General features: G+C 44.7%; 1 protein-coding gene across 1 annotated transcript; it reads left to right on the top strand.

Moving 5' to 3' along the window:
* Positions 1-18,840: 18,840 nt before the first annotated feature.
* On the top strand, positions 18,841-47,701 carry RAB17 (RAB17, member RAS oncogene family). Its single transcript, XM_082262004.1, has 6 exons — positions 18,841-18,918; positions 24,288-24,437; positions 26,661-26,812; positions 30,768-30,893; positions 42,751-42,844; positions 47,223-47,701. Exons 2-6 carry the CDS (start codon positions 24,290-24,292, stop codon positions 47,342-47,344), a joined length of 642 nt encoding a protein of 213 aa, XP_082118130.1. The 5' UTR covers positions 18,841-18,918; positions 24,288-24,289; the 3' UTR covers positions 47,345-47,701.
* Positions 47,702-52,834: the final 5,133 nt, after the last annotated feature.

The raw sequence follows: 52,834 nt of genomic DNA on the forward strand, positions 1-52,834 counted from the left end.
GGAGGACCGCCTGCGCCGTAACAACCTCCGCTTTTTAGGATTCCCTGAGGGGGCTGAGGGGGGACAGGCAGTGGATTTCCTGATGGACTGGCTGCGTAGGTCCCTGGGTCCTGACACTTTCTCCCCGCTCTTTGCAATCGAAAGGGCCCACCGGGTCCCCTCCAGGGCCCCTGTCCTCGGGGCTAGGCCCAGACCGTTGCTGGCACGTATCCTGCACTTTAGGGATAGAGACGCGGCCCTGCGCAGAGCCAGGGACCTTCCTGATCTGAGATTCAACAACAATATTATTACCATATTCCCTGACTTCTCTGCTTCTACGCAAAAACAGCGTGCGGCCTTTATGGGAGTGAAGAAAAGGCTCCGGGACCGTCATCTCCCCTATAGTATGCTTTATCCTGCGAAGCTAAGAGTGGTGCACGGAGGCAAAGTGCATTTTTTCCTGGATCCTGCTGATGCTGACCAATGGATGGATTCGCTGGGTAGAGCCTAATCCCTTGCTGAATGTCATGCGATACCTACTGTGCTGTGCTTCCTCCCTTGCCGGGAGGCTTTGCTGCTTCGGGAGATTTGTTGCTCAGGTTCCTTTTCCACAGTCTTGTTGTTTTTGGGACATTAATGAGCACTGAACTTTGTATTATTATTTTTTTTCGGCTGCTGGAACCAGTGGACTCCTGTGTTTGAGGCTTCTATACTCCTGCAAGCTGGATGCTACGTATCCGTGAACTTCGTTGTGGCCCCGGAGGTCCACTTGATCTATGAGTATTCGTGTACTTTTCCTACGGTTCTACCTTTGGTTTGGTTTGGGGTGTAGGTTTGTGACAGTTGGGGTCATGAACAGGGTGGGGGGAGGGAGGGGTTTGTTCTTTTTTGGGGACTGTTATCCGACCTATGTACTTTTGTGCTATACCAGTATGCTTTTTTTTTTTTCTTCTCTGTCTGGCCGACTTCCCGGAGGCCTTTATGGAGAACTCCTACTATGGTCCCCGTGGGGGCGCTGCCTTCCCTGGCGGGGGTTGTTGTTGTCTCATCTGCTCGGATGGCTGAGGAGACGCTGACACTCCTGTCCTGGAACGTCAGGGGACTGAATGACCGTGTTAAGAGGGCTTTAGTATTTAATTATATTCAGAAATACAAACCGCATATAATTTTTTTGCAAGAGACTCATTTGACTGGCTCCAAGACTATGGCTCTTAAACGGGCCTTTGTGGCGTATACCTTTCATGCTACGTTTTCTACTCATGCTAGGGGAGTGTCTGTCTTGGTTGCTTGCTCCCCTAATGGGGTGGTGTATACCTTTGTATCTGTCTATGTCCCCCCTCCGTTTACCATGGGTTTCTGGGACGCCTTGATGTCCCAGCTCCTCCAGGTGGCGGAGGGGCCAGTGATAGTGGCTGGGGACCTCAACTCTGTACTGTCTCCTGGGTTAGACAGGTGTCCTGGAGAGGATGGTCCTCCTTCATCGTTAGCAGCTTCTCTAGCCAGGTATAACCTGGTGGACTGCTGGCGTTGGAAGAATCCACTTGGGAAAGAATATTCCTGTTACTCTGCCACCCATAAAACTCTGTCTAGGATTGATATGTGTTTGCTGTCTCCGGATTTGCTCCCCAGACTCGTGGCTGTCTCCTATCTGCCTAGGGCCATTTCGGACCATTCTCCTGTGTTGCTACGATTTGGTCTTTCTGTGACACGTGGCCTCCAAACATGGCGGCTCAGCCCCTTGTGGCTAACGGAGGAGGTCTTTTTTAATGCTACGGCTAGGGAGATTGCCCACTTCTGGCGGGTTAATCCGGAGACGGCTGCTGGGGACATTGTCTGGGATGCCTTCAAGGCTTCTATGAGGGGTACGGTTGCAGGGATTATCCATCAGTTGAGAGAGGATAGGGCCTGGCGGGTGGAGTCTCTGCAGGAGGAAGTGACGGCTGCGGAACTAGAATATGTTCGGAACCCTTCCTCCTCTAATTACTCCCTCTGGCGAGACAGTGCGAGACAACTAGACCTGGTACTCCTTGAAAAAACTCAGAAAAAACTTCTCTATCAAAAACAACGTGTATTTGAATATGGGGATAAAAATAGTAAAATTTTGGCTTATCTTTCCCGCTCTGAACACCCTGTTACGGCCATATCTGCTGTGTATGATGCGGAGTCTCACTTGTGCACATCTAGGGAGGATATCAAGACGGCTTTTGTGGCCTTCTTCGAGTCCTTGTATACCTCTCAGGTTTCCTATACCACGGCGGAGCTGGACGAATACATGCTGCAGGTACAACTGCCTGAATTGGAAGCGGAGGACAGGTTGGCACTGGATGCTCCGATTTCTGCTGAAGAAATTGGGGCCGCGGTTGCCTCTTTTGCTGCCAATAAAACTCCGGGCCTTGATGGATTTCCGGTTGAGTGGTACCGCGCTTATTCGGAACTCCTCACTCCGCGTCTGTTGAACATGTATAGGGAGGCTTTCGAGGCGGGTGAGCTCCCTCCCTCTCTCCGGGAGGCCCTTATTGTCTTGATTCCAAAGCCGGGCAAGGATCCCACACACTGTGAGTCATATCGTACTATTTCATTGATTAATGTGGATGTTAAGATCCTAGCCAAGGTGCTGTCCCATAGAGTGAACTTGGTTATTTCTAAACTTATCCACCCGGACCAAACCGGCTTCATTCCCGGGCGCTCTACGGCGATAAATTTGCGCAGACTCTTCACGAATCTCCAGATGCCTTCGGAGGCCGTGGACACTAGGGTGGTGGTGTCCTTGGATGCTCATAAGGCGTTTGATTCAGTGGAATGGCCTTACCTGTTTGCGGTCCTTGCTCGGATGGGCTTTGGCCCTACATTTATAGGATGGGTTAAGATATTATATAACTCACCAGTGGCGCGGATTCGGGTTAATAATGTTGTTTCTGACTCGTTTTCCGTGAGCCGTGGCACTAGGCAGGGGTGCCCTTTGTCTCCCCTGCTGTTTGCCATGGCCATTGAACCTTTGGCGGCCCTACTGAGGGGGGATGGGAGGATAAAGGGTTGTAGGATAGGGGATCTGGTTGAAAAAACTTCCCTTTATGCTGATGATATGCTGCTCTATCTGGCAGATTGTAATGATTCACTGACAGCTGCGTTACAGGTGATAAATGATTTTGGCCGATACTCCGGGTTCAGGGTCAACTGGACCAAATCGGTGATTTTTCCATTTGATCCTACCATTGTCCCTACGATCCACACTCCGCATCCGCTTAAGGTAGTCTCCTCATTTAAATATCTGGGGGTGACGGTTCAACAGCCGGTCAGCTCCTACGTGGACCATAATATTACTCCGCTGATTCAAAGACTTAAGTTGACGCTGTCCACCTGGACCAAGTTGCCCCTGAATTTGATGGGGAGGGTCAATATTTTTAAAATGGTATACTTACCCCGCTTTCTGTATCTATTTTGGCAGGCTCCGGTGTACCTACCCAAGTCTCTTTTTAGGGTTATAGAGTCTCTATTACTAACGTTTATTTGGGGGGGGAAGCCGGCGAGGATATCACTCCGGACTCTGCAGCTCCCTGCTACTGCTGGCGGGCTGGCGGTCCCTGACCTTCAGGCGTACTATCTGGCGGCCCAATTGACCCATGTACATGCCTGGTTCTTCCCGGACCTCCCCAATGCTGCGGTTACGACCGCGGCAGCGGTGATGGGTTCCTATGAGGCCCTTCTCAACTCCTTATACCGGAGGGGTCCCTATCCTTCGGGGGGTGCGGAGATTCTGAAGCTTTCATATAAAATTACAATGATCTGCAACAAACGTATTGGGGGTTCCTCCTTTAATAATTCGCCTAATGCTCCGCTGTGGTATAACCCTGGTCTCCCTGAATTGTACAAGCTATCTGATCCCCGAAGGTGGGCGTCCTTTGATCTGAAGTATGCTCATCAACTGTTCGAAGGCCATGAGTTCAAGTCGTTCCCAATCCTGAGGCTGGAGCTGGGGGTTCCCTCTTCTTGCTGGTTCCTGTACCAGCAACTTAGGCATGCAGTGGCGGCACAATTTGGTCTTAGAGGGGTGCACCTGGCCGTGGCCCGCCTGGAGAAGGAGCTCTTGGCTGACGATCACTGTAAGCTTATTTCCAGATATTATGCTCTGATCAGTCTGGATAGAGACGGTAGGATGGCCAAAATTAGGGAAAGGTGGGGCAGGGACCTGCCACAGTTGGAGGTGGAGGCGTGGGATGAACTACTGGAATCCCAGTTTGAAGGGATTATTGCGGCAGGTGATAGGGTGATTCAGCTTAATTATTTGCACAGGATTTATTACACTCCGCATAGACTACACTGTATGGGTAGGCTCCCTTCTGCTGCATGTTCCAGATGTCAGGCCCCTAAGGGGGACTTTTTTCATATGGTGTGGACCTGCCCTATGATTCAGGTCTTTTGGAAAGGGGTCTGTCGTCTAATGGAGGAGAAATTGGCTCTTCCGAATATTTGTTCTCCGGATAGGTGCCTCCTGGGCAACTTGTCAGAGGAGAGCCTTGGCCAGTCTCAGAGGGTACTGACTAGAATTTTGTTCTTTTATGCCAAAAAATTGATTGCGCTACGGTGGAAGAGTCCTGACCCTCCCTCTGTGGAGGCTTGGGTCTCTATTGTCAATGGCGCTCTACCTCTTTATAAACTTACCTATCTAGCTAGGGGTTGCCCCAAAAAATTTAACAAGCTTTGGTTGGTATGGGTGAACTCGGTCTCAGGCTCCTTGGAGGTGTAGTTGGGCGGTCCCCATGGAGAGCCTGTGTTACGGGGGTTGGCCAGACATTGGCCTAGTCCTGTGCGATGTGCTATTATGCTGGTACTACTGTTAGATTCTGGTTCTATATGGTCGGATGGTTGGGTAGGGAGGGTGGGGGGGGGGCGGGTTTGAGTTGGTTGTTTTTCTGTTGATTCCATTCCTTGCTGTTTTATTGTGATGGCTGTTTGGATGGTATGTACTCCTGGTTTGTATCTGCTATCGTTTATTATTTGATGTACCTGTTATTCGTTGTCATTGGTTTGGAATTACTGTTTGTGTTTTTTTTTTTTATGCAAATACCCAGGGCCGGATTAAGAGCATCATGGGCCTGGTGCTGAGGATTTTGGTGGGCCTTTTTATGAAAAAAAATAAAATGAAAAATAAAATAAAATGAAAACGCAAACATTTTTTTGTTAAAATAAATTAAAGAGAGTGAGAGATGGGCTGAGAGAGAGAGAAGGGGGTCGAAAGAGAGAGAGAGGGGGCTGAAAGCAAGGGGATGAGAGAAAGAGGGGGGTGAAAGTGAGAGAGAGAGAAAGAGGGGGTGAGAAAAATGGGGATAGAGAGAGGGTGAGAGAGACAGAGTGAGTGGTAGGAAAGAGGGGGTGCGAGAGAGAGTGGGGGGAAAGAGAGAGAGAGTGGTAGGAGAGAGGGGGTTAAGGGGGCGAGAGAGAGAGAGAGAAAGGGTAGAGGGGAGGTGAGTCTGTGGGGGGGCACAGTATAGTACAATACATGGGGGTAATAGCAAAGTACATTACATGGTGGGCACAGCACACTAAATGGTGGATACATGGATACAGTACATTACATGGTGGGCACAACACATGACATAGTGGGCACTGCACAGCACATTACATGGTGGGCACAACACAGCACATGGTGGGCAAATCACCTTATATGGTGGGCACAGCACATGACATGGCTGGCACAGCACATTACATGTTGGGCACTGCACATCATATGGTGGGCACAGCACAATATATGGTGGGTACTGCACATGGCATGGTGGGCACTGGACATCACATTACCTGGGGCACTCCACAGCACCACATTACATTGTGGGTGCAGAACATTTCATGGTGAGCACTGCACATGACATGGTGGGCACTGCACAACACAGCACATTACATGGTGGGCAAAGTACATGACATGGTGAGCACTGCACGGCACAGCACATTTTATAGTGGGTACTGCACGGCACACGACATGGTGGGCAATACACAGCACATTACATGGTGGGTACAGCACATTACATGGTAGGCATTGCATGGTGCAGCACATGACAAGATAGGCACAACACAGCACATGACATGGTGGGCACTGAACAGCAATTGACATGGGAGGCCTTCATGGCATAGCACATTACATGGTGGGCAATACACATGACATGGTGGGCAATGCACAGCACATTACATTTTGGGCACAACACATTACATTTTGGGCACAGCACATTACATGGTGGGCACTGCATGTGACATGGTGGGCACTGCTGCATAGCACATTACACAGTGGGCACAACGCATTACATGCTGGGCACAGCACATTACATGGTGGGCACAGCACATTATATGGTGGGCACTGCATGTGACATGGTGGGCACTGCTGCATAGCACATTACACAGTGGGCACAACGCATTACATGCTGGGCACAGCACATTACATGGTGGGCACTGCATGTGACATGGTGGGCACTGCACAGCACACGACATGGTGGGCACTGCTGCATAGCACATTACACAGTGGGCAAAACACATTGCATGCTGGGCACAGCATATGACATGGTGGACACTGCACGTGACATGGTGGCCACTGCATGGCACAGCACATGACATGGTGGGAACTGCACATGACATGGTGGGAACTGCACGTGACATGGTGGGCAATGCACAGCACATTACATGGTGGGCACAACACATTACATTTTGGGCACAGCACATTATATGGTGGGCGCTGCATGTGACATGGTGGGCACTGCTGCATAGCACATTACACAGTGGGCACAACGTATTACATGCTGGGCACAGCACATTACATGGTGGGCACTGCATGTGACATGGTGGGCACTGCACAGCACACGACATGGTGGGCACTGCTGCATAGCACATTACACAGTGGGCAAAACACATTGCATGCTGGGCACAGCATATGACATGGTGGACACTGCACGTGACATGGTGGCCACTGCATGGCACAGAACATGACATGGTGGGAACTGCACGTGACATGGTGGGAACTGCACGTGACATGGTGGGCAATGCACAGCACATTACATGGTGGGCACAACACATTACATTTTGGGCACAGCACATTACATGGTGGGCACAACACATTACATTTTGGGCACAGCACATTATATGGTGGGCGCTGCATGTGACATGGTGGGCACTGCTGCATAGCACATTACACAGTGGGCACAACGTATTACATGCTGGGCACAGCACATTACATGGTGGGCACTGCATGTGACATGGTGGGCACTGCACAGCACACGACATGGTGGGCACTGCTGCATAGCACATTACACAGCGGGCAAAACACATTGCATGCTGGGCACAGCATATGACATGGTGGACACTGCACGTGACATGGTGGACACTGCATGGCACAGCACATGACATGGTGGGCACTGCACATGACATGGTGGGCACTGCATGTGACATGGTGGGCACTGCATGGCACAGCACATGGCATGATAGGCACTGCACATTAAATGGTAGGCCCTGCATGGCACAGCACATTACATGGTGGACACTGCATGGTACATCATATGGCATAGTGGGCACTGCTCATAACATAGTGGACACTGCATGGCACAGTACATTACATGGTGGACACTGCATGGTACATCATATGGCATAGTGGGCACTGCTCATAACATAGTGGACACTGCATGGCACAGTACATTACATGGTGGACACTGCATGGTACATCATATGGCATAGTGGGCACTGCTCATAACATAGTGGACACTGCATGGCACAGTACATTACATGGTGGGCACTGCATATTACACTGCAAGCACTGCATGGCACAGCATATAACATGGTGGGCACTGTATGGCATAACACATTACATTGTGGGCAAAAGGGAACACATTACATGGGGGGAAGCAGCAGCCTCTCCCACAATCATCACAGCCCCCAGGAGAGTTTTTGCACAATCCTCTCTCCCTAATAAGTTTACTAACCTCATTTGAGCAGCATGAAATATTTCCTTTCTCCCGGGCTTCTGATGGTTAGGATGACATCAGCACCCCTCCCCCTGACGGCTGCCTGCATCTCCTTTACACTGAGGATCTGTGTGAGTGTAACAGATCCTGTGATAGGAGCCAGGCATCGGCAGGAACAGGACTCAGCTGCAGCAGCTGAGACTTCTCTCCTTCACGTGTGCAGTGCAGAGGGGACTTCTTCTTCAAGACAGCACACGTAGCTATCGATAAGCCACTGGCATAGGCCTATATTCAGGGAGGGGCCTGGAGCTGCAGCTCCAATAGCCCCTATGTTAATCCGGCCCTGCAAATACCAATAAAATACCTTTAAAAAAAAAAAGTAATGCATGCACTACTTTTTTTGCATTCCAGTACAATTTTCAGACTCTTTAAATGAATGGGCCGCAAAGTTGCACTACACAGGAATGCGTGGGAATCTCATGGGAACACAGCTTGCGTTTCCGTGCGATCTCACTGTGAACTGGCCCTAATAGTGGATTTAGCCAGTTTCGGATATCATTTACAGCTGTAATAAGCCAAAAACATGTAGCACTGCCTCCTTGGGGGTTGCTTTTAGTTGTATATTCTTCTGTGCCCTTTGAAACTCTAGGTTCAGACATGTTGTGTATACCTTTAAATGACACACTGTCACAATGCAGATAGGTTTTAACTCTTTAGATTTGCTTTTTAAAAAAAAAAAATAAATAAATAAAGGCTTAAAGGAAGTATTGATCAACTAGGCCCTGGGTAAACAGCCAAGGCTCAGTTGAAATTACTGTACACTAAAGAACAGTTAAATAGCCAGTAATAGCTACAAGCAAATACACCAATATACACAATATCTAACAGTAAGTGAAAGAATCTCTCAGAAAACGATAAATTGCTATATGAAATACTCCTAGGGGAATCCCAGGCCGGCCTATAGTACCTGTATCCTAATGAGAGATGAAGTAAACTAGATAATAGTAGCAAATAGGATGGCAATGTTCAGAATGTAAGACCTTGCTATTATCTTCACCGGCAGTTGGATCTCAAAGAACAAATGATTCCCAAGTGTAACACAGTGTGAGACAAGCAATGTAAAGCCCCGTACACACGTACCGATCGTCGTCATACAAACGTTCGTCTTTTCTCCCCGGGATGTCGATGTCTGTTGAAAAGTGCAAAGACAGCACAAGAATTTTGTACGCCGACTTCAGCTGACTGCAGAAGTGATGTCATGTAATGGTTAACTTTCCCTGTGTTTTTTCTTTTCTGAGCATGCCCAGTCTTGCAAATCTGCGGTCTGTCGGCTGATTTCTGTACTGACTGGCGAACAATCGTCCGTTCTGGTGTCGGCATACAAAAATTTTTATGTTTGCAAGAAAGACTCTTGTCCGCAGAATGTGCGCAGACAGCTGTCGGAGGCACCATACTAACAAGCGTACAATCGGCAGATCTTTCGTCCGCCGACGTTTGTATGACGACGATCGGTACGTGTGTACGGGCCTTTAGATAGCTGCTTCTGATTAACCATTTACCGACCGCCCACCGCAGATGTACATCACTACTTTGACGTTAAATACCGGGGTTATATCAGCAGATAGCTGCTGTAACCCTGGTATTTTTAAAAATGGGGGGGGGGTGATCAGCTTTCAGGTAAGGGTGTTCCCAGTGGAGGATTCGCCGAGGGATCACCGCTATGGTGCGGCGGAAGAGGTGCCCCCCTCCTCCCACCGTGTCCTGGTCCTTTTCCCAGCTTATCGGACCCGCCGGCAGTGGGAAAAACGATACGGTCCTGGATCGTCTTAGACAGGAAGTCGAGTGAGGGCAAGATGGCCCTCACGCGACTCTATGGTCTTGGAGGACCGAAGGCGACGTCAAACGTCATTGCAGAGCAACCGGCTTAACCACTTTACCACCGGAGGATTTTGCTGTCTTACGTCTGGGCCACTTTTTACGATTCGGCACTGTGCGATTTTAACTGACAATTGCGCGGTCATGCAACGCCGTACCCAAACGAAATTTACGTCCTTTTTTTTCCACAAACAGAGCTTTCTTTTGGTGGTATTTGATCATCTCTGCGATTTTTATTTTTTCCGATATGAATAAAAAAATGCGACAATTTTGAAAAAATAACAATATTTTTCTACTTTGACAGTTAAAAAATCTCCAATATATTAAATTTTTGTCATATATTTAGGCCAAAATGTATTTAGCTACATGTCTTTGACAAAAAAATTCTCAATGAGCGTATTTTTAACCGCTTTAAGACTGGAAGATTTTACCCCATTCCTGACCAGGCCATATTTTGTGATTCGGCACTGCATTGCTTTAACGGACAATTGCGCGGTCGTGCGACACTGTACCCAAATTCAATTGACGCCCTTTTTTCCCCACAAATAGAGCTTTCTTTTGGTGGTATTTGATCACCTGTGCGATTTTTACTTTTTGCGCTATAAACAAAAAAAGAGCGACAATTTTGAAAAAATAACAATATTTTTCACATTTTTTTATGTGAAATTCCCCCCCCAAAAAATGTAAAAATCAAAATTTTTTAACATTTTAGTCCAATTTGTTTTCTGCTACATATGTTTGGTAAAAAAAATCGCAATAAGCATATTTTGATTGGTTTGCGCAAAAGTTATCGCAGCTACTAACTACGGGAAATTTATGTCATTTTTATTGTTTTTTTTTTAACTAGTAAGGGCGGCGATCCGCGATTTTTGACATTTTTTACACTTTTGGGGGTACCAGTGACATTACTACAGTAATCAGTGCTATACATATGCACTGTTACTGTAAAAATGACACTGGGAGGGAAGGGGTTAACTTTATTGGAGAGGGAGGGGTTAAGTGTGTCCCTAGGGGCGTGTTTCTTACTGTGATTGGATGTGGCTGTGTGTGTAACAGCACAGATCAACGGTCCTACATAGCAGGACCGTATAATCTGTGCTTTTACACAGGGAATAATGACAGGCAGCTTTGTTTACATTAGCCACCTGCCTTTCTCCCTCTCCACCCGATCACGAGTGACCGGCGGACATCGGGTCCGCCGCTCACACGCGCGGGCTTCTTAGGGAACAAACAGGGGCGGGAGCGCGCCTCCGGCGGCGCGCGCTCGCCCCCTATTGGCTCCCAGGCTAGTGACGTACCGGTACGTCACTTTGCCTGGGAGGGGCTGACCGCAGCTGTATATAGTCGGGCAGTGGTCGGCAAGTGGTTAAAAAGTATTGATTGTGGATTTAGCTCTTTTCGCATAAAATATTTTTCTCAAAATCTAATATGTATTTCGTTTAAATATAGGATAGTATAATGCACTGGTACTTTTTAATAAATATCTGGAAAGAATCAGGATAGTATGAAAAGACTACTAAGCCATACCAGCCAATCAGATTTTAGTTTTAGCTAACATAGCAAAATAAGAACGTATAGGTAAATCTTTAATTTTGAAAAGTGGGAAGTTACACCTAATTGAGGAGCTTCATCTCTTTGTTTTTCCTGGAGACAGTTTCACCAAGAAAGAAAGGGAAAATCCAAAATTTTGGAGTTGTCCCCAGAACAAGAGGTAAGGGGAACCGTATAATGTTGTACAACAGGGACACCTGTTCCAGAGACAGTTGTCAAAGAAGGTAATTCCCCTAACTCAGAGATTTTCTCTAATTTCCTGTAACGTCTTTGGGACCGGAAGCGAATTGAAATTTCCCCAGTGGTACACAGACAGCCAAAAATTACCCCTGCAGGAGTTTTAACCCTTCCCTACTCTATCGTAAACTAATAAAAAGTTTTAGCTATACATACAATACACTTTAACCACTTTACCACCAGAGGATTTTGCTGTCTTACGTCCAGGCCACTTTTTGCGATTTGGCGATGTGCGACTTTAACTGACAATTGCGCAGTCGTGCGATGCTGTACCCAAACGAAATTTACGTCCTTTTTTTCCCCACAAACATAGCTTTCTTTTGGTGGTATTTGATCACCTGTGTGATTTTTACTTTTTGCGCTATAAACAAAAAAAGAGCGTTTATTTTGAAAAAAATAACAATATTTTTAGCATTTTTTTATATGAAATTCCCCCCCAAAAAAATGTAAAAATCAAATTTTTTTAAAGTTTTTGGCCAATTTGTTTTCTGCTACCTATGTTTGGTAAAAAAAAAAAAATCACAATAAGCGTATTTTGATTGGTTTGCGCAAAAGTTATTGCGTTTACTAACTAAGGGAAAGATTTCTGTCATTTTTGGTGTTTTTTTTTTAACGCGTAATGGCGGCGATCTGCGATTTTTTTTGCGGGACTGCGACATTGCGGCGGACAGATCAGACCCTTGACTGACATTTTTGACACTTTTGGGGGTACCAGTGACATTTCTATAGTAATCAGTGCTATAAATATGCACTGTTACTGTAAAAATGACACTGGCAGGGAAGGGGTTAATTTTATTGGAGAGGGAGGGGTTAATGTATGCCTGGTGCTTACTAACGTGTGTGGGGGGAGGTGACTGAGTGACACAAGGACAGATCGCATGTTCAGCTATGCTGAACACTGCAATCTGTCACTCCTTGTCACTTAGGAGATCCGCCCGCTCTGTTTACACAAGCGGGCGGATCTCCAAACTCGATTCCCCGATGATCGGGGAAGAGCAGTGGCAATCGCCGCCGCTCCTCCCCTGGCCCGACTCCCGCTGTGACTGAAAACAGCGGGAGCGCCGCCTACAGGGGGAGGAGTCCAGCGACGTAGGTCTACGTCGCTGGACAGAATCGAGACACTTTGCCGCAGTACGGTCAACAGGACCGGTCAGCAAGTGGTTAAAGTGGGGTTCCAGGCAAACTGGTAAATACACAGATAAAAGAAATATGTTGACTCTTTTTTTTCTTGAATAATTGGATATAATTATAAATCCTTTGAGAGGTACAACATTAAATATACTAGACTTTCAACCAGGCCTGGATCTAGGGGGGTGCTGGGGTGTGCTGTGCCCCCCAAATTTTAGTTGTGCCCTTCCAGGTTTCTCAGAGTGCATCCACTGATCCATGAGGCACTCTATAGGGACAATTAAATAAAAAGGGTACTCTGATGGGAACACCTGGTGTAAGGTTTACTCTGATGGGAACACCTGGTGTAAGGGGTACCCCAATTTAGACCCTGATGTAAGGAGTACTCTGATGGGGACCCTGGTGTAAGGAGTACTCTGATGGGGACCCTGGTGTAAGGAGTACTCTGATGGGGACCCTGGTGTAAGGAGTACTCTGATGGGGACACCTGATGTAGGAGGTACTCTGATTAGGACCCTGATGTAAAGGGGGCTCTGATGGGAACCCTGATGTAAGATGGGACTCAGATACAAACACCTAATGTAAGGAGTACTCTTATGGGGACCCTGATTAAAAAAAAAGGAAAATGAGGATGCATTGCACCAGTGTCATCTTGAGAGCATTATAGGCCCCCGGGCAATGCAGTGAACTGGGGCCCTGCCTAAACAATCACCCACGAGAATAAAAATGCAAATTATCTGGACAACTATATTTATTGGTACAGCAGTGCCAGGCTAATGACAGCTTCCAAGTTCGGCGGTTGGATCCAGTGAACACACACATGGATGGGAGTCAGACTCTACTGTCCTGTGTGCGCCTGTTTCTGTGGAGGCGGACAGACATTCCTGCAGTTGTAGGCTCCCCCTCCACGGCCTAAGTGGCCTGACAGCACCGCAGGGCAAACAGGTGCTTGCCACCTGCTAAGTTCAGTGGTGGGATGCACACGGGAATCGGGACTAATGCTTGGCTGGGGCTGGGTCGCTGGGCAGGTGGGGCCCCCGGTCAACTTCCCAGCGTGCCAATTCAGTAAGACAGCCCTGCATTGCCCTGCCTCTGCACTACCTGTCAGGTTGTGACTCCTTGTACAAAAGCACACTGAGTTAGGGCTCTTTCACACGGTCCGCCTCCGTAGGCGGATCCGTGCTGCTCAGCAGGGGATCTTAAACACAGATCCCCGCTGAGCATGCAGGTGACAGCTTCCTCTCCGCTCTGTGTGCGGAGAGGGAGATGTCAGAGCCCCATGCATCTCTATGGGGGAATCGGATGAGAGCGGACCACCTGTCTGCTCTCATCCAATCCCATCCGATCCCATCCCCTGGACGGATGGAAAATAGGGTTTCCATCCATCCGGATTTCACGGACAGGATCGGATGCGGATGGCAGCGGGTGTCAGCGGACATATCTCCGCTGACATCCGCTGCCCCATAGGGATGCATGGAGGATCCGATCAGATCCGCCTAAAAAACTGACAGGCGGATCTGATCGGAGCACTCGTGTGAAAGGACCCTAAACCGAGAATGCTGGTTCCATGCATGGCTGTTATACTGTTGACATCATGCCCTCTGACTTTTTTTTTTTTTTTAACTGCATTCCCAAATCAGATAAGCTAGATCCGGAACTGCTTTTAACTGTGTCAAACACTTTAGTTGAATTCCAGTTTCATAGCTAATACATGAATAAAGTATAAAAGGCAGCCATGGCAAATTTCAAAGAACAGAGTAAAAGCTGATTTTTGATTGCTTGCTGTATGTGACAGCAGGCAGTTTTATACCGGATGCTTTGCTTTATTTTCTGAAACACGCCAGGGTGTGGGACATGACACCAATAGAACAGTACCATTTTAATGTATATAGGCCACTTGTAATATTTGTAAGGACTTTTTTAAAGTTCAACCTCCCTTTCCAAACAAACTTATTTCTAAGTTTATCTTGGATGCAGTCCTTTGCATTCCCTTTTCCCTGTCCTCTGCCCACCCAACTCTATGCCCCTTCCCTTTTTTCCCATCTTAAAACAACTTTATCTTTCTATATTTACACCTACTTTTTTCTTTCCCTCTCTAACCATCTCTCATTTTTTTTGGAAGGATGCAAGAATAAGGCCTCATTGACATAGGTGCTGAGGCCGATATACTGTGAATGGGTCGCCAGGTACTGTGTTTAGAAAGCCAATGTAAGTATAGGGGGATGCAGTGGCTGCATGAACACAGTTGCTTGATCTAATCTGACAGGCAGGCAGGCACCATTGAGCAGTCCTAGTCGCAGACAGTTTGTGCCTGTCAAGTTAGGTTGAGCTGTGTTTGTGAAGCCATTGCATCCCCAATTTTTTTTTATTAATAGTCTTGCAATCAACAAGCATAAAATCAATATACATAAATAAATAGCATAGGAAAAGAGCTGGACAGTTCACCAAAGGCAGGTCTGATATTCCAACACCCCCTTATCCAGACCGCTCGAGGCTCCCTGCCCTTCTCAAGACCCTGAATCTTCCCAACCTCACACAGAATATCGTACACCACCACCTCGACAGGGAGGACTTTCTTCCGCAGGGTAATCTGGCACCGTGCATTCCACGTGAAGTAACGGACAACTATACTAACTAGAAAAAGTATATTAAAAAAATCAAAATCCCAGCGAGTTGGGAATGCCCCGTACACCCACTCCGCATATCTCATGCAATGGAGAAAGGGGATGCCGAGAGCTTTCCCCACCCTTTTATACATCTCTATGTTAAAGGGACACTGGAGCAAAAAGTGGTCCATAGACTCCACTTTACCAACACACTCTGCTCTAGGACAATCCCGATCATCCACAGGGCTATGCTTCAGGTTCCCTCTCACATAGAGGCTTCCATGGAAAGCGAGCCAGGCTTGATCCCTAAACTTCAAAGGGATTCTTTCCAAGTTAATTAAACGCAACCCCGCCCTCATTATGGGGCCTGGGCAATCCCGTAAGGTCAGTGACACACTGAAAGCAGAACCCACAATCCTCCCCAAACACTTAAATGGGCTGCCTGCATGCAGCCCCTTGTGGCTCAAGCCTCATAAACACACTGACCATTCAGGGTCCATGGGCCTTAGAGCCAATGTGAATGAGGCCTAAAACAAAGGGCACAGTCACTTTTGGCATGTTTATTCTATGTCTATTGTATTGTTCATTGCAATGTATATCTTGGCAAAGATGCTTGATCCAGTCTCTTACAATTGGCTCCAATGTATTCAGGGGAGTTGTGGTTTATTGTTTTGGTCTGCTTAGGATTTCTAGGCTGAGAGTTTAATTGCCTCTCCTTGCCTCTGAAAGAAGCTTCCAGAGCATAGGCAGGGATATTCGAATGATCAGCTGAATATTTATCATGCCCTGGCAAGTCCTTGGAAGGGGACATCCAGAAGGTGGCTGGGGAGGTGACAAATGTGTGGGAGCCCTGAACAGATGGTTCTTTCCTTGTCAGGAAGGGTTCCAATAATTCTAGGGCTGCTGCCCCTAGGAGAAGTATCACTAAGGCTAGACACCACCATTTGAGCCACAACGTTTGCTGTGTTAAGGGCCTGAGGAGGACAGCTGAGAAGGGATACCTGCAGAAGGATGCTGTTTTAGAGCCCAGGTCTAGAGGAGGACTTTGCCCTATTTCTACATGTGAAGACTGCATGGCAGACATCTCCAGGCATACTGTGGGTCAGGGCTTTTTTCTCTTAGAATAAGTACAGGTACTCTGTCCACCTTTACCTACCTCTGAGGACCATCCCTTGTCTCCGCCCCCTATTCACCTTCTAGTGGTGCTCCTTTTAGAGAATACAGAATCAAGTATAATTTTGTGGTAATAAATAAGTAATTTGTATGGAATTGGTTAATGATAATAGGCACCCAGCAGCAATAGATCTTTCCCAGCAACAACAGATCCTCCCCCTAGTGACAACATTTTCCCCCGGGGACCAAAATTCACCCCCAGCAACAATTGATCTACCCCAGCAACAAAAGGCCACTGCTGGAAACAATAGATCCCCCAGCAGCCAGCATCAATAAACCCTCCCCCCTCAACAGTGGATCCTCCCCAAGAACAGAAGAACCCCAGGGCAAAGGTCCCCCGTCAGCAACAGTAGATCCCACTGCAATAGTAGATCCCTCCATCAACAATTGATCCCAACGACATTACAAACCCCAACTACAATAGATCCCCAGTAGTCAGCTTCAATAGACCCTCAAGCACACCCAAGCCCACTTTACCAGTACATACATTCTGTGCTGGAGGTGCCGAAACTGCGTTTCCCTACGTTCTGGCTGAAAAAGAGCCCTGCTGTGAGTAAAGATGTTACTGGGGACTGATAGTTGCACATGATCAGAAAGAGAACCAGTTGCAAATGACTGTCCTATGATTTACAGCTGTGGGACTGTAGATGTACCGGCATCCCTAGCTACCTCCAGAGAAGCTGCTATTGGGCTATTAGACTCATTCTTTTGTTGCTGGTCGTTTTTGGAGTACTCTGTGACACTAAACCCCTCTCTTGGTAAAATTCTCCAGTAATAAATACTAAAAAGACATCCCTTAGACCAGTGATGGTGAACCTTGGCATCCCAGATGTTTTGGAACTACATTTCCCATGATGCTCAACTACATTGCAGAGTGCATGAGCAGCATGGGAAATGTAGTTTTAAAACATCTGGGCTGCCAAGGTTCACCATCACTGCCCTAGATTGATCCTGATTTGTCGATGTGTGTAGAACTAGCAGTCTCTGCACTATTGTAGGAGACCCGGGTATATTCTCAGCAAACCCCTCCAGTGATAAGCGCTACACATTGCATCCAGTCAATCAAGACAATGTAATGTTTGTACCACTGCCATCTTTTCTAAGAAACCCTGATTTGAAACAAATGTGCCAAGGTGCATATTTTTCTGTGTCATGAAATTTTTGTTCACTGTTCTCATTTGATGGTGTAAAACTATTTGGATCCTGGTTCATTTACTGGTCACAGTACTTCATTCAAGGCCTCATTTAGACATGCGGTTGGGGAGACTGTAAAAATGTTGTTTGTTTGCTGGAGCTAGACATACTATGAGTTTTTTGACCTATCTGATGTTCATCTGTGAAGATTTGCACAAGTTTTGGATTAAAGCTTTTTACGATCTGCAGGATGTCATTTGGATCGATTCACTGTCTGCTAATTCTAATCAAAAAGTCTTAAAACAGGCAGTCAGGAGGCATCACATTGCTTCCTCACTGTTTGTCAATTGCTATTCAGAGGACTTGTAGATTAAAGCCCTGTACACACGACCCGAAAATCGGATGACAGATTGTCCGTTTTTTTTTGCATGCTAGTCGCATATCGAACATAAAGTTTACTAAAGATACGAAATTTCTCACACGACAGAATAAAAATGTGTTGTAGTGTATTTGTATTGTATTTTCAAACGACAACTGTACTGATTAAACGAAAATCGTACGTTCTGGTATGGTACAAGAGAAATTAATATTGGATAAACTGTCATGATCGGCTCTCGAAAGCGCTGTACTAATGATCCCATTATTGCACGATTGCTTCGAGAGCGGAATTTTTGGTCCGAGTTTCCAATCGTGTGTACAGGCCTTTAGGTGCACGTCTAAATCTACCCTGAAGACTTGTTTAAACCAAAATACGATGCGGGAAAGGCATGTTCTGTGCGCCTTTTCCATACTGCATGTGAACATGCTGACCTTGCGAGGAGTGTGTGAGTGCGCCATTATTTGTTACACAGCGCATTTGCGCCCCACAAACCGCATGGTACCACAGTTTGGTGAAGTGTGATCTGAAAAATGAATGCTTACACTACTTCTTGCATGTTTTGTTGTGTTTTGCAGCCCATTCAAATGAATGGGCTTTCCAAACCAGACTGCATGGGAACAAAGGGAACACACATGTCCACATGTCCCAGTGTGAACCAACCCTAACACTTTATGGCGTATTCAAGAGCATGACAGAGTTCATTGATGGTTATCTATGTAGATTTTATTGAAGGAAAGCACTTAGAAGAAACTGTTTCAGAATGTCGACATAACTAGAATCAGCTGAAACCTCCCTATTGGACTTTACACCTGCTAAATTACCAGTTATACATGCACTGTACAATATGAAGAGTACGTGAAGACATTAATGTGGGTCACTTGCTGATCTCCTAGATAATGTGACTGGGCCCAGCACAGCACAGGTAGGATGACACTTTGTATATAATTTATAATCCTGCTGTCAGTTTAATTATACGGGGATCTTTAATATGCCGCCTTTAATAAATAAAAGGGTTGATTTATTTTATCAGTTGGGCTCATTTTCACAATATTGTCATAATTTTAATTACAGCAGTCAAAGGAACGAATACTCAAATGCTACTATGCCTTTTTTTTTTTTTTTATGCATTGAAGGGAAGTTACGAAGACTGGAGAAGTCAGAATCTGGAGCAGCTGTGCATAGCAACCAATCAGCTATTAGCATTTTCAAAGCTTAACTAATCAAGCTGAAGATAGAAGCTGGTTGGTTACTATGCACAGCTACTCCAAATTCTGGCTGCTCTAGTTTTAGTAAATTCCCCAATGGAAAAGACATTGCATTAGAATTCATAAATATAGAAATTAATGTGGTAATGTGAATATTGTAAAATTTGTGGTTGCTGTGACATGATTGTAGCACCCTACAGGTAGGTGCTAGGTAAATGTATAGTGGGCTTTGTCTGCCTAACAGCAGGGCTGTGATTTCTTTTTGGTAGGGTGTCATGGTTTCCAGATGTGTCTGCTGAAAGGGGAGTCTCCCCACTGGCTCTATGAGAGGCTTCTCATAGGGCAATGGAGGAAACCCAATCAGGGATACATTCAGGTTTGTAACTACCCCCATAAGGCAGATTCTGCCGCAAAGGATTCTGGGAGTGGGTATAAATTTGAGGGAGAGCATGGCTCATTGTCTTTGGCGGGAAGCAGAGTCCCAGGAGGGAGAGGACGGCTGTCTCTCCTCCTGTCAGAGGAAGCGGATGTCTCGGGTACTGCCTGAGAATCCAGAGAGTGCTGAGTTGAGCTGAGGGGATCCGGTGTGCCGAGAACCAGCGGAGAGCGAGAGGGGTCCAGTCCCAGGAAAGCCTACACAGGTCGTGAGTACTGAGGATTTCCCCTGGGGGTCTGCCTAGAGTCAGAGACCACTCCGGAGAAGGTTCTAGGATCCAAAGTGTCAGCTAGCTGTAAAAGGGGTACCTAGTCAGAGGACCCTCAAGTGATAGAGGAGGTACCTAGGTTGAGGACCCTGAAGTGGTAAAGGGGGCGCCTGCAGTTTGGGCCCTGAAGAATTAATGCACAGTGTGAGGCAAGACTGGAGAGTGTAGTCAGTGACTTTGCAGTGCAAGCAGTATCAGATGTTCAATGTTCCACAGTCCTGGATCTGCTAGACTTAAGTCGGAGTTCCAGCACAGCTTTCAGAGATACCATGTGTTCAAAGCATCAGCAGGGCCAGATTAACATAGGGGCTATTGGAGCTGCAGCTCCAGGCCCCTACCTTAATATAGGCCCCGGGTTGGCCATATTCACTGTTACCGCTCTTATGTCACTTGTAAACACAGAAGTCTGGCTTCTATGCTCGCTTCCCCAGGCAGCTCCCTCAGAACCTCCCCACACAGCACGAAGGCCGGACAAGGAGGGACAGTTGCCGATGCATGGATGTCTTTATGGGCTTCAGAGACAGCATCCCATGTTGAATTAGGCATGCATAGCTGCAGGGGAGGGCTGGCAGCCTTAGGCCTGGGGGGCAAGCCCAGTCAAGTGGCCCATTGAACCATCAAATTAGCTCACCATCCATGCCCACCTGGTTTCATAACAGATATTGATGTTATGAAACAAGACAAACATAATGCAATGTGGTAACATAATTTAATGTTAATAGCAAAAAAGGAGGTTTAACAAAAATACATGACGTCACGCCAGGCGGGGCCTAGGAAGCTCCTGTCGGATGGAGATCACTTTGCCTGACAGGGAAGTGACCATGTTAGTATTGTGCCAGCCAGGTACAGGAGCGTACTCTACACACTCATACCGTGCCGCTGCAGCTCTGCAAATATTATATTTTGTAGCAGCGACCGGCAGCTGTATACAGTGTCTGGCCCCTACATTTGTCCAGCCCTGAGTGTGGCCTTTTTACCCAGCATCAGAGTGGCCCAGGGGGCAATTGCCACCCAGCCCCCCTTCCCAGTCCTCCCCTGCATAGCTGCACCCTTCCTCCTCTGGATGGCAAGGCATGGCCCTTAAGGCCCTTCAAAATCCTCAGCACCAAGCCCATGATGCTCTTAATCCGGCCCTGTCAGTAAGCGTTGGCTAGCATCGGCTGGCGTCAAGACAGCGCTAACGGGCATTTTTACTACAAAAGTCCCAGAATTGTACATAATCGAGCCAAAGGAGTATCCCACTCATTCCCTTCTCCCATCCCCTAAAACTACAATAAAACAACCAAACAAAGATGCCGGAGTTGTCAATGTGTCAGTTCTCACACCCAGGGCCACAGCTCACATGGGCTGGAGAGGTAACCGCTAACAATGGCAGACCCACCTCAGGCCACAGGCCTGGAACCCTTGCTACATGATCAATACAAAAAATATTACACGTTTTTATGAAATATCATTCAGCTAACTTAATGCATATATTTTCATGACTATATATAGTGGTTGTAAAGGCTTTAAGTTTTTTACCTTAATGCATTCTTTGCATTAAGGTAAAAAACCTTTATGGTACAACTCCCTCCCGACCCCTCTAAATACATACCCGAGCGTGAACCCGATCCAGCACTGTGCCAGAGAGCAGCTGCACTGCTCTGTCTCTCCCTCCTCACTTGACTCCGTGAGGGCAGCGGGAGCCAATGGCTCCTGTTGCTGTCAATCAAATCCTATGACAAGGGAGCAGGGGCATAGCTGAACCTCACTGTCGGTGTCTATAGATGCTTGCTGCCTCTTTTACCCCTCGAGAAAGAGATTCTGCTAATAGTGGAGCCCCGCACAGCAACACTGTTTTTGTAATGTGACAGCAAATGTTAGGAGAGGATCTCCAACCTGCTGTCACAGTGGGAATGGGGGGGGGGGGGTGGAGGTTGAGGTATGAGGCTGCTGCATTAGTAACGTTAGTTACTTGTTATACACTGACAACAGATGCAACATGTTACTAAAGGTGAACTTATCCTTTGACAGGCATGGGAGGGCCAGGTTTAAATAGCTACATATAAGACTGTCTGTATTCTGCCTGCATCTGGCTGGGCTTGTCGGTTTTTCCAAGATCAGCACAATGGATCCCAATATCATGCGGTTCTAAAGAGGTGATTTGTATGATGGTTAGCTTACCACAGAACCACTGCTTATAGAGCATAATGAACCATTTAGACAGGGAGTCTGGCTGATTTGAGTATTGAGTACAGAGGACAAGGGGGCGCTCTTTACGTCTGGAGGAAAAGAGATTAATTTCCAAATACCGAAAAAGGTTCTTTACAGTAAGAGCTATGAAAGTGTGAAAGGCCACCTGTGCCGTTCCTTCAGAGCCCTGTGCTGTGAACGGCGGCTCCTGCGTGCATGCACAGGAGTGACATCATCGTGGCTCTGGCCCGTTACAGAAGCAAGACGGGTGAAGATGGGAGCCCCTGCAGCACTGACTTCTTGGCGCGGGAGGGCTTCGTTTTCAGGTAAGTAAAACATCCATGTTAGCGTACTAGCACATTATGGCTTTATCTTGCAGATTCACAAAAAATTGTGAAGATCGCCAAAGCACAGTACAAGAGCTTCCTGTGCCTGTGCACGCCCATGCATGACATAGCCCAATGGTGGATGGTTACGAGATTGTCCAAGGACATTACATGCTCAAAGCTGGACATGTTTGCATGTGCACTAGTTGTTTGTTGTGGAAGCACACATAAAAAAGTTGAAGACACAGCTGCTCCATCCAGTACAAACAAGGCAGTATTGTCACCCTATTAGTGCCGGTTCACACTAGGTCGCTCCGACTTAGGGGGTGACCTGTGACCTTCGGCATGACTTGCACGGACTTCATAAAATTAATGTCAATGCAAGTCGCCTCCAGGTTGCCCCGAAGTAGTACAGGACCCTTTTTCTAAGTCTAAGCGACTTGTGTTGCTCCAATTAGAACCAGTCCTGTACTCAATGACCGCGACGGTGCACGACTTGCCAGGCTGACCAAGTCGCCTGACAAGTCGTATTAGTGTGAACCGACACTTAGTGGAAAAGCAAGCAACTGCAATTTCAATTAAAGATTGTACAGCCATTACAAACAGAACCAAGATGGAGAGAGTGGTAAAAATTAGCAGCATTAAGAGACAGGTAGGACAAATTTATTTTGCAGTAGATGGTTTAGATACACTTTAAGTAAATGTAGTTTTGGGTCAGTTTTATTTATTTATTTATAAATGTTTAAACTGACAGATCCAAATATATGTATACATTTACACATATGATAACAGATTCCCAGATCACCATAGGCTCACTAAACTGCCAGTTTGTTTGAAGTCCAGTCACATTCATAACAGCTTCCCAAGAGAGACACGCTCCACTCTGAGTTCTGGTGTACCTCTGTATGCCAGCTCAGAGCTGGTCTTAAAGCGGTGTTCCGGCCTCCCCCTCCAAAAATTAAAAGTCAGCATCTATACATACTGTAGCTGCTGACTTTTAATATTGGGACACTTACCTGTACTGGAATCCAGCGATGTCGGCACTGCAGCCGATGTTTCCATCAGCTTTCGGATGCTGCCACTGCCATTGCCAGTAGGGGAACCCAGCAGTGAAGCCTTGAGGCTTCACGCCTGGGTCCCTACTGCTCATGTGCGAAGCGTGCTGCACACGAATACTGGTCTGAAAGCAGAGGGAGGAGGAGGGGGCCGATCTTCTGACGTACCTCGCCATTGGCAAGGTCCAACGGAAGTGGGGACAGGGTACCTGTCAAAAACAGGTACCCGCTCCCTCCCGAAAGGTGCCAAATGTGGCACCAGAGGGGCGGAGGAGACAGATAAGCGAAAGTTCCACTTTAATTACCATCGGTTTTATAATCTGTAAACTGGCAGTAATTCTTTAAGAACCTGTTACGGCCATAGCGATGGGTACTGAAAGTGGAAGGCAGTTAAAACCACTTGCTCTTGTTGACCGTTTTTAAAATGTTACCTTTGCCTGAATTTGGCACAGGTAATTCTAAAGGAAACTACTACCAGAAAAGTAGCATCAAGGCTTTTTTAAAATCCCTATTGGGGTGTGTAAATCACTGCCTTTTTTACACCAAGGAAGCAAGCAGAGAGCCCGAAAAAGACAAAAATGAGCCTAAAGCTCCATCTAGTGGCTGCAAGATAGTAATATACAGGATTTCATATTTACCTGACGAAAAAAGTTTCCTTTTTTTATCCTGACCATAACAAATAAAGCAATGTACAAACTAGTATATACTTCCTTTAAATGGGCTAGTGCCCACCTTCCCTAACCTCCTTTTTCAACATATGGGTGACCTAAGGAATTCATAGCAAACAGCTTGTTTTAATGATCTTTAATGCATAATCTGTTGCTTGTAGGAATGGAATATGACATGGGCATTATTTCTGAAGAACAGGAAGTTAACACCTACAAACTGGTGCTACTGGGAAGCAGTGGTGTGGGAAAATCCAGCATAGTTGTCAGGTACTTAAGAGATGAGTTTCAAGATACTGACTGCACTACTGGATGTAAGTAAAACATAAAAGGCCTTATTTATCTGTAGAAAAGTAGATGTGTCTAAACTTTTTTTTACCTGTACTAATAAAATTGCATTTTTTTCTGGTAACTAGGGATGGAACAGATACTTTTTCTAGCACATTGAAAAATGTAGCTTATCCATCATGAAAGCTGAGATGGCATAGTGTATATTAAAAAACTATATAGTTACAGAGTAATACAACCTGTTAAAAAAGGAATACAACATTGTACTGTATTTTAATATTTAATTGTAGCACTCTCCTAGGTAGGTGCTAAGAAAAGCATATATGTGGCCCTGTCTGCTTATCAGGGGGGCCTGATCAGTTAGTTAGGCTGTCATGTGTTTCCAGGTGTGGTCTGTTGAGTCTGGGGAGTCTCCCCACTGTATCCAATGAGGGCTATTCTTGGACAGTGGAGGAAATCTGGCCAATAACGCACCAGGGTTTATAGCTGTCCCAGTGGGTGGAGTTGGCCGCAATGCACCCTGGGATTGGGTATAAACCTGATGGGAGCATGTGACAGAGTTTCTTTGGCGGGAAGCAGAGTCCCAGAACGAGGCTGACGGCTTTCTCTCCTCCAGAGATGTATAGTAACTAAGTAGAACTACTTCACTACTGTACTTAAGTACCGAAAGGCGGTATCTGTACTTTCCTGGAGTAGAATTTTTTTCTCCTACTTCCACTTTTACTTCACTACATTTTTTCAATGATTTCAATACTTCTACTCCATTATTTTTTTTTTTGTGCTGCATAGTTACTCGTTACAATTATAAAAATTACCACTACCAGAACAGTAGATGGCAGGTTTCATGAAGCTCAAAACATGTGTATTATCAGCGCATACGAAAATAATAAAAAACAATATGATGTTCAAACTTTTGACTTCTTTCTTTAATAACTACATAACACAGTACTTGTACTTTTACTTTCAGTACTTGAGTAGCAATTTTTTTTTCAAAACTACTGGTACTTTTACTCTCAGTACTTGAGTAGCAAAATTTAAAAACAATACTTGCAATACTTAAGTACAAAAAATGTTGAATGCTTTAGTACTTCTACTCAAGTCACTTTTTGATCGAGCACTTCCACTTCTACTCAAGTCACTTTTTGATCGAGCACTTGTACTTTTACTCAAGTATGGGTTTCGAGTACTTTATACAACTCTGCTCTCCTCCTGTCAGAGCAAGTGAAGGTGTCCTGGGCAGTCGGCCTGAAGGACCGGAGGTTGAGATGGGCTGCAGAAAAGGGATCCAGAGTGTTGTTGACTGAGTGGAGCTGCTGGGCAGAAGTTTCCAGGAAAAAAAGTGTTGTGAGTACTTGAAATCTGCCCAGAGGTCTGCCTAGGAAAGGGGGCCACTCCAGAAGGGATCCAAGAGCCAGCTAACCAATGGTTGTGGCATAGAAAGGGGGTGCCAAGTGTTAAGCCCTGAAGATAAGGGAGTGAAAGGGGGCGCCAGTATGGGCCCTGAAGCGTTCAGCAGTGCAGCAAAGTGTACAAGTAGCTACCCCAGGAAGAAGTACCTAAGGCAGCTAAGAGAGAACTTCTTTAGTTGAGAATCAGTTACAGAAATAGTTCAGCGTTAACCGGCATCCGGCCAGCGGTAACCAGCGTCAAGCCAACGTTGACAGGCTTTTAGCCAGCGTCAAACAGTGTTTTTTAAGTGTCTCTGCCAAATTGTGCATAGTTAAGGTAAAGGAGTATCCCACTCATCCCTTCTCCCATGCAAGTTCCTAAATAAATCAAAACCCCAAAGATACTGGACTGGTCATTGTCTCAGTGCTCACACTTGGAGAAACATGCTTAAATGTGCTGTTGTTAGTGGTAACCCAGGCGGACCCATATCCAGCGAAAATCATTTTTTGCCATAAAGTTGTAAATGCCTGTTAATTGTAGGAATATTTTGAAAAAACGAATACATCTAAATCTGAATTATTTCTGACAATCAGTAGAATAAAAAGTCTCCAATTTAAGCATTTTACATAAAAGAGTAATAGGATTTATTTATTATCCCAAGAATAGCATCAAGGTTCATAAAATAAACTTCTTCTATGAAGCAATGCATAAGCATATTCTTCTTTAGACTACTACTTCTATTAACATTTCTGTGGATTATGGAAGTTTAAAAAAAAATGCATTATTATCAATATGTTTAAGATATCGCACAGCGTTTTTTTCTTAAATATATGTTATTTACTTTTTTCTTGCTCTCTTAGGTGCATTTTTCACACACAGAATGTACCTCCAGAGGAAACCCTTGAACTTTGAGATTTGGGACACAGCTGGACAGGAGAGGTATCATAGTGTGTGCCGCCTATACTACCGTGGTGCCAGTGCTGCCTTGCTGGTTTATGATATCACTTCCAAGGTGCATATTATTCAGGTCTATCACTGATCCTTCAAAAATAATATTCATTGTTAAAATGAGAAGGAAAATGATTCTGCTGATTTTGAAGGGCACATCACTCCTTTGATTTACTTAATTAAAAAGGCTCATTGATGACTTCTGCCCAAAATAAAAATAATGTATAATAGTAGAACTTGTCCCCAAAAATGTTATAAGATCTGGCAACTATAGATAATTATTTGGTGACAGCAGTCTGACATTGAAATAGTCCCACTCCCTTTTACTCTGGGTTCTGCTCCTTTGTTAGGTGTAATATTTAAATATTTTATTTCTCCTACCAGTTTATAGGTGCAGGATGTATGAGTGTGTAAATGTGCATGTATGTAATATGTTTCCTGTTATCACACCTATGAGCGTGTAGTTTGGCTAAAGTCCGCAATACTTAGCTCTGCTTCAACAGTTTGCGCTCCTGAGGTCCCTGGCAGGTCTTCAGCCGTTGCTGATTGGCTGGTGCTGGATGACGTCACTCCTGCTCATGCACAGAAATCCAGTATACAGGCACTGCGCCGGAATGTAAACTGAGCTGCACATGTGCAGTCCAGTGTACATTTTAAAGAAGACTGTGACCCAGTGGCGTAGCATGGGTTGTCAGCGCCCAAGGCAAGGTAAGTAATTTGAGCCCCCTACACAAATCTACTAGACCACTACACTGACACCTACACTGACCTAGCTGATCACTAAACAGACCTACCTTATTCCTACACTGACCTACCTGATTACTATACTGTCAATTACACAAAATGAAATGAATGGGCTGCCTACATGCAGAACACAGGTAGCAATGTTATAAAGCTAGCCTCATATCCTTCACATCACAATACTGTCATTACAATAGTGTTCTCAGACCCCCCTGCACATCAAAACCCCCCCCTTCACATTACTGTCCTCAGCCCACCTTCATATCCCTCCCCCCTCCCCTCACATCCTTGTCATCACCCCCCCCTTTACATTCCTATCCTTATGCCCCTTTATATCATGCCCCTCCTCCTTCACATTTCTGTCCTCAGCCCCCCTCTGCATTCCTGTACTTAGCCCCCTTTATATAACCTCCCTTCCACATTTACATTCCTGTCCTCACCCCCCCCACCCCTTTACATTCCTGTCCTCATCCCCAGTACCCCTTTACATTCCTGTCCTCACCCCCTACCCCTTTACATTCCTGTCCTCACCACCCCCCCCACCCCTTTACATTCCTGTCCTCACCCCAGTACCCTTTTACATTCCTGTCCTCACCCCCACTACCCCTTTACACTCCTGTCCTCATCCCCACTACCCCTTACATTCCTGTCCTCATCCCCACTACCCCCTTACATTCCTGTCCTCATCCCCACTACCCCTTTACATTCCTGTCCCCCACTACCCCTTTACATTCCTGTCCCCCACTACCCCTATACATTCCTGACCCCCACTACCCCTTTACATTCCTGACCCCCCACTACCCCTTTACATTTCTGTCCCCCACTACACCTTTACATTCCTGTACCCCACTACCCCTTTACATTCCTGACCCCCACTACCCCTTTACATTCCTGTCCCCCACTACCCCTTTACATTCCTGACCCCCACTACCCCTTTACATTCCTGCCCTCCACTACCCCCTTACATTCCTGTCCCCCACTACCCCTTTACATTCCTGACCCCCACTACCCCTTTACATTCCTGTCCCCCACTACCCCCTTACATTCCTGTCCCCCACTACCCCTTTACATTCCTGACCCCCACTACCCCTTTACATTCCTGACCCCCACTACCCCTTTACATTCCTGTGCTTACCCCCCCACCCCTTTACATTCCTGTCCTCACCCCCTACCCCTTTACATTCCTGTGCTCGCCACCCCCCCACCCCTTTACATTCCTGTCCTCACCCCCACTACCCCTTTACATTCCTGTCCTCACCCCCACTACCCCTTTACATTCCTGTCCCCCACTACCCCCTTACATTCCTGTCCCCCACTACCCCTTTACATTCCTGTCCCCCACTACCCCCTTACATTCCTGTCTCCCACTACCCATTTACATTCCTGACCCCCACTACCCCTTTACATTCCTGTCCCCCACTACCCCTTTACATTCCTGTCCCCCACTATCCCCTTACATTCCTGTCCCCCACTACCCCTTTACATTCCTGTCCCCCACTATCTCCTTACATTCCTTTCCCCCACTACCCCCTTACATTCCTTTCCCCCACTACCCCTTTAAATTCCTGTTCTCAGCTTTACCCCATCTTCAGATTCCTGTCCTCAGCCCCCCCCCATCCCCCATCTTCAGATTCCTGTCCTCAGCCCCCCCCCACATCCCCCATCTTCAGATTCCTGTCCTCAGCCCCCCCCCCATCCCCCATTTTAAGATTCCTGTCCTCAGCCCTCCCCCACATCCCCCATCTTCAGATTCCTGTCCTCAGCTCCCCCCCATCCTCAGCTCCCTGTCCTCAGCTCCACCTTCACAGCACCCTCAGCTTCCTCCACAATCCACATTACTCACAGAGGGGACAGCAGTGGAGTGGAGAGCACCGCATGGATGGCAGCAAGCATGAAGCTGACATCAGAAGCAGGACAGCTCTGGAAGGAGGGCGGGATCTGCACAACTTTTCCAGTTAATCAGCTTGTGATTGGTTACTAGCAACCAATCACCTGCGAGTTAACTTGAAGTCCCGCCCTCCATTCCGGAGCTGTACTGGCTTTAATATCAGCCTCCGAGTCCCGCCGTCCATGCAGGGGCTTGTTCAGGATGGCTGAGCAGGCTCCTAAATGGCAGCATGACACTGCTCCCCCCCAGATTTTGCGCCCGGTGCGGCTCGCCCCCCCCCCCCAGCACCCCCCACGCTACGCTACTGCTGTGACCCGACAGGTAGGTTTATTTTATTGCAGAAGAGACATTACATGCCTCTATTGCAATAAAAAGCCTGCATGCTCGCAGTTTTTTAATTTTAGACTTTAGTTCCACTTTAAATGCAAAATGCCTAAATAAACACCTTTAAAAAAAATTAAAAACATCATTAGATTTTCTATTAGTAGTTCCACTTTAAATGCAAAATGCCTAAATAAACACCTTAAAAAAAAAAAAATGAATAAATAAATATATATATATATATATATATATATATATATATATATATATATATATATATATATAGATAAAATTAGTTACAAAGAACTTGTAATAGTAGCAATGCATCAGTCTGCCATATTTGTTTCATCAATAGAAGGAGCAGGCAATGCAGAACTTCCCAAATATGTATTTAGTGAATCCTGCACCTCTGCAAGTTCAGTTGCACTAATTTTCCCCAGAGCTTAGTGAATGTGCTAAAACTGCTGATTTCCATCATCCAATCATGTGCAAGCAAAAATGTTGTTCTTTTTTTTATCTTTCTTGCATGTGATTGGGTATTCCTTACAAAGTGAAGCTTCGCTACATTCACTAAGCTCTGGCTTACACAACTTGCAAAGTGAACAGTCAATTTGAATTTAGTAAATCCACCCCAATGACTACGAATATAGCTGGCAGATCTGTCATTACAACTGCTACATGTGAATCTAGAAGCTTGTAAATATTTGCATTCAAGTAAAAAGCTGAAGTAACACACAGAAAGGGAGTCTCAAATACTCCATTCTGAAGTTATTTTGATTTGTACTTACAGCTTATATATTTACAGTAAAAGCTGCCAATTTAGAAGACAGGTTCGGTGTTGCAGTTTATACATTTAGCAGTTCAGCAAATCATTATGTTATACAAAATGTCCTTTTGATGTTTAAATATTGACTCATCCAACTTAATGTGTAATAGGTATATTTCAGAAAAAAAAGTTCTCAGTGAAGCAGATGTCATTACAATGCAGGGTCTTTAGGTATCCTATTTTATATCCTGTTTTATATTTGTAACAAATTATTTATCATCCCTTTGCTCCTATCTCTCCCAGGAGACATTTGTGAGGGCTCAGCTATGGCTTCGGGAGCTACGGAATGTTGTCGTCAGTGAGGAAATGGTCATTGCACTTATTGGAAATAAGACTGATCTACATTCAAAAAGGAAAGTCTCACATGAGGTATGGTGTTTCTGCAGAAGAACTGTACAAGCTGGTGTGTCGGTATATGGCAGCTGGTTGTGTGACTCATGGGACTCTTGTTCTATGATCCACATACCCTTGCCAACATAGCATAATGAAGGACTGTAATGGAATTATTCCAAAAAATGAAAACACGACTTTAAAGGCAACCTTCCTACCAGCACCTTGTGTTTTTCATCTGCATAAGATGTGTGTTGATTCTATAGTTTCATGGTGTCATTTGTTGCCCTGTACACACAGCCTATAGTAGAGTAAGACTGGCCATACACATTTCAAATCTTTCCTGCTGAACCTGCCGAGATTCAAACCGTTAATGGGCAGGCTGAATGAACCAAGTTTGAATATTATTGTGACACTCAGGGCTATCATCCATAATGTATAGATCAGTGTTTCTCAACCTTTCAGCAGTCAAGGCACCCTTTAAAAACTGTGAACCGTTTCGAGGCACTGTTAAAAATTATGGACAGTCTCAAGGCACCCTTTAAAAATTATGGACGGTCTCGTGGCACCCCATTCTAAAATGCAAAAGCTATTCTAATAGTTTTACATAATGCAGCAACATTCATAAGTCCAAGTAGGACACCCAACATTAGAGGTGATTTTTTTCTTCAAAAGCAAATATACTTTTCTCTTATGTCCTCTGACAGATGCAGCTCTGGAAGTTTCTTCACTAATGGGTTATGTTCACCCTCTTCAGGAGTAGCTAGGCAGTGAAAGCTTTCACTAGGCACGCCTTTAGGGGCTGTCCTATCCACATGACCCCAGACACACCTGCTCATAGAATCAGTTTCTTGCTGCCTAGCTTAGGAGTCCCCTGCTGGGACTCCGGTCTCAGTTTTTCTTTTAAGACATGTTTATGTTTATATTTCTTTATTCACTATCGCTAGCTAGCGTCAGGGGGATCCTCCTGGTGAACTACAAGCAACAGCCGGGCTGAGGTTTTGCACTGGATAATCTAGATCCTTATGGTCTCCCAGCCTGGTCAACGAGCGTGAGCAGGTTGTGGTCCGCCAAGGCCTCGCCATTACAGAGCCCCGACAGATGGGGACGAGCCTGCGAACAGATGCTTTCGCCGGGATGCCTCAACCTGGAATGCCCTGAGTTGCAGCGTACCCCTCTTGGCTGGCAGCACCCCCACTGAGGGTGGGAGGCGAGCTGTATCGGAGTAGAGCCCCATGGTCCATGGTATGGTGAGTGATAAAAGCCCCCCGTGTCCCTGGGACAGATGCCTGTGGGGGAGCTGTGGTCCCACTCCTGGGGATAAAAGGGCTGTGTTTTCTAAAATATCCCCCTGGCCTGTCAGGACAGGTCCTACCCTCCCTGCTCCCGCTGGGGGCACTATAGCGGCGACTAACGCCTGGGGGAAGGGGTGTGGCAATGTTGCCTTGTCCTGGGGGATTCCCTGTATTGGGTCCCCGTGAAGGCCTCATTCCCTGGGCTCCTGGCCACTGGCGCCATTTTCGGCCAAAATTTTAAATGTGGGGATCAACCTACATCTATGTAAGGGCAGCAGCCATTTTCTTGGTTTCCCTGAGTGTTTAACGCCGTTTTCGGCGCCATCTTAAGTGTGGGCAACCGCGCGGTTTGGGCAGCAGCCATTTTCCCTGTGTTTCCTATTCTTTTGTATTGGAGTTTTACTTGCTGCTGACAGACTGACAGAGCGGTTTACTTATCCAGGTTGGCTAGTAGTAAGGGTTTTTTTAGTCCTTTTAACATTCCTCTGACTCACTTAGCTCCTTTCAGGATACCTGCTAGCCTTAAAGAGGGACTCTGGCTATAGCGCGGTATAGCTGTGCAGACCGCGAGCGCAACGTTTAAAGGGCCAGTGTACTCAAATTTGGCATTGCTTAAAATGGAGTCCCAAAGTGGAAATTTCCCCTCTTACCTTTTTTGTGCAGCCGGCCCATCCAGTTCACCTTCTCTGGGGTCTCTGTCTGCAGCCATAGAAACTCTGGCATCCAAAGTGGACCTTGTAATGAAACAAGTTGCTACTGAAAAAAGGCCAATGCCCTCTCAGTCCTTTGATTCAGAGCCTGATATGGTGGCCACAGACAACGCTCCCCCTGAGGGATCCCTGTCCTCACAGTCAGATAATGAGGAGGATGAGTCATTAGCTGCAGAGTGGGAACGCGCTCTGGTGGAAGCACTGATTAGTTCACTGAGGGAAACATTACAACTGGATGATGAGCTCACACAGTCAGGAAAGCGGGTTGTCTTCGGCTCCCGCAAAGCCCAGAAGTCGGGTCAGGTTTTTCCTTGTCCCGAGGACTTTCACAAAATCGTGAATGAGCAATGGCGGTGCATTAAGCACATGCTGGTGGTGCCCAAGCGCTTTGTGCACCGTTATCTTTCTGCGGACTCGGTTTCCACTCGCTGGACAGTGTCACCTGAGGTGGATCACACTATTTCCCGGTTGAATAAATCAACTGTGTTACCCGTGGAAGATTCCCCGGTGTTTAAAGACCTGGTGGACAGGCGTACGGAGGCACTTTCCCGCCACTTACTCTTGGTGTCAGCTTGGTGTTCGCTGCTCAAACCCGTGTTCACCTCCGTCTTAGTTTCTCAGACGGTTACGGAATGGATCAAGGTGCTTAAGAGAAACCTGCAGGCTGAGTTGGTTCCTCCGACTCTAATTGAACTCACGGATCAGATGGCCCAGGCCATGGTGTACCTGTGTGATGCGGCCCTGGATGAGGCCCCTCTGGTTGACAGTGTGTCTGCGGTGAGAGTCATATTACACCGCATGGTGTGGCTGAAGAGCTGGTCGGCGGTCCAGGCTTCGAAGAAGGCCGTGGCTGACCTTCCCTTTTTGGGTGAACACCTCTTTTGCGACTCCCTGGATGAGTTAATCAAGGGCCTAACAGGAGGCAAAAGACTCTTTTCCCCAATCCATAGGTAAGGCGCCTCGCAGTAAGCGGGTGCCTTCCTTCAAAGCTCTCCAGGGGCTTTTTCGTGCCTCGGGGGTGCAGGAAATAGGCAAACTGTTCAGAGCCTCTGGAGGAAACAAAAAGTCTTGGTCGGGTAAGCCCAAGGCCGGTCAGTCCGGTTCGACGGACAAGTCCTTCTCTGCATGAAGGGACGCCCTCACCCGGTTCAGAGGTGGGGGGACGTCTGCGCCATTTTTTGGGAACCCTGGATGTCTCTGATTCCAGACAAATGGGTTAACAAATTGATTTGTACAGGGTACAAGATCGAATTCCGGTCTCGCCCAGCAGACAGGTTCTTCCCATCAAATCTCCGTCTGTCTCTGGATCGTTTGGCCGATCTCAGGGAGGCAGTGCAGGATCTCCTTATACAGGGGGTTATTGTTCCGATTCCTCAGCCGGACAGGTTTCGGGTTTTTACTCGAACCTGTTCACGGTGCCCAGGAAGGAGGGCAAGGTGCATCCAATTCTGGACCTCAAATCGCTAACCCACTTTGTGCGGGTACAGAAGTTTCGGATGGAGTCTATTGGGTCGGTGGTTGCTTCTTTGCAACAAGGAGATTTTCTGACCTCCATCGATTTAAAAGATGCATATCTGCACATCCCTATTTACAAGGGCCACCAACGGTATCTCCGTTTCGCAGTGGCGGAGGAGCACTATCAATTTGTGGCATTACCCTTTGGTCTAGCCTCTGCTCCCAGAGTCTTCACAAAGGTTTTGGCCCCGGTGTTGGCTTTGCTCCGCAAGAAGAGGATTGCGGTCCTCGGTTATATGGACGATCTCCTGTTAAGGGCTAGCTCTTGTGTCACCCTGTCGGGCGACCTGGCATTCACAGTTCAGACGCTTCAGGAGTTCGTGTGGACCATCAACTTCTTGAAGTCTGCGCTGACTCCGTCAGTACGACTGAGTTATTTGGACATGATCTTGGACTCCGCTCAAGCGAGGGTCTTTCTCCCGGAGGAAAAACTCCGGACCTTCCCGGCGAGATCAGGATCCTGAAGGACAATGATGTCTCCTCTCTGCAGACCTGTATGAGGGCTCTGGGGCTAATGGTGTCGGCCTTCGAAGCGGTCCCGTTTTCCCAATTTCATACGAGATCTCTGCAATCAGAGATTCTTGCCAAGTGGAACAAGGATCCGTAGTCCTTGGACAGGATTATTTGTCTAAGCCATCAGGGCAGGTCCTTTCTGCCGATGTTGTGGACGGTGATTGCGGTGATTGTGTCGGGCCAGGTCGCCCGACAGGGTGACACAAGAGCTAGCCCTTAACAAGAGATCGTCCAGATAACTGAGGACCGCAATCCCCTTCTTGCGGAGCCTGACGGGCTGGGGTGGAGTACTGGACACTCTTTGCATCCAAGGAACGTGTTTGATGGTGGAGTCGTCTCTACCGATCAATGTCCCGGAGCTCACGGCGATCAAGCTCTGCCTGCTCCATTGGGCTCCTCAGTTACAGGGTCTCCTGGTTCGAGTTCAAACGGACAATGCCATGGCTGTGGCGCACATCAATCACCAAGAGTGCTCGGGCGGCCAAGGAAGTGGCCGAGATTCTGACCTGGGCCAAGGCGCACGTTCTGGCTCTTTCCGCAGATCACATCCCAGGGGTGGAGAACTGGCAGGTGGATTAACTGAGTCGTCAGACTCTGGATCAGGGGGAATGGTCCCTGCATCCGGAGGTATTTCGCCTCCTGTGTGCCCGATAGGGAACTCCGGAGGTGGATCTGTTTGCCTCTTGTCTAAACAGAAAAGTAAAGTGGTTTGTGGCCAAGGTTCGAGATCCTCTGGCCGACGCCGCGGACGCACTGGTGGTGCCTTGGAGCTGTTATCGGCTGATCTATGCCTTTCCTCCGCGACAAATTTTGTCTCAGTTCCTCCGCAGGTTGGAGGTGGAGACGGTGCAGGTGATCCTAGTAGCGCCAGACTGGCCTCGCCGGTCTTGGTACGCAGACGTAGTGAGGATAGCCGTCGAGCCTCCATGATGGCTGCCTCTGAGAGAAGATCTGCTGTCTCAAGGACTGATCTTCCATCCTGCTTTACAGTCGCTGGCTTTAACGGCTTGGTGGTTGAAGGCCAGTTATTGAGAGACAGAGGTCTCTCTGAGGCTTGTTGAGAGCTAGGAAGGCTACTTCCTGGAAAATGTATCATCGTACTTGGAAGATGTATATTGCCTGGTGTGAGTCGCAAGAGTTGCATCCTCGTTCCTTTTCAGTGGCGAGGGTCTTGGCTTTCTTGCAGAAATGAGTGGAGCAACGTTTGGCTCTAGGCATGATTAAAGGTCAGGTGTCGGCCTTAGCCATTTATTTCCAATGTCCCTTGGCGACTAACTCCTTGATTCACACCTTTATTCAGGGGGTGCGTCATCTAGCTCTGCTGAGGAGATCCCCTTTACCTTTGTGGGATCTGAATTTGGTTTTGGTCCGTTCTACAACGACCTGCCTTTGAAAATATTCGAGAAATTTCTCTGCCTTTGTTGTCTCAGAAAGTTGCCTTTCTGGTAGCTGTCACCTCTGCTCGCAGGGTGTCTGAATTGGTGGCTCTGTCCTGCCGTTAGCCTTATCTGGTCATTCATAGGGATAAGGTTGTTCTGAGACCTAACCAATCTTTTCTCCCCAAGGTGGTGTCGGCTTTTCACCTCAATGAGGATATTGTGTTGTCTTCGCTCTATGCGAAGCATAGCATCCTAAGGAATTTGCCCTGCATTCGCTGGATGTGGTTCAAGCGAACAGGGTTTACCTGTCAGCCACGGATCCCTTTCGGACATCTGATTCCCTGTTTGTCCTTCCTGAGGGATCTTGTAAAGGTTTGGCTGCGTCTGCTGCAACCATATCAAAATGGATCAGACAGACTATTGTTCAGGCCTATTCATTGAAGGGTCAGGATCCTCCTTTCCCTGTAAGGGTGCATTCTACTAGAGCGCTGAGTGCCTCTTGGGCTTTTCACCATCAGGCTTCTGTGGCTCAGGTGTGTAAAGCGGCGACCTGGTCGTCTGTACACACTTTTACACAATTCTACAAGATTGATGTGATGGCATCCTTCGGATGCTTCCTTTGGCCGCAGAGTTTTGCAGGCCGCTGTTTGTTGAAGAGACTGAGTGTTCTCTTTCAGGGGTGAATATTTTGTTTTGGGGTAAGCTCCCCTTGATATTGATTGAGCTTCTGTTGCCCTGTTGGCTACATTTTTTAACCTTGTTAAAACATTACAGTTGTGGGTTGCATTCTTCCCACCCCTCATGCCTACACTGCTATGGGACGTCCCATTAGTGAAGAAACTTCTTCCAGAGCTGCGTCTGTCAGAAGACGTAAGAGAAAATGTAATTTTTGTAAGAACTTTCTATGAGTCCTCTGTCAGACGCAGCTCCCGCCCCTCTATGGTTGGTTGTGTTCTCCTTCACTGCTTTGTTACAAAACTGATTCTATGAGCAGGTGTGTCTGGGGTCATGTGGATAAGACAGCCCCTAAAGGCATGCCTAGTGAAAGCTTTCACTGCCTAGCTACTCCCGAAGAGGGTGCGCATAACCCATTAATGAAGAAACTACCAGAGCTGCATCTGTCAGAGTTCTTACAAAAATTCAATTTTTTTGAACCTAGTACTGACTAGTATTCCAGTGTTTCTCTTCTCCCCAGTTTTTCTCCATCACTCAACTAATGTGACCCCAATGCTGGTGGAGAGGGAGGGTCAAACAAGGATGCTTTGCAGGTGACTGATTTCCTCCTTATCAACTGATGATGCCATTGATCATTAGGACGCCAGCAGCTAGAAAGTTGTAATGGTGCACAATGAAAACTTGTGACTTAGTGTAACTAAAAAAGCAGCCTTCATCCACATGGCGGTTTGTATTCAAGTTTTGGGCAATTTTTAGACATTTTGCCAAGGCACCCCTGAAGACCCCTCGAGGCACCCCAGGGTGCCTGGGCACCCTGGTTGAAAAAGGCTGGAATAGATATAAAAAATAGGCAAAGAGATTTGTCACTGTACAAGAAATGGAGCAAAAATTAAAAAAAAACATACAATTTGTTAGTAGCAAAAATAAAATGAGTTTATACATGTATGTCGCAATACATTAAAACAATAATGCTGCTAATAAAATTCCCTGTGTGTTAGTATGCATTGGGGGGTGAATGCTGATGTAAAAGGGGTCTTCATGCACATGAAGCTTCCTGTGGTACATGAAGACCCCTTTTTGCATCAGCACTCACTCCCGATACATATCTAATACACAGGGAATTTTATTAGCACCATTATCATTTTAAAGTGATTGGAAAGTCCTTTTTTTTTTTAAATAACAACCATGTTATACTTGCCTCCTCTGTGCGGTTGGTTTTGCACAAAGCAGTCCAGATCCTACTCTTCTCGGGGTCCTCTTCGCTGCTCCTGGCCCCTCCCTCCTGTTGAGTGCCCCCACAGCAAGCAGCTTGCTATGGGGGCACCCGAGCCAAGTTGCAGTGTCATTCAGACATGGAGCTGCCGTCCTGTCCCCTCTCCTGATTGGCTAACTGACATTGATTGACAGCAGCGGGAGTCAATGGCTTCACTACTGTGTCTCAGCCAATCAAGAGGGAGAGTCCTGGACGGCCAAGGGACTCATGAACATCACTGGATAGAGAGGGGGCTCAGATAAGTATTAGGGAGTGCTGGGGCAGTTGCTACATACAGAAGGCTTTTTATCTTAATGCATAGAATGCATTAGGATAAAAAACCTTCTGCCTTTACAACTCCTTTAATGTACTTAGACATACATATTTGTATGAACTCTTTTTATATTTGCTACTTATAACATTTTTTGCTCTTTGTTTTGGCCTGTACAGTCTGATATTTCTTTGCCTATTTTTTAATGTACCAAGTTAATTGGAAGAATGGGAGGCCTCTGCGCTATCTGAGACGACAATATAAACCTGGTGATAGCTGCAGCTATCTAATCAGCCTTACAATCAGCCTTACCAAAGCTGAGTACAATGAAACTATAAATATGGATGTGAAGCTGCGCTAATCAGAGACAGTATTATGAATCATCGAAAATACCCAAAAATTCAAAGTGTAGGTTAATAAGACTGCATAAATAGACTGTAAATATTCAAAAGCAGTGCGTAACTCCAAAAACGTAGTAGTTCAAAAAATAAGTTTGAGTGTGCACTGAAAATGTAATGAGAAATAGACAGATTAATTATATAGATACATCAATAAATTAATCCAATAAATAAATAAATTCCTTTCAGTAATAAATAAATGAATGTGTACTAAAAATATGTGATAAAAAGCAACGATGAACAATATATGTAAGCAGAATGTGCAAACATAACATTGTAAAATAAACAGGTAACAGGATGGTAGACACTTTGATTTGTAGTTTCCATTGAAAGATTTTAGCATATATTGGAAGCATCATTTCATTAAGGCAGTGCCGGGACAGGGTCATCCAGCGCCCAGGGCAAAGATGCCAAACTGCCCCAACCCCATTATGTGTGCATGGGGGATTTTACCCCCAGTGGCCATTTACTCATCAAAATCGCAGCTCCAGATTTGTCAGTCAGGTTTGCATGGACCTGGAAGTGTGCAGTAATGTTGTGGGACCTTCCGGCTGTGTGTTCTCTGCCTCTGCTGGACTCCATGTACTAATTATGAAATGCACTGAAACTGCCAGAGCCAAAAACAAAAGACAGAGCACATATGCCAGTCAGAGTGGAGCATGTAGTTGCATAGGTTAGGGAGAAGCGACAGGTTGTTTTTGGCCAGATCACCTAGCTATGAATTAAGTATTTTTATCTAATATGTTAGGAAAAGAAAGGGGTGTAAAATAGCAACTTTTGCATTTTGAACACAGAGCACATGCTTGTGTTGATGTCTATTTCCATTTTAAAGTTGCTATTTGGACTTTGTTTTGCTTTTTGTTTGATAGCTTAACCACTTGTCGAACGGGCCATAGCCGAATGATGACAAAATAGGTATAACCCCCTAGAGGTGGGACTTTTTAGGGCATATATTGAAAAAATATGTGTATAAGACATTTTGAAAAATATTAATTGGATGAATATATAACAAATACAATTAATAAAAATATCATGCAGAATTACAAAAGGATAATACAGTTGGTACATTAGTAACCCAGGATCTGTAGAATGACAGACAAGGTGCACCCCATAGCCGAATAATGGCTATAGCACGGTTGACTATTTCTGGGAGGGCGTACAATGACGCCCTCCCAGAATCGTGCTTCCTGCGCGCCGAGTCTTTTCTTTGTGGAATTGGGTGTGAACAGCACTCTTGATTTCATTCATTGATTGGATATGGTGATTCTCCCCAGTCCATAAAGATAGACTCACAACGAACTACAATCAGCAATGATTAAGCGCATGGTGTGAAACGCGTCTGCTGATCCAGTCTGTCCTGTCTGTTCCAGTGTTTTGATGTTGGACCTTTGACTCTGCAATAAATCGTGTTTATACTACTGGAGGTGCCGCTTTCTTTCTCTTTATACATGGACTTTCTAAGGCTGCGGACCTTTGGCGAGCACACAGTCGTTTAAGATACAATTTATATATAAAAATATTATTCTCCCTGGATCCTTTGTTCAGCTGACAGCCTTGAGCGGTGATTTGTTTTTCTTCCCTGCCTTCTAACTTCAGATAGCCACAACCTCTGAGCATTATCCTCCTGCAAGGTGCTTTGAGTTGGTAAAGGTCATATGTATTTTCACTGCCCAATAGAAATCACAGGTGGTAATCCAGTACTTGTATTTTGCTGAGGATCATGTGATTTGCAAACTAGAACACTCAAGGTTTAGGACCCCCATAGTCATTTAGGGGTATGTGGAGGCACCTGAGGATGCCTACTTTTGATATCTGAGGATAGTTCACACTTAGTTCTACCAACAGTAGGATTAAGGAGACAAATTCCAGTTTTGCTCCAAATTTGTGTTTCATTCCATTGTAAGTCATAAGATACCAATCACCAAAATAATATCTGCGCTAAGTCAATTCGTGTAAACAAGCAGCCACTTAAAACCATGATACCAGTTGAACAAGTAATGCGCAAAGAAAGCAGTACAAATAATAATGTTGTCAAGAATAAGAATTAAAATAAATGTGAGAAATATAATTAAAAGAAAGCGTGCAGTAAGAAAGTCTTTACTCATAAGCGATCCACCCTCTGATTAGTGCACAAATTCCTTCCGATCCTTTGGGCAAGGAAACTCCACCACCATGTGAAACTAATCAAATGCGCCTCTTACCAGATTGGTTGGAGTCGGACCATTCGATTATAAATGGTCATAAAAGACTCAACATAACAAGGTCAGACACAATTCCTCAAACCTATGTCAGTGACTTCCAGCATCGAGGTTAATGACATACTAGCTCCCATGGTGAAGTATGTAATAAACGTAATCCGTTTATTGAATTGCAGCTCCAACATGACAGTAAAAATGAATAGTTCGATGGTGAGGCCTGGCCTCAACCTGGGGCACAATAAGTTATCTTGACTGCATCTGCTAATGGGTTCATGGGACAAACACACAAATAACAGCAGTCTTCTTTTGTTGTGCAGGTTTTTTTAATGTTTTTTTGGTAACATGCTGTGTTTTGGCAGATGTTCTGCCAAGGTTAGCCCCTGCGTGGGTGTCAGTATTCTTGTAAACACTTTTGAAAATTAACAATAAAAAGATAAAAAAAAAAAATCATTTAGGGATTTCAGCCTGTCCCCTGAAGATGTCATTGTGATGAAACATGATGGGCGTGGTCTGTCTGTGATGACATCACATGGTGGCGTGGGTCTGTGCTGCTGTCGCCCCGACTCGGCGTCTCTCTATTGAGCCATTAGCCTACCACAGGATTTTTTATGCATGGATGGAACGATCCATTTTTACTGTCATGTTGGAGCTGCAATTCAATAAATAGATTAGTTTTATCACATACTTCACCATGGAAGCTCGTATGTCATTTTTTTTACTGGTAACCTTGATGCTGGAAGCCACTGACATAGGTTGGAGGAATCATGTCTGACCCTGATATGTTGAGCGTTTATGACGATTTTTGGTCCAACTAATCTGGTAAGAGGCGCATATAATTAGTTTCACACTGTGGTGGAGGTTCCGTGCACAACGGATCAGATGGAATTTGTGCACAAATCAGAGGGTGGATCACTTATGAGTGAACACTCTCTGACTATTAGGGAAACAATATTTGCAGTGCTAATCCAACACGTACAATGAATGTATAAAAGATATAAAGTCCAAAAATAATAAATTTGATCATAAGAATATCGAAATGTCCAAGTCTTGACATTCAGAAACCACATGTGTGAAAAAACATATGTATATCAAGAATCCGGATACACCATAAAAATAGGATGGACTCTTACCAAAACATAGGGACTCTATTATGGAGTCACATGCGCCTGAATTAACCACCAGGTCCAGCTGGATCAAACCTCGGAGGCTCACAAGTGTTCCAGATACATCTCAGACAGGTGTGATGGAACAAAGTGTTACTGTATAAACAAAGAAGGAGTAAATCCACATAGTGTAAAACTGTAAAAGGATATTTATTGATGTAGTAAAGTTCAGGGTACTCACATGTAGTATGATAAAACAGCGCTGTGTACAAATTCAAAATCGATATATAATAGGATCTAAATAACTTACAAGAAAAGCAGACAAGCGTGGCAACGTCATGTACATTTTCTCTGCCCTACGTGTTTCATCATAACTGACGTAATCGGGGGCATTCGTACATCATGATTCGCCACTCCATATATTTATATAAAACAAGACTCTCTGACTAATCTCTGACTATTAAGACTTTCTTTCTGGACACTTTCTTTTAATATATTTCTCACATTTAGATTCTTAAGCATTAGGATACATTTCTCTGTATACATTTATCAACACATAAACTCTTGGTGTATTGTAATACTTTCAGGATGCTCAGGCTTTCGCTGAACAGGAAAAACTGCTGTACATAGAAACATCAGCAAAGACAGGAGAAGACGTGAGCCAAGCATTTGAAGCTGTGGGTGAGTATATGCTTGATAATACCACGGGTCTGTAGTTGACTATAGATAAGATTCAGATGAGCAAGTACAATCCAATCATTAAACAGTCTTTTTGGAACAGCTATAAAGACTAATAATTTTGTAGCTGGCCAAAAATAACAGTCAGATGAGCAATGTTCAACTTCATAATTGAAAAGTCGTTTTGGAACACATGTATATACAGTATATCCTGGCTATGGTACTTGTATCACCCAAGCATGCATTTCTCTGCCCCTGGAGACAACCCCACCTAAAGGCTGCCCCATCTTTATCTTAGGGTAACAAAATTAATTGGCCAGGAAAATACAACAAATACTTTTTTATTGGGTGATATGTAATGATCATTGCACAAGCTAGCTCAAACTGATGTCAGTCATTTAATGTATTTAGGCACCTTCAGATTAAATTGACATTAGTCCACTGGATTAAACCTAGAAATCCAGAGAAGTACATAAAACATAATATGGTTTGTAAAATTATTTTTCTGTGCATTAAACAGTAGGCAGACCATGTTAGTCATGTCTTGCCCTTGCAATACATTATAAGCTCCAACAGGGATTCAGTGGACGATGGCTGCAAAAACTCTATAAATATAGGGATAGCAGAGCTTGTAACTGTGCACTGCTCACTGCAGTGGCATCAGGAGGGGGGGGGGCTGACCGGGGCCATAGCCCCGAGTGGGCCCCCAAAATGCCCCGGGTCTCGTGTTAAGTGTACATTATTATTAGCCCAGAGTCCAATATGAGCTGTCATTGGGCAGATGTTGGCATCAAGTTGTAGAGTCCTGTCCCGCTTCTTCTATGAAAGAGCACCTACTATCCTGCTTTTGTAGACACCATATTGGGCACACAACTCCTAGCCATAGGCCCTGCTCTTGACATCCCTGGCTGGAGGTCTTGATATTCAGAATAAATGAATGTCCACACCAAATGCATTTCAGCACTTTACTGCAACTTCACATCTTCACAAAACTTTTAGTGACATATCACATTTGACATGCTATCAGAATCTTTGGCATGAAACGCTATGTGCAAGGTTAGACATTCTGTAGCAGTCCTTACAGTGCAGAGCAAAGTACACATCTTTAGGTTAAGCCATCTTCCCTTTCATCCTTGAGAGCACCATAGTATTGAGACCAACTCCTTACGCATACCAAGTCCACAGCATTAAGCTTCAATCACCGTGTCACAGGACCTATTGCTGAGAGTCAAGGGAAACAGAATGCCTTCATAAGTATATCCATCTTTTCTAGTGTCCCTTCTACACTCTTGCCCGGCCCTGCATGCTTCCAGATGACAGACTCATTCCCAGGCTTCACCACCATTACTCACATATAAGGGCTCTGTTCAGGGCCCCACTACAGGACCTGCATAAAAAGTTAGGGGAAACAGAGCGACAACAGCTCTTTCTCACATGATCTGTAACAATTGCTCCTGTAAATTCAGCCCTGCACAGGGTTCTTTAGAACAGCTCAGTACAGGATTACATCTTTGCAGCTCTGGGGTATTCTGTTCCCATACCCCAACTGCCCCACAGCTAAAAACTATATAAGCACTTACTCCACCTATTACTTTACAAGACTACGGGGTGTCTCTAAAAGGGGAGCAGAAACCTGCTTACAACTTTGCCCTTACTATGTCATACTGGTAACAGAGCCATCTAGTGGTATGCAAGCCAACTGCATCCTCTTCAATGCTCATGCTCCTTTAAGATAATTGGATCAGTGGAAATCATACTGTATCCTCATCAATCCCCACTATTGTATGATCATAACTAAAACAGAGGAAGGAGAGCTCCTATTGGTTCATTGGGTTGTAGCTTTCACAAGGAATACCTATTATTTCAGAATTACATTACATTACAGTTATGTTATTTGATCTGTAAAGATGCAAATAGTGCTTAGCGGAGTTATTCTTGATAATTAGAATACATTGATACATTTTGATTTATGCATATTTTGCACATTTTGCTGATAATATATAAAATGCATCAACCTTAGCTAAAATTTGAGGAATATTACATTGTCTTCTGTTTCCTACTAGTCAAAATTACTGAACCAAAGATCTATCATTATGCAAATCATCATGAAATGATTTTTACACTGGATTTTTCATATATGACACATCAGATACATAGTTAAAATTATCCATTTTTTGGCATTAGACAATCACACAGTTGTGCTTGTTTGGGTTTTGATAAAACACATATAGGCAATTTAGATCTTTGGTTCTGCCCAGATTAAAATTCAGTAGTGATACCCAGTTTTCTTTTTTTTTAGTTTTGTATAGAATGTGGAAGAAATAGAACTCCTGTCAGGTTTTGCTGCAATCAGATGTTCTGTTGGAGAGATTCCCTCTTTTTCTTTTTGGTAAGAAGCTTGTCCCTAGGAAAGGAAGTGAGGGGAAATCTCCAGACAGAAGTAAAAATATTTTTTAAAGATACAGTATGTAGAGGGAGGCTGGAACCTCTGTCCGCATTTATTGTTGTCTGTTCCTTTGTTGCAGATTTTTCCCCAATGCAGAATTGACAGTTGAAAATTCATCGGTACCTACAGTATATATTTTATAGCATCTTATTTTTATACATCAGCCCTCTAGGGAGAATTAGTGTTGGAGAAACAATAGAATAGACCACTATGAGGCCAAGTTTAGACTGGCGTCTAAACTGTCCCCCTCTGAAAAGCAGTCCACACTTTTCAGAGGCATTTGACAGGCAATAAGAGGGCCATCTGATGCCTCCATCCCACAACTGTATTAACCCCGTAATTGCTGCACCAACGTTATTTAACTGCATGCAGTTGGGGGGCATTTGGGGCACTTCTCCATTCACATGAATGGGTCACATTCGGCTGGCTTACTGCCCGCAAAGGTAACAGGAGCGATGTTTTTGCTACAGGCGCCAAGGAAAGCTCCCCAACTGAAAGTCTAAATGAGCCCTAAAAGTGCAAAGTGCAGCACTGGTATTTGAATTTAAAAAATTGAATAGGAAAACAAGGAAGGTTTGATTTAAAGTAGATGTGAACCCTACATAATGGGATACTGTATACGTTTCTATTGCACTAGCTATCATAAACAATCTCTATTATTTTTTTAGATGTGCTGTTTTTACCTTATTTTTTTGTCATTGTGATATCTCAGTGCTGTGGATATTCTGCAGTCCCTTTGCATCCACTTCCTATGTAAATGTATGCACTTCAGTTATGACTGCATGACATTTCTCAGAACAGATTTCCTTATGGTGCCAAAGTGAACGCTGCCATGTGTGTTGAAACAACCACTTGTAGCATGTATTTGAAGTTTGTATGTCTGTTCGATTGACAATGCCGAAGCACAATTAGGAGAAGGGACAGGGTGTTGTCACCCTATAACAGGAGGTTCCTGAGCAAAAACCTTTGTGAAAGGATCATTAGGCATTATTTAAGGAAAGCTGCAGATTTCAAAATATAGAAAATTACTTTTGAAAGTACAATAAAGTGATTGTAAATGATCACCTTGTAAAACAACTCATTCAGTTTAAAATAAAAATGAAAGGAAAAACATTTGTGTATAGATATAAAAAAAAAAATACTACAAATACCTTTTTTCACTGTTTTATACGTGATCACATTCCCTCTGTTCTCAGCTGCATAAGAGATGGGGGAGGAGAAGTAGCAGTACACTGAGCTGCATAAGAGCTGGGGGTGTGTCAGGACAAGTCTGATCATTAGAGGAGAGTACACTGAGTTCCAAGCCTAGCTAGAGAACTGACCACGCTGTGCTCTCCTGCTTAGTGTGGTCAGTTTTTATTAGGAAAGCAGAGGGGCTGGCATACAAAGAGAACAGAAGACTTCTTTATACAAGTACATGGTATAGCAGCCACATATCAGGTTTATGACAAACTCTTTAACATATTAGAGTTTATATGAAGTTTTGTTGCTTGGTTTCACATATTTGTTTACTTTTTTTAGATGGTAAAACAAGTTATCACTGTATGTGTTAAGTCAGGGTTTCTCAACCAGGGTTCCTCCTGGGGCTGCTAGGGGTTCCTTGGGCAATGGGCAATTTCTGCCTCTCAGATAAGTTTCCAATGACACCATTGTTCCTTTTAGTTATCTGCAAGGGGCTAATTCCTCCCAATGATGACAAGAGTAAGGAGCATTCTTCCCACTGACTGTCACACTAATGTGTCATGAGTTTTAGATTTTTTTATTTTTAGCAGGGGTTCCCCGAGACCAGAAATTTATTTCAAGGGTTCCTCTGTGTTGAAAAGTTTGAGAAATGCTGTGTTAAGTTCATTAAAGAACACTGTTAAGCTAAGATCATTTACAATTTTCTTGTGCAGCCTGTAAATCCTAATAATGTTTTTACTGTTCTTTCGGCAGCCAGTCAACTTCTCATCATGGATCACCATAAACGGGACAAAGTACGCAGGAGGGATGCAGACATTATCATGCAAGGAGCACAGAAAACTGATGGAATACACAGATGCTGCAATTTTCAGTAGACCATTAGTCATAAAGGAGAATCGTTTGTTTTAACTTGCTAAAATCATCCTGTGTAGCTTGTTGTATTCAGATTTAATGACCCAATTAAGCCATTGGTGCCATGAAGGACACAGATATTAATCCCATTCCTTTTCCTACATCAGGCCTATTGTCCTGAGCTGAAAGATGAGTGAAGAATAGGAAGACAAATTGTATTTGGTATTCTTTACATTAAACTGGCAGCAGAAAGAAAGGCTATTAGAGAAAAACCTTGAAATAAGATAGGTGTCCTTAATTCTAAAAAAATGCTTAGTAAATACGTCTATGCAATTATAGATAACTATACACACACACACGCACAAAATACTAAAGTGATCAAAAACATAATCTTATTAAAATTTATTTTTCCTTTGGTTTCTTTTTATTTTGGTTGGTATAAAATATTCCATTTTGAAAGGAGATAAGACAGAGTTTTTGAATTACAAATGAAACAAATAAATGTAGCAAAGAATAATATAAAATGAAATCAACCACAAACAAGAGATTTATGTCACATATATATATATATATATATATATATATATATATATATATATATATATATATATATATATATTGTATATATATATATATATATATATATATATATATATATATATATATATATATATATTGTATATATATATACAGTGGGTACGGAAAGTATTCAGACCCCCTTAAATTTTTCACTCTTTGTTATATTGCAGCCATTTGCTAAAATCATTTAGGTTCATTCTTCTTCCTCATGAATGTACACATAGCACCCCATACTGACAGAAAAAACAGAATTGTTGACATTGTTGCAGTTTTATTAAAAAAGAAAAACTGAAATATCACATGGTCCTAAGTATTCAGACCCTTTGCTGTGACACTCATATATTTAACTCAGGTGCTTTCCATTTCTTCTGATCATCCTTGAGATGGTTCTACACCTTCATTTGAGTCCAGCTGTGTTTGATTATACTGATTGGACTTGATTAGGAAAGCCACACACCTGTCTATATAAGACCTTCCAGATCACAATGCATGTCAGAGCAAATGAGAATCATGAGGTCAAAGGAACTGCCTGAAGAGCTCAGAGACAGAATTGTGGCAAGGCACAGATCTGGCCAAGGTTACAAAAAGATTTCTGCTGCACTTAAGGTTCTTAAGAGCACAGTGGCCTCCATAATCCTCAAATGGAAGACGTTTGGGATGACCAGAACCCTTCCTAGAGCTGGCCGTCCGGCCAAACTGAGCTATCGGGGGAGAAGAGCCTTGGTGAGAGAGGTAAAGAAGAACCCAAAGATCACTGTGGCTGAGCTCCAGAGATGCAGTCAGGGGATGGGAGAAAGTTGTAGAAAGTCAACCATCACTGCAGCCCTCCACCAGTCGGGGCTTTACCACAGAGTGGCCCGACGGAAGCCTCTCCTCAGTGTAAGACACATGAAAGCCCGCATGGAGTTTGCTAAAAACACCTGAAGGACTCCAAGATGGTGAGAAATAAGATTCTCTGGTCTGATGAGACCAAGATAGAACTTTTTGGCCTTAATTCTAAGCGGTATGTGTGGAGAAAACCAGGCACTGCTCATCACCTGTCCAATCAACATCAACAATTCTGTGTTTTTCTGTCAGTATGGGGTGCTATGTGTACATTCATGAGGAAGAAGAATGAACTTAAATGATTTTAGCAAATGGCTGCAATATAACAAAGAGTGAAAAATTGAAGGGGGTCTGAATACTTTCCGTACCCACTGTATATATATATTGTATGTATATATATATATATATATATATATATATATATATATATATATATATATATATAGAGAGAGAGAGAGAGAGAGAGAGAGAGAGAGAGAGAGAAAACAGGAGGAAATTTGGTTTTAGTACACAGCTTTGTAAGTTATTCAATAGCTACCCAAAAAGAGTACTGAGAAAAACTGATTTTACCATAGTTGTATTGATGGCTGGTGGTGGACTGAAGTTTAGGTACAGACCTGATACAAACAATAATGAGCACCACGCAAGTGTTTATTTAATAATTTATCAAAGCTATGTAGAAGAGATTTTATTTATATACAGGGATATGTTCAATGTTGATTCCATAGGATGCAGTGGAATGTGCCATTTATTAAAAAGGCCTGATTGAAGATATTTGTTGCCCTAAGTGAACTATTGGATTCTTCTTCTCTAGCCTACATTAGAAGAAACGACTACTGAAGCTGGTGATTTACAGGCTGGTGGAACCTGCTCCTTACTGCTTGTGACTACGTTGCAGTGGCATAAACTGCAATCCTACCCAAAACAGTTTGGGGACATATGGGAGTGGAGTTTGTTCCTCCCTGTTTTTTTACTGGCATATGTCCAGAATGTCATAATGCTGACTCCTGAGCTGACAGCGAGAGAGGGAGAGAGAACTTTTTTTTATTATTTTTTTCCAGGTTTTTTAGAACATAAAGAGGGCTAAATGACACAACACAAGCACTGTGCTGTCTACCATGCTTTAAAGGATCAGGATATTTATTTATTTTAGGGTAACAATCCCTTTAAGATCATCTTTTTACATACCGTAAATAAATAAGACACCCCATGAAAATAAGCCCTAGTGTGTTTTTTGTAGCCAAAATTAATATAAGACCTGGTCTTATTTTCGGTGAAACACGGTAGCAGTCTTGTGACTTCTATCAGTGTCTGGCCGAGCACTGGTTAAAGCTTGAAGAAGGAGTTTTAATTCTCCTCTGACTGTCCTATAAGGCTGCATGACTCCTGACCGTCTGTCTGGACAGTGCTTATTGGCCCTGTGCTGATCACATGCACCCTCCCAAAAGAAAACTGCCCCCAAGCCTCTGTGCTATCAGCAGATGGATTGGGGACTGTGGAAGAAGGGGAGGATCAGCGAAGACAATATCAAACAGCCTTTTTTACACAATGCACATGATTAACCCCTTTGGTTCCACCGTGAGTATAGAAAGCATGCTTTACTGCATATACAGACTTATTTTACTGTTGTGGGTTTAGTGACACTTTAATGTGGTATTAAACCAAAAAACAAAAGTGTAATATATTTTAGCTAACTAATCCTTAAATGTTGAGGCTGCATTTGTTTTCTTTCTTTCTTTCTTTTTTTTTTTTTACTTTTTTTCCTTTAGTCTTACCTCTTGATCTGGACAGCAACACACTTCCTGTCTTAGGGTGTCTCAACTCCACTGAAGGAATATCAGAGACATTTTTGGATAGTAGCATTGTCAATCTGGGGAGAGAGTAATGTTAGATGCACTAGCAGTTTTAGATGGTCTTGACTAATAAATGAAAACCAACCTCTAGGCAACACTTTTAAGCAGTTATAGCAAGTTTTTTTTTCTTTTTGGATTGGGATTTTACATTAAGTAAAACTGACCATTGTAAGTACCCCTGTCAATGGTAAATGGTTTGTCTCAATCACCCAACTTCCATTTTTGCTGGAAAACATGGTTTGTGAAGAAAGTTGAAAAATAATAGATTTACTGGCTGGATCAATATGTAGGTAGGGTGCAGCGTGGGCGGCGGGAGTTACTCACACAGACATGTGCATTGTGCAATAGAAAACATATTAAGTAAAGTAACGACAGTTCACAACAACCTGGAGGGACGCCTGCCCAATTGGGTACACTCACCAATTTCAATGGTGCGAAGATAGCAGGTATCAGCAGGCTTGACAGTGTATGTTAAGAGAGCAGAATGCGGCCTGGCTGACCAGTGCCCCAATTGGGGAAATGTCCAAAGGAGTTGTGACCCTACGCTTTCTCTCCTCGTCAGGAACCATTCCCTATCGCTAGTACTGTCCCTAATAGGCGGGGCACATGTCCCTACTCTACCAACTCACAAATAGCACACCAAATCTGGGAGTCAGGGCCTTAACCACTTGCGGACTGCCTAACGCCGATCTACGTCGGCAGTCAGCCCCTCACAGGCAAAGTGACGTAGGGCTACATCACTAGCTTGTGAGGGTCTAGGGAGCGAGCGCGCGCCCCCGGAGGCGCGCTCCCGCGTGATCAAGGACCCCCCCGCGCGTGTGACCGATATCCGCCGGTCACTCTGCGATCGGCGGGGGAGAGGGAGAAAGTCAGGCGGCTTGTGTAAACAAGCTGCCTGTCATTCTCCCCTGTGTATGAAGGATGATCATACGGTTCTACTATGTAGAACCATTGATCACTCTTCATACATCTGAAGCCACAGCCAATCACAGTAGAAAGCACGCCCCTAGGGACACACATAGCCCCTCCCTTTCAAAAAAAGTTAACCCCTTCACTGCCAGTGTATTTTTACAGTAACAGTGCATATGTATAGCACTGATTACTGTAGAAATGTCACTGGTAACCCCAAAAGTGTCAAAAATGTCAGTCAAGGATCCGATCTGTCCGCTGCAATGTCGCAGTACCGCAAAAAAAATCGCAGATCGCCGCCATTATGCGTTAAAAAAAAAAACAACAAAAATGACAAAAATCTTTCCCTTTGTTAGGAAACGCGATAACTTTTGCGCAAACCAATCAAAATATGCTTTTTGCGATTTTTTAACCAAACATAGGTAGCATAAAACAAATTGGCCGAAAATGTTAAAAAATTTTGATTTTTACATTTTTTTGGGGGGGAATTTCATATAAAAAAATGTGAAAAATATTGCTATTTTTGCAAAATTTACGCTCTTTTTTTGTTTATAGCGCGTGATCAAAAAATCGCACAGGTGATCAAATACCACCAAAAGAAAGCTCTGTTTGTGGGAAAAAAAGGACGCCAAATTCGTTTAGATGCAGCGTCGCACGTCCGCGCAATTGTCCGTTAAAGTCACGCAGTGCCGAATCGCAAAATACCCCCTGGTCAGGAAGGGGGTAAAATCTTCCGGGGCTTAAGTGGTTAAGTAGGCTTTGCCTGACCCAAGATGGCTACTGGAGTCACTTGGGTGTAAGCATCCAATCGGATGCTTCCACAGTGACCCAGGAAACCATGGAGGAATTGTGTTGCCCTTGACTTCCTTTCCAGCTGCAGTGCCGCTGCGGAAGAGCACCACCTGCAGTGGAGAAAGTAGACTGCACCCGCATACAAACGGGTAGAAATAAGGAAAAAGACCTAAAAAAGAAAATGGTTGGAGCCACCACATCTAAGACTTTGGTAAACTACAATATAATAAATTTTTCATGGGTTTAATACCCCTTTTTTGTTTTAATGTCCATGAAGTCATGGACAACAACTCCAAAATATTTGAGCTGGTGTCTTAATTGGGATCCTGGACAGCATTAAAGAACCTAAAAGGGTTTGAACCCTGTTTGAATCCAGCAAGAGGAATAATTAATATTTGGAGCAGTTGATCCTTATAAACAAGGATAAGAAGGGGAGAAGGCGCCTCCAAGTGCAACATAGACAAAGGAGCTGTACTGTGCACGCTCTGAAACGCGTTACCGCCCCCCTGACGTCACTACGCCCAATGCAGTCCACGAGTGAAGTCTGTGTTCCAC

This window comes from Pelophylax lessonae (assembly GCF_965119305.1).
Source record: "Pelophylax lessonae genome assembly, chromosome: 6".
NCBI lineage: Eukaryota > Metazoa > Chordata > Amphibia > Anura > Ranidae > Pelophylax > Pelophylax lessonae.

Excerpts from the sequence above, each read along its gene's own strand:
- RAB17 (XM_082262004.1), top strand. The coding sequence starts at position 24,290 with ATGGAATATGACATGGGCATTATTTCTGAAGAACAGGAAGTTAACACC. Across the intron at positions 24,438-26,660 it reads TACTGACTGCACTACTGGAT|GTGCATTTTTCACACACAGA; the intron begins GTAAGTAAAACA and ends TTGCTCTCTTAG. Across the intron at positions 42,845-47,222 it reads CCAAGCATTTGAAGCTGTGG|CCAGTCAACTTCTCATCATG; the intron begins GTGAGTATATGC and ends TTCTTTCGGCAG.